Source organism: Camellia sinensis, chromosome 11, assembly GCF_055761805.1.
Source record: "Camellia sinensis isolate YWXY chromosome 11, ASM5576180v1, whole genome shotgun sequence".
Taxonomy (NCBI): domain Eukaryota; kingdom Viridiplantae; phylum Streptophyta; class Magnoliopsida; order Ericales; family Theaceae; genus Camellia; species Camellia sinensis.
In genome coordinates, this window is record NC_138971.1 from 177,308,004 (window position 1) to 177,380,092 (window position 72,089).

A 72,089-nucleotide genomic window follows, 5' to 3' on the forward strand; every position below is an offset into this window, starting at 1 on the left:
CGGATACTAACTCAAATTACTAAAATGTCACTTTTGTTCAACTTTTTTAAAATTTTATTTAAAATTGACCCGCAAATAATCTCTCTTTTTACATGCCACTAAATCTTAATGTTGTGTTTGGTTAAAAGATTTAGAGATAGATTTAAAAAAAAAAAGAAAAAAATATGTGAAATTAAGTGAAATGTAAATATATTTTATTCATATTTCACCTAATTTTTTTCTTTTCCTTTTTGAAATTTATTTTCAAATCTCCCAACCAAATACGGGTTAAAAGTATTTCAGATCTCTAGCAATTGTTGGAAAAAGAATTTCTCCGTAACGAAAGCCAAACGATAGATTTGATGCCAATAGAAGTGTACAGACCAGGGCTAACAACCTCAGCATTCCCTGTATTGCCTGCCTGCCTGCCCGCCCGCCCACATGAAGGAAATCACTAGGAAAGCAAAAACACCCACTTCACCATCACATCTCCAAATGAAGAGAATAAGCTACTGCCAAAAGTTTTGGAAAAAAAAAAAGCACACTTTTTTCATGCAAAGCAGAACTCTCAACTCAAGCATTTATCTTCATTCGCTCCAGTACTTGTCATCAGCATCACCGTGTTTACCACCACCCTCCGCCGTCTCATCATCATCATCATCAGAGCCCTTCATCAAACTCATCTTAAACTTGTTCACGTCCTCCACCGCAGCACTCCTGAACATCCCCACATCCACCGCACCAGACACCATATGATACCCTCTCTGCCGTAGATCTTGAGGACCATCGTGCGGCATAGCAAACCCGGCCAAGTAGGCCCCACCACCTCCTTTTACTGCTTTCTCCGCCGTTCGCATCATCGCCCTCACTTTCTTGTTCCCAGGGTCCCACAAGAACCCCATGCTCGCACTCAGATCCAACGGCCCCATCTGAATGCAGTCCACCCCATCAACCGCCGCGATCTCCTGGATCTTCTCCACCCCCTCTTCCGACTCCACCTGGCACATGATCATCAACTCTTCCTCGTAATTACTCAAATACCCCTCGTCTATGCCGTAACTCGAAGCCCTAACCACGGTGTGGGCCGATCCACGGACTCCATTGGGCGGAAACCTGCAATACGACACTGCTTTTCGGGCCAATTTTGGGTTGTCGATCATGGGAAACATGATGCCCTGTGGGCCCAGATCGAGGGCTTTCTTGGCCCACATAGGGGAAGACTCCGGGAGGCGGAGGATGGCGGGAGTACGAGTAGCGGCGAGGGCGTGGAGGCAAGGGAGGGCGTCGGAGATGCCGCCGTGGCCGTGTTCCATGTCGACCACGACGAAGTCGTAGCCGGCGAGGCCGGAGATCTCGGCGAGGGTGGGGGAGAAGCTGAGGAGGAAGAGGCCGTAGAGGGTTTCGCCATTTTTGAGACGGGATTTGAGGGACTGTGGGGCGGAGGTTGTGGAGAGATCGGAAGTGATGGGGATGGAGGAGGATCGAAGAGGGGTTTGGGAGGTGATGGGTTTTAGGGTTTTGAGGGTCAAAGGTGGGGTTGAGAAATGGGAAATTGGAGGTGAGAGGTGGTGGAGGTGGGGTGGGGTTTTAAAGGGATCGGAATGGAGTGGTTGTTTTCTGAGGGTAGAGAGAGACGAAGAAGTGGTGCAATTGAAGGACGCCATGGTGAGAGAGTGACGGGTGAGGAGCTTGAGTATTTGGGGGTTTAGTATTTTAGGTTGAGGATTTTGTAGTGTAGTGTAGTGTAGTGTAGAGGAGAGAAGGGAACAACTATGACCAGGGGACTAGTTTTGCCGGAGTTATTTTAGCTAAGAAAAAACTTGGTCCAAATTTATATGACTCAAATGTATTAAAATTTTGTTTTGAAAGTTTTCAGCGGAGTTATAAATTTTTGAACACCTCACATTACTGTTTATCCAAATTATCTAATAAAAATAAAATAATTTAATTTAATTAATAAAATAAAATATTATATTTAAATAATAATTATTTTTTTCTTACAATTATCAAATCAATTATAAAAAAAAATATTAAAATTTATTTTTAATACAACTTTTTAAGAAAATGAGAGAGAGCACTAATTAGTGCTATCACTAATGATGTGGCAGTAAGTCCCACCACGAATGATTTGATGTTTTGACCTTAGTGTTGTATTTTTTTTTTTTTTTATTGAGTGTCATGTCATTAGTGCTCTTTTTAAAGCTCCAAAATTAATGACCTCTATCATTGTTGAACTTTTTAATTAGGCTAAAATAATAAAAAAAATTCTTAACAGGTCTTATTTTTCTAGTAAAATTTTTGAACTTATTTGATATTTTTCCTACATTTTAATAAAAAATACAAGTAGATAGAAACAATCATAAATTTCTTTTTAGTCTACTTTGGGCAACGATGTTAATATGAAATAATTATGAAGCCATAACGTCGGTCAAAATTTTGGCAACTATGGTTGAGAACGTGTTTCCGAGGCAAATTCAATTACCAGTGGAGCTTCACCATTTTCCATCATGGCAGTGGCTTTGATCCAATACAAGACTGGACCGTGCTGTTAGGCCTGTGGGGGCTCACTACGGGTTTCGTTTTGATAATTCGAACCGTTCAATGTATAGAACTCGTCGAGTACTATATACTTGTAAAAAATCACGTCGATTGGATATCGATAGCTATATGAACAAAATAATTTTTTATCAACCGTTAATTTTTTTACCGTCCATTTTTTTTTATACAAAACTGATTTGATCACATAACTATTGATATCCGCTCAACGTGATTTTTTACAGGCATGTAATACTCAACGAGTTCTACACATTCAACGGTCCGGATTAACAAAACGGGCCCAAAAAAATGAACCCCATGGGCCGAACTGAACGGGTCCAGTCTTGATCTCAACTTGAGACAAGCTGGACCCATACATAGAGAGAGAGAGAGAGAGAGAGAGAGAGAAATAAGTTGTATGAATCACTAATATGAAACAACACATCATCATATCCAATCATCATGCCGATTCTAAGAAACAAAACTTCAAAAAAATGCAGTGTTCAATGCCATTGCATCCGGCAAGCAAAATTGGAAGAGAAGGATGGTGCAATGGCAGTCCTGCGCATCATGCACAAATGCCGTAAAGATCTCAGCAAGAAGATGGCAATACCACGGGATTATCTGCTTAAAGCTTCAAAGCACCTCTTGCCATGGCCAGTGCACCCTCAAAACTTTGATTACCACCAATAAACCCACTCATGTGGACAAAAACACAACCTGGGATTCCAGCCTCCTTTGATAGTTCCTCATCTCTCAAGCCTCGCCATTGAGATGGGAGTGCTTTGCGGCACTCAAATTTATCCGGAGATATTCCCATTGCCTGCACCCGCCACTGTTTGGCCCTTTCATCCTGAAATTTATTATGTGGGTATAATTAAATCACGAATTTCTTCTCAAAAGGCAATTAGAATTGGTACATAAAATAAATTTGGCGAAGAATGAAAGAAAAAAAAAAAAAAAAACAACAACAACAACAACAACAACAACAACAACATGATATCATGAGAGATATAAAGAAAAAGGGAAACTAGGAGACACTATCACTATAAAGAAACAAAAACCAAATGCTCAAAGTTAGAGTTCTAAAAATATTGCCAGACCTCATCACAAAGAGCTGACATTTTGCTCCCTTCCAGATTGAACAAAATGCCAGGGTATATAAATATGCAAAGGTGTCTGTAAAGCCTACACTCCTCACATAAAGTATATTCATGTTTGACATTTACTTCCAAATATGCAAGGGCAGCTTAACCAAATGGTAAAGCTCGACATAAGCATCTTGTTGGCATGGGTTCAAGTCACGGAATCAACCTAACTATAAATGGAAGTAAGATTGCCTGTATCTTGTCCTCCCCAGAACCTGTCTCATGCACCAAGTCACCCTTTTATGTCACAATTACATGCACATACAGTCAGATCTTATCTAAGAAGAAGAATTGATGTTGGAGAATGTGCTAAAGACCATCTCATGCCAAGGAAGGAAATCAAGAATGGCACAAGATAGACAAGAATACCTCGTAAAGAACATATTTAATGGGTGGGTCAATCTTCATCTCCTCCTCAAGCTCAAACAGGTGAAGCTTCCACTGTCAAGCAGATAAAATCAAATAAGAATCCTAGAAACTTCTATGGACATAGTTAACAGAAATAATTTTTTTGTTAGCATTATTAAGGCACATCATACATATGACAAGAGGTTCGTGCATAAGATTATGTACTATCATTGTCAGCGGTAATATGCTTTTATTCAGGTTTAGCTAGTAGTAGTTTAAAGGCCACCTTAAACACAGTAGCTGTAATGTAAAATGTTCTAAGAAGTAAATCTCAACGAAAATAGACTAATTTGCAGCCATAAACTTGGGACCCAAAACTGTAGAAGAACAGTATACTAGCTTTACTAACTACCGAAGCAATTGTTGAGAACTTTTCCTCCCTTCAAACTGATAAGCACTGAAAAGCAATTACTTTCCCTTGTAGCTTAGTTTGCGAGCCAATTAAGCCAAATAATTCTCCCAAGCCCCAGCAACAATATCTCAAGTTGAATCAAGAAGTTATACCACATGATTTGATTACTCCTTGTTTGAGACATCCAAATAGTTTTCCACTGACCAACCATTTAGCTGGCAGGTCTTTGCTATCAACTTCTTGTACAAACACAGCAGCTTAACATTGCTACTAGCTAGTCACCAGAGAAATATGCAATAATACAGTACAAACGTTGGGAAACTCGTTGAGTAGAAAACAACTATCAATTCAATATAAAGAAAAATAAAATATCAAACTGATAAATTAGCTAGAAATATTAACTATGACAAAACCTGGTGAGGAAAGACGAATACATTAGGCTGATGGAGGAGGTATCATCATCGACTACTTACAGGGCAAAATCTATTCAAAACCATAATTTCTCCACTGGGATCAATATCATGCCTTGCTGCAAGACACTCCATAACAATCGACCGTGCTGGCAACCATGATTTTGCATGAAACCGCACACTCTTCAGAAAGAAAAGCATTATCAGAAAAAATGAAAATAAAAGCGAAATATATATAAAATGATGATCCATAAAACCCTTCATTTGTTTCAACCCTTTAAAATTCAGTTGAAGTTACACAGAACCTTCACATGGAGATGAAAAAAAATGAACTAAAAGGGAAAGTGGTATATTTCAAAAAAATCTCACATCCAAAAACTCACTGCCAGCCAAAGCCATTGCCTGTTGAAAGGCTTCATTCTCCTTCTCAGGTGACTGATCAGGGTCCATCCAATCCAAATTCAGTCTTCCAACTCTTGAGGACAAATGTGTATTATTCACATATTTTGGAGGCTGGTCTGTGTCATATCGATTAATTCCGTTATCAATGGCATCAATTGCCTGTAACAAGCAAACGAAACATTAAAAATTATTGATTTACACCACCAGCACATAGCTCAAGTAAAAAGAATGACCAACTTTATTATTATTTAAATATAAAAATTAAAATAAAATAATACTCTTTACATTGAGTACAGAATTCTTGTCCCTAAGGAAAAAATAATTTCAACTGAAATCTCAGTGCACAAAACTTATAATTTAGCAATGTTCTTGCAATCTATGCCCCCCCACCCACCCACACCCCGTCTTTCTTCTACTCCAACAACAAAAGAAAACCACTTAAGCCACTAATCATATCTGAAGTCTTCTGAGATCAAGCTGCCCTTGCTATGACACCAACCCAACATACTATTGGATTTTGTTCTCCAACTAGCCTCGTCAGCATAGATCAGTAACATACAGTTGGAACAGTTTTGGAAAAACTGATGAACAAAATTAGATCCCCCTTTCCCCAATGATAGTAGAGACTCACACATCAATTCACTCTCCCCTATGGCATAATTTTCTTCTTTATAAAATAGTAACCAAGGAACAATTTATTTATTTTTTTTCTTTTTTCTTTTTCCCTTTTCTTCTCCACAATTGGCCCACACACTTTCAAACCCAGCTAATTGTGGGATTATGTCCTAGATTTCTGGTACCACCACCAAGACACCTTATGAACTAAGGTAATTGGCACATTCCTCAAATATCACTTATGAATAGAGTTACTTTGGATTTCAATTTAAAAACTATGCCAAAACATCTACAAAGTGTCCATACTAGAAAGTTGCTGGTGAGATGTTGGTTAACATTTTCCTTTGGTTTTTTCTTTCAAACATTTGGTATCATCAATACAATTAATTAGTAGGAATAAAATTTCCACACAATTGAAAAGCACAAGAAAGATGAAATATTTGTACCTCCATGAAACTTTTGTAAATAGCTAAAAATAACTGATGCACATCTGGATGTCCTTGGTCAAGCTGAAGCTCATTTGCAATTATCTCTATCCCATAATGCTAAAGACATAATAGACAAATTAGATTACATGAAAAGCAAGCACCATAAAATAAAATAAGTTTCAAAGTGTATAAACACAAAATTTCATATACTATAGCAGCAAAGCAACAAAGCTAGGAGGCTCAAAATGAACACAATCTGAACCAATTATAAGCAAGTTTGATTTTTTACTTTGTAAACAAGACCCGCACTACTGAGCTTAGTAGTGAAACCATGTCCGAAAACCTGGTCGAACCCTTTCTGGTGATGATCGTAGCGGTCTCTACTCGGATCATAAACTCCCCCAACATCAAGCACAGCATCAAGGGTTTCCAGCATCTGCAATTAATTAATTGTGCCGCCGATGGATGAACTTGTACATGTATAGTAGTAGTATATGCATATATGAATGTTGGATTGGAACACATTTTCAATACTTAACCTGAGGGTCTCTGGTTCGAACGATTTCGGCGGCGGAGAACTTGTTGGTGAGGCGAATCATGAAGCAGCCCAAGGCTTCGTCGCAGTGGAAGCTTCCGTTGTGAGTGCCGACTACTCGCTTCGAAGGGGAGTAAGTGGGAGAGCCTGCTGAGAAAGCAGAAACCCTAGTGTTGTTTGACGACATGATGATAGAGAAAATGAAGGGTCTGTTGAGGAAGGTCAGTAGCTTCTGGTTCTGCCCTCTTGTTGCGACTCTCAACATAGCATGCCGAGTAATATATGCTTCTAACATCGAACCCGATTATATCTTAGCCGCATGCCAAAATTTTTAGTTTTTTTTTTAGCAATTTTGTCGCAAAAATGTAAAATAAATTAAAAAATTAATAACATAAAGGATCACATTCAAATTATAATCATTTTATTTTTTTTTCTTACAAAAATCAAAATCTCTATTGTAAACCAAACTCTTTAACTTTGATTTTTTAATTATTTTAGTAATCAAAAAATCAACCCATATTTCAAACAAACCCCTAGAATAATGATTAATCGTACTAAAACTAAAATTCTAATTTGAACTCTAATGATATGATATTACAATATATATATATATATATATATATAAATATCACATCATATAGTGACTCTCATCATTAAAGCTTTCATATTGGTCTGCATCTTCTACAACATGTTACAAACAAAACGAATTGTACAACATGCTCTAAAACCCCAATTTTTTTGGGTAGCCCTAATGTCTAGGTGACAAAGATGGTATGTATTGACTTCTTGTTCACTAATATTAAGGAGTATAAATAAATAAATACAAGCGGAAAATAAATAAATAATTTCTTTTTTTTTAAAAAAAAATGAGACTTATTTATAAGTCATTTTTCAGGTACTTATGCTAGGTTAAGTCCTGTGTAATTTCTTATAGAATCTCAAATCCTATTTAGATAGGAATGTATTCCACAAGATCCTACATAAACGTAACGTGACGTGACACTTACATAAACGTAATGTGACACCTACATAAACGTAACATAACGTGTCACATTACGTTTCGCAAACTTAATGAGTTTTTATTTTTTTAAATTAAATGTGAAAATGTTGCTAGTTTATGTTGGTGTTTTATGTTGGTGTCACGTTACGTTTCATATAAATATAATCTATGGTAACATTCAATATTTCCATAAATCATAGGTGTCACATTACGTTTATGTAGGTGTCACGTTACGTTACGTTTATGTAGATATGATCTATGACAACATTTAATTTTTTATATAGGAAATTGAATGTTGCCATAGATATAGGAAATTGAATGTTGTCATAGATCATAGGTGTCACGTTACGTTTATGTAGGTGTCACGTTACGTTTATGTAAGTGTCACGTTACGTTCAGGTGTCACGCTACGTTTATGTAGGTATCACGTTACGTTACGTTTATATAGATATGATCTATAATAATATTCAATTTCCTATATATAGTTTTATTTATGATATTAACAACTAATATTAAGGGTAAATGTGCCAACAAACTTCCCACAGGACTTATGGAAACATAAATTTTTTAGTAAGACTATGTAGCATAATCTCCTTAATAGGACTTATAAATAATTTTTCTAAAAACAGAAGAAGATAAAATATCAATTAATTCTTCTAATTTTATTTGGGTTTTTAAAGTGATTCTTAATTTATTTGTTTAAATAATTATGTCAATGCAGATTAATCCATCTCTAGATGTGAGAAAAACTATCCTACAATTAGGATAATACTTGACAATAATTCAACTGTCAAATCTTAAAATATGGAGTTCACAATACTGCAATAAAATATGGCCAGCCAATTTCTAGACTAGGGTGGACTACTAAATGCTTCACATTAATACATCAATTCTATTTGCATGTAAATTGGAAAGTGAGAGTTTCATGTCTAGCTGTGTTTGAATCTTGAGTTTGTAAAATGAAACTTGCAATTCCTCAATTACTGATCTCATTTTGTGTTTCTCTTTTGCTATATAAATTGCACCACAAGCTGGAAATCAGTGGCCACTCTGATTCATGTAATCCTCCTCTCTCTAACCAGCTTCAGGCTTCTGAGTAATCTCCATGGCTCTTCCTTTAAGCTTGTAGCTATTCCCAGAAGAACAAAATCATGACAACTTTCAAACTAGCCAAAGTTCTTTAGCACCAACAGATTAGGAAGAACCTTAACACTCCCTCAAGATTGGATAATTACCGAGACTACTTCCAGAACCACAGGATGATATTTTACATATTGAGATTCAGAGGCATGTCTTGCAAAAACAGGATTGCCAAATGATCATAGCAAAGATGAAAGTTCTGAAGAGAGAGAGGGTACATTATGCCAACACAAGCTCAAGCCCTTGTACTAATTACATATTAACAAAATAACATTAATGTCATGGCTAAACTTAAAAATGATACATATGGGTTTTGATGATACAAATTGAACACCTCCATAACCTTCTATTTCACTGTGACTGCTTGAAGCGAACAACCAATCAACCAGGGAGTATCTACATGACTCTGCACAGGAAGGAGCTCTTTCTAATTTATCATAATAAATGAAAAGAAATGGTATCTTGCTCAGCTGATTATTTTGTTTATTTATCATTGCGGAGGCTGGAATCTTTCACAGAAATCTTAATCAACACAGGTTGAAGAAAGACACAATTCCAGAAACATGAATGCTGGTCCACTTCTTTCTATGTTATCAACAGCACACACAAACGAAAATTAGCAGTGAAGAAGATAAAGGTTGCACAAAATTGACTTCTGCAGGTGTAAATCCATACCTGAATATACATGGTGCTCTTACTTTACACTCGCATCAAAATTTTTGGCATTCAAGCATCCCCTTCTATTCTATCCCGATCTTCCCGCTCAGGCACAGCATTTAGCTGTTGTTGCAACTGAAAGTGGGCAAATCATAGAACAAAAATAAGACATAGTGAGCCATTATTCATGATATCAGCAATCCACATCATCCGTTCCAGAAAAGACTATCACTCCTTTCCCTCCCAGGAAGCGAAGTCATACTATTTTATCAATTAGATGTCCCAAATCGACAATCAACCCAAATAAACAATCATTACGACTCAAAACTGTTTTTTTTACTCTAAAAGAAACTCGCTATCATTACGACTCAAACCTTTTTTTTTACTCTTAAAGCAACTCACTTGTATGAACTTCAATTTTTCCGCATTCAATTCATGGGTCAAGTTAATCATCCTGCAATGAGGGAGAGAGAGCATTAATAAAGCTTCCTATGAAAAATTATAATAAGATTCAACAGCACTGTTTGACTATATCTTTTAATTTTCGTAGATTAACCTAGCATTGAGCTCAGAAATCTTGATTTGTAGTAATCGCTCCCTTTCAGAAATTGGTGATTCAACCTGCGAAAAAATAACCAAAACTTTAGTGTCTTTGATTGATCATAATATTTTTAGTCAAACTAGCCATAATAAAAAAATGATTACAAGGGTTTATAGAGATACCAAACCTCAGAAATGAACTAACCATCAGGTAGAAATTATAGGAGGTAAAACATACAATCATATTGGTGATGGGAATATCAAAAAATGCAACAAAGTGAACATTCGTATTTTTTCATTATACCGTAAGATGGGAAATGACTACGATGGTACAACTCATGAGGATACCATATCAGACTCATTGAAGAGCAATTTAAATGACTATACACACAGATGTGAGACAAAATAGAACAGGCAACACAAATAGCAAGTGCTGTTAAACACAATACCAATAATAAGAGACAACAAATGCATAGTACAGAATATCAGATTGTTCCTTCCTATTACCTCAAGAAAAAACTGGTATGGGAACCTTACATTTTACAAGAGACTGAACTGAGGTTAACAATTGCATACGTAGAGAAACACAGATGTGAAAAATTTATGTATTATTGATTGATGCTTTGATGTATTACAAGATTGATCAATTACAATTCCTATACAATCTATATATAGAAGAAAATGTGGTAGTAGGTGTAGTGGAGGTGATAGTGGGTTAGGTGAAGTGGAGTGTGTGGTGAAGTGGAGGTAGGTGAAGTGGAGTGTGTAGTGGAGTAGGTGAAGGTAAAGATGGGAAATTCTAACAGCCCCCCGCAAACTCAAGGAGGAGAGAAACTAACCAACTTAAGTTTGGAGAGAGTAACAAAACAAGAAAATACATAAAAATAAAAAAGGATAGGAGACACTGTATGGTCGTGTCAGACCGTTGGTGAAGACACTGTATGGGGTGTCATAACGTTGTAGAGGACACTGTATGGTGGTGTCAGACCGATGTAGAAGACAGTTTATGGGGTCATGTCGGACCGTTGTAGAAGACAGTTTATGGGGTCATGGCGGACCGTTGTAGAAGACAGTTTATGGGGTCATGTCGGACCGTTGTAGAAGACAATGTTGTGACAGTTTACGGAGTCTTGCTGGACCCTTGTAGAAACTAACCGGAATCTATGTCGGGACAGTTTACAGAGTCTTGTCGGACCCATAAAGGAGCTAACCGGAATCAATGTCGGGACAGTTTACAGAGTCTTGTCGGACCCATAAAAAGTTGCACCCTCAAAAGGTGTGCCCAATTTTTGTCAAAAGGCGTGCCATCAAAAGGCGTGCCCAATTCATCAAAAGGCGTGCCATCAAAAGGCGTGTCCACTTTGTCAAAAGATGTGCCATGAAAAGGCGTGCCAGTTTGTCGGGCGGCAAGAGGCGCGCGATACGCGTGGCTGCCTCGGCTATTTAACCAAGACGAAGGCTGAGGCTAAGGCATACCATTCTGAAACCTCTGAAACCAACCCTTCGCTGAAAAAACTCTGCCTCTGCGGAGAGAGAAACTGTGGAACACTTTGTTGCCATTCTGTCACCAACCCTTCCGAACATTACCAGTCTGAAATTGCTATTTCGCTGAAACACTTAGCAATCCAAAAACATGGCCTCTTCTTCCCGTCCAGCTACCCAGAACCTGCTCACGCTCTTTCCAGAACTGAACGAGCCCACAAGAGAAATAACTGGTGCGGTGGCCAGTGAACCTCAACCAAACACCTCTGGTTTTGCTCCATTGAACTTTCCGATGCGGTCGGTGGAGCAAAAAATGGCGGTGCAAACTGATATTGAGGCTAATCAGTATACTCTGAAGTCATGCGTGGAAACCATGACGGCGGTCACAAATTTGTCGAACCGGCTGCAGAGTAGGACAAATGAGGTGCAGCATTTAAATTCCCAGCTGGCTCTGCTCCAACGCATGTATAAGGATGCGCGAGCAGAGATCAGTGTGCTGAAAGCAGAAAATAAGGAGCTGAAGCGGAAGGCCACCGTGATGTTCCGATTTGGAGGTCTGCCGTATGCTGCAGTAGAGGAGCAGGGAGTAGTGATCGTGCCCAGTGGAGTGGGAAACACGGAGGCAACACCGTCAAGGGCCGCTCAGGACGGGGGCAAAAAGAAGAGACCGGCGGCATAGGCGAAGAAGTGAGGTCGGTTGGTGGCCGGCTGCAGAAAAGAAAACAAATTGTTTGGTTTGTTGTGGTTTTTTTTTTTTTTTTTTTTTTTTTTTTTTTTTTTTTGATGTAAAATGGTGATCGGGGTGAGCCCCTGATATGAATAAAATATGAGTGTTGGGCAAATTAGGAAATTGTTTTTTTTTTTTTTTTTTTTTGTGTATTGGACGTGTGCCCCTCTTTACAAAACAAAAACAATAAAATAAAAGACAATAATAAAAAAAAAATATATATATATATATATATGGGGAAGAATATAATGATGGGATTAAAAGGATGATGATAAAATATGATGAAGGGGTGAAAATAAAATAAAATAAGAAAAAATATGTCGGTGATGGGCGGTGGGATCAGACAGCGGCTTTATGGGAATGATAAAATAGGGATGGCAATATTAAAAAAAAGAAAAGAAAGAGAGGGTGAAAAGTGAGAGAGAGAAAGTTGGTGGGTGTGTGAACTGGGAGATGTTTAGGGCGGTGGAGGAGGAGTCAGAGAAGGAGGGATCGACTGCCATGGCCATGGATCGCTGGAGTCAGCGGCAAAGGGGACGTCAGCGAGGTTGTGAAACAGATCGAAGGGGCCACGATGCCAAAGACGATCAGAGGCCTCAGTACTTCCCATGACGCCGCCGAACACGACGAAGAGGCCGAGGACTCTCTCCCTCTACGGTGATGCAAACTGGACGCCGCGGGAACCATGAGAGCGGCACCACTCTAAAGATCAGAGAGAGGACTCAGTCAGATTCATTAGACGAGGCAGAGAACTTCATTTGGTCGAGGGCTTTGTAGTGAGCCCACGACTCGATGGTGAGATCGGTCTTGGAGTTGAAGCCGAATCCGCAGATGACGATAGAAAGCTGGTAATGTAGCAAGGAAGCTCCTAGTCCTCCCACTTCCTTCACTTCCCGGCGGCGGAGGAGTCCGGTTGAAGAGAACACCCAATTCACACCCAGATGGGTCATCGGATTCTCCGGCTCCGCCGTCAATCGAATCACTGTTCAGCAGAAATGTCGATTTCCACCCAGCGAAGAAGCCATTCTTGGTAGATTGATTGTGTATGGGTATGTTTTTGTGAGGCTCGATCGGGCTAATTGAAGTTGATGATGGGAAGGGTATGAAGTGAAATGGGGTGAAAGGAGAGAGGAGGGATGTCTTGGGTGGAGTCGGCTTCTGAAGGAGGGAGGCCATTGGGGATGGTTTCGAACTGGAAGTCCGGCAACCCGTGGACCGCGTTGGTACCTCTGGACCTGAGTAGTTTGCATCTTTTCCAAGCTGAGTCTAGAAGCATCAGACTGGAAAGACGCTTGCACAGCAGGAGGGTATTCTGAAGCAAGGTGACTAATCAGCTGGGTCTGTGGAAGAGTAAGTAAAGGTACACTATATTCTTCTTTTGGAGGTCTCAAATTGGTTGAGGTCCGGCGGGCGGTCAAGGCAAAGTTGCCGCCCGCCGGAAGGCGAAGAATATCAAGAGCTTAACCTATAGCTCTGATACCATGAAAAATTTATGTATTATTGATTGATGCTTTGATGTATTACAAGATTGATCAATTACAATTCCTATACAATCTATATATAGAAGAAAATGTGGTAGTAGGTGTAGTGGAGGTGATAGTGGGTTAGGTGAAGTGGAGTGTGTGGTGAAGTGGAGGTAGGTGAAGTGGAGTGTGTAGTGGAGTAGGTGAAGGTAAAGATGGGAAATTCTAACAAGATGTGCATGACCAAAAAGATCCTTTTGAAGAACACACATTTAAGCACAGAATTGAACTTAAACCAAAATATAAGGTGCAAAATGTACTTACAATCCCATTGTTCTCTGAACTGCAAGCTAATGGGGGCAACTTTCCATTTTGTGAAGCTGAAACAAAAACCGGGTAATCCAACTAACTTATTGAGAAACTCTTTCACTGATGTACACATTAGATAATGTAATGTTGAATCTTACACTCACCATCCGCTACCTCAACAGGTTGTAAGCTATTCAACAAATTCAAAATTAGATCCTGGTATTACAATAGCAATTGCAACAAAAAAGTCATCAGTTCAAAGATTTAAGTATTTCAAGGAAAACTTCATTTCACAGAATTAAATGTAGAACTACAACTTGAAAGTAATCCTGCCTTACCTGTTGAATTGAAGTCTGCTGGAAAAGGTTTTGAAGGTGGGGCATGAGAAGTGATGCAGGTACATTACTGTTACACATTTCCTTGGGCAACTGACCTACAGGCTGAAAGAACAATAAAAATATCAAATCTTTCAGTAATTACTCACATACCATCAAACAGTAACATTCATTTTTCTAGCAGCCAGTGTTAGGTTTTTTTTATTGGCAATCCCGTTTGACAAAACTCCTTTCAGTTGTATTTATTTTCGCACTTTTATTTCAGTGAGGATTTGAGTGTTTAGATGCGAATCCAACCCAAATTGTGCCTTTCAGAGAAGTTTATGATGCTAAAGCTTCCAAGATTGCCACTTCGCTGATTATGACGGGGATCGAGCTGCCCGGTCAGCTCGCGGGGGTCCAGGGGGCAGCGCCCCTTGGCGGGTCCGGGGCAGCGCCACGGCGGGGTCGAGGGGCAGCGCCCCCGAAGCAAAATGCAAAAATGCATTCAAAGTTGCCTATCCGATCATGTTGTTTTCTTCCAGTTTTTCCATTTTTGGCCTTCCCGCTCGAGCGGGGAAAGTGACGCTCGAGCGTGGATTGGAAGCTCTCAGCATCTCTGCAGTCGCCTGTAAAAATACTGGAAGGTGTGATTTTACGCTCGAGCGGATGCTCCTACGCTCGAGCGCATCTCAGTTTGTTCGCACGCAGTTTTTGGTCAGTCCGCTCGAGCGGGCTGTGTTGAGCTCGAGCGGAGATCGCGGGACAGATTCTATAAATTCGCGTGTTGGGTCAGATTTTGAGAGGAACTTCTCCAGATCTTCTTTTTGGTTTCTAGGGTTTATATCTGGGGATACTTTGGGAGTTTTCTTTGATGTTTTATTGAGTATTCAACTCATGTGCTAAAGAGAGTACATCAAAGGTTGTGTTTTGTTCTACAAAAGAGAGTGTTGTTCTTCAGTTGTGTATTCTGAAGAATTCGAGCCTGAAGCTTTGGTGGAATCCGGAGTGGCTCATCAGAAAGACAATTCCGTGGTGAAGATGGGGTTGGAAGAGGCACATAAAGGTTGGTTCAATTAGGCGTTGTGGATTCGCTAGGTAATTGAGAGTATACCTGTGTAATTCCTTTAATTCTTCTTAGTGGATTGTTCTTGTGGCTGTTGCCCGTGGTTTTTTGATCACAGTTGGAGGTGTCCAATTGTGGTTTTTTCCACGTTAAATCGCTGTGTCTCTTTGTCTTGATTGTTTGATTGTTTGATTGGGATTGTTATATTCTGCTTAAAATTGATACATAATCACAAATCAACATCTAGGGGATTTCTAGATTTTTCAATTGGTATCAGAGCGGGTCGTTCTATTTTTTTTAAAAAATATTTTCTTTTAGAACGAGATCTTGTTTGATTTGTGATAATGGATACAATTCGTGAAGGAAATTCTATGGTTCGACCACCCTTACTTGACGGATCCAATTATTCTTTTTGGAAAGCTCGGATGAGATCTTTTTTAAAATCTATTGATGAAAAAGTTTGGCAATCCGTCATGAATGGGTGGACTGAACCAACAATTACTGTTGATGGAGTTACAATCCCCAAACCAATTGATCAGTGGGACACAACTGATTACCAAAATAGTAGCTGGAATAGTAAAGCTATCAATTCTCTCTTTTGCGCTGTCACACCTGAAGAATTTAGTCGTATTTGTAATTGTGAAGTCGCAAAAGAGGCTTGGGATATCTTACAAACTATTCATGAGGGCACTCCTTCTGTTAAACGCTCAAAACTTCAAAGGCTCACATCTAGTTTCGAAAACCTTTCAATGAAAGATAGTGAGACCTTTGATGAATTTTATGCGAAGTTGAGTGACATTGTAAATTCCAGCTTCAATTTAGGTGAAAAAATTCCAGAATCCAAAGTTGTGGGAAAAATTTTGAGATCCTTACCCGATCGGTTCCAACCAAAAGTTACGGCTATTGAGGAGGTTCAAGATGTTGACAACCTCAAGCTGGATCAGTTGGTTGGAAACCTTCAAACTTATGAAGCACATAGGAATTTCAAAAAGAAACAAAAAGATATTGCTTTTAGTAGTGCTCATAAAGTTAGAGAGGATTCTGATGAGGATTGTGATATAGATTCCAAGATTATGGCTGCTTTTGTTAAACAATTTAAAAAATCTTTTTTGAAAAAGAATCCTAATCTTTTGGAATCTACTCATTCTCATAAAACTAAAGGCAAAGATAAACTCAAAATTAATTCTATAGCCAAGAAGGAGAAAGGAATGATACAAGGAAACTCTGAAAGACTCCAATGCTATGAATGCCAAGGATTTGGCCATTTTGCTCAAGAATGCCCCACTCGTTTGAAGAAGAAGAAAGCCCTTGCCATCACTTGGGATAATGAATCTGAATCTGATGAAGATGAAAGTGACAATGAAGGTCAAGACGAAGAGGGTCATAAACAATTTCTTGCTTTCATGGCGGCTTCTGAAGCTGAAGGACAAACAGATTCTCCAAAGAGGTCAGTTGAGAATATCACTGATGATGAATCCTTAGAGAGTGATCATGAAGAGCTTGAGCAAGCTTATGAAAAGTTGTATCAGGAGTCTCTTAAGTTATTCAAATTGAATGACAAACTCACAAAGAAACTCAAAGCATGTGAATGTGAGAATGTCAAACTTAAGGAGGAGATTTCCGAGGCCAGGATTAATGCCATCAAGGTAGCTGATGATCGACAAGTTCTTTGTGCAAAATTGTTGACTTGTGAGACAGAGAGGAATGAGCTGTTGCAAACCCACGCCATGTATGAAGAAAAGATTGAATCTCTCGAGATGTCACAAGTTGCTTTGGAAGAACTAATGATCAAGAAAGAGAAAGAGCTCAAGTGTGCTATGGCTACCATTGGTCTTTGGAACAGAGGATCAAAGACTTTGGAGGATATCATTGGGTCTCAACAAATGAGTTGTGACAAGAGTGGCATTGGCTTTGGTGGTAAGAAAGAGCAAAAACAGAGTGCTTCCACATCTCATGATACAAGAACTCAAGGAAAGGGAGGACAAAAGATTCAACAAAATGATGGACTTCTCAAACTTCCTAGAGTTGGTAAGGTAAAAGAAAAGAAGGTACACCCTGTGTTTATTTGTCATCATTGTGGTATGCATGGTCATATTCGCCCTTATTGTTATAAGTTGCATGGGAGAGTGCCTCAAAAGGGTAGAAATTCGATTTACATGTCTAGGCGGAATACCAAGATTCATGCGGGTGTTCACTACACCACGACACTTACCAAGACCGCTAGACCTGATTTTGTTAAGACCAAAAAGATTTGGGTGAGAAAAGTTGACTTGAGTTAATTTGTTTGGTCGTTTTAGTTTATAGGTTTTTGTGTGTTTTTTTCGGGTCTTTTAATGTGTGCTTGTTTGTTTTTTGTCTTGCTTTGGTTAAGAAAAAATTGAAAAAAAAAAAAAAAAAAAAAAAAAATTCCAAAAAGATTTTCTTAGTATGGTTTTGCAAGCTTGAAATTTTTGAGTAGTCCTTGGTACATATTGGAATTGATGAGAAAATCCATTACATGTTAATATGTGTGTGCTTTCTGTGGTCTTTACTCATTTTGGAGTGTGTGTTTTTTGATTAGTATGTCTCATTCTGTACACACTCTTGGATTAGCAAATTTTGGAGTCTTCCGCCATAGTGATTATTTTTTTTATGGACTTCTGGCATTGTATCTTTTGCTTTTCTAGAGGAATTGACCTATACTAGCATATCTTGGGTGATGTTGAGTCTCTTAACCACCTACCATCCTTTTGCATCTCCATGGCTTTCCCCTTAATTCTTTGTAGTCCAGCCATGAGGAAAAGGCTACCTCAGAGTCACCAACCAGGCCATCCTTATTATATCCATGCTTCTCTGGTTCGGTTTCCATACTCTTGAGCGTGTCAGCCACCAATGATTGTGCAAAAGAAAACGAAAAAAAAAAAAAAAAAAAAAAAGAAAAAGGAAAAGAAAAAGGAAAAATATGCACAAGAAAGAAAAGAAAAAATGTGAAAAAGAAAGAAAAGAAAAAGTGTGTGAAAAAAAAAAAAAAGAAAAAAGATTCATTGATTGAGGGGGAGCCTCCGCCTTTACTCACCAAATACCCCTTGATTCCTAGTGGTTTGACTTTCCTTTGTCGTGCTTAAGATTCTCTTGTCGGAGGTCCAGCTTTCATATCACTACTAGGATTGAATCTAGTGTTTGTCGAACTCCAAGAGTCACACACACACTTTTTATCATGGGATCTATGCTTTTCACATAATGCATCACTTTCTTTCATGAGGAATTTTCTACAGACTGTGCCCATTGTGTTTACTAGTAATGGTGCTTCTTGGATAATCTTATGTGTTTTAAGGTACTAATCTGAAATTCCTTACTTGCTCCACCATATTATTTTTATCATTCTCTTCTTGTTCACTGTTTTTCAGTGTTTGTGGTTGCTTTTAGTGAGGGGGAGTTTGATTCATCTTGATTTGGGTTGGTAAGGGATTTTGGTTTTGCATTGCAAGAGTTGTTTAGCATGAACACTTTGTTATGTTTGATAAGGGAGATTGGCTATATTGTTTTTCATGTTGCTATGCACTATTTGCCCTTCTTGTATGTTCCTGGTTTTTACATCGTCATATCATTGCTTGTGTGGTTTATGATCTTGCTTGTGTTGTTTGAGAGTTGTTTTTCATGAGTCTTAGTTTTCATCTATTCATGTTTTCCATCTCATGTTTCAAGATAATCGTGTCATATATCTCTTGCTCTTTCATATACTCTTGTGGGACTAATAGTTGTTTTGGAGATTGTGGCACTAATAACTGTTTTGCAGATCATGACCTTAAGAAAGAAGTTGGCTTTTGTTGGCTGTAATGGGTTGGGGTGTTTAGGATTTTATTTGTTAGGTGTGTTTTGTCACGGCATTGCCAAAGGGGGAGATTGTTAGGTTTTTTTTATTGGCAATCCCGTTTGACAAAACTCCTTTCAGTTGTATTTATTTTCGCACTTTTATTTCAGTGAGGATTTGAGTGTTTAGATGCGAATCCAACCCAAATTGTGCCTTTCAGAGAAGTTTATGATGCTAAAGCTTCCAAGATTGCCACTTCGCTGATTATGACGGGGATCGAGCTGCCCGGTCAGCTCGCGGGGGTCCAGGGGGCAGCGCCCCTTGGCGGGTCCGGGGCAGCGCCACGGCGGGGTCGAGGGGCAGCGCCCCCGAAGCAAAATGCAAAAATGCATTCAAAGTTGCCTATCCGATCATGTTGTTTTCTTCCAGTTTTTCCATTTTTGGCCTTCCCGCTCGAGCGGGGAAAGTGACGCTCGAGCGTGGATTGGAAGCTCTCAGCATCTCTGCAGTCGCCTGTAAAAATACTGGAAGGTGTGATTTTACGCTCGAGCGGATGCTCCTACGCTCGAGCGCATCTCAGTTTGTTCGCACGCAGTTTTTGGTCAGTCCGCTCGAGCGGGCTGTGTTGAGCTCGAGCGGAGATCGCGGGACAGATTCTATAAATTCGCGTGTTGGGTCAGATTTTGAGAGGAACTTCTCCAGATCTTCTTTTTGGTTTCTAGGGTTTATATCTGGGGATACTTTGGGAGTTTTCTTTGATGTTTTATTGAGTATTCAACTCATGTGCTAAAGAGAGTACATCAAAGGTTGTGTTTTGTTCTACAAAAGAGAGTGTTGTTCTTCAGTTGTGTATTCTGAAGAATTCGAGCCTGAAGCTTTGGTGGAATCCGGAGTGGCTCATCAGAAAGACAATTCCGTGGTGAAGATGGGGTTGGAAGAGGCACATAAAGGTTGGTTCAATTAGGCGTTGTGGATTCGCTAGGTAATTGAGAGTATACCTGTGTAATTCCTTTAATTCTTCTTAGTGGATTGTTCTTGTGGCTGTTGCCCGTGGTTTTTTGATCACAGTTGGAGGTGTCCAATTGTGGTTTTTTCCACGTTAAATCGCTGTGTCTCTTTGTCTTGATTGTTTGATTGTTTGATTGGGATTGTTATATTCTGCTTAAAATTGATACATAATCACAAATCAACATCTAGGGGATTTCTAGATTTTTCAGCCAGCTACATAATTATTGATGGAAGACCTGGAATGACAAATATGTCACTTGATTCTAGTATTACATATCAAAAAGGTCATTTTAACTCTTTAGAATAGACAATAGGCTGCCAAGTCCCACACTAGTGACATACATGTCCTCTGTGCCTATATGCGTGTCCACATGTGAAAAAAGTTAACCATAGTTTTTTTTTTCTTTCTTTTCTTTTCAATTTTCAATTTTTTTCACTGTAATTCCATTAATGATATTTTCAAGAGCTTATACAAATTAAAAAGACATGTAGTTTTATACTAAAGGAAGTTGCACATTTTAGCTGGAATGAATCATTCAGAAATCTAAGAGGTCAGTACACAAACCATTTGTTTGGAATCAAATATCCAGTCCCCGACACTAGCAGACTTCCTTAGTGGTGAACCCTAAAAATCACATGAATATAAAATCAAAAACTACACATCCAAAATAAGTAACTTCAAAAATTGCCTTCATCAGCCACTCACCTGTGAAGATCGTCGAGGAACTGTACACAATGGAATATCCTATAAAGTAAATTTAAGTTCGCAGAAGCCAGTTAATAAACCAAAAGTATCAACAACAACAACCACATAAAAAATAAAAAATAAAAAAAGAGCTGTACCTTTACAAGATCTACATTCTCTGAAGTTACTGAGAACCGCCCTCTTATTTGCACCAAATTGGTTTTTGACTTATCCTCCAAAGAATCTCTGAACCCTATTGGTGAAAAAATGAAAACAAATTATATCAATATATATATATATATATATATCAATGCCACAAACTTCTTACCAGAAAACGAGTTTCTAAACAAATTTCATAAAAGGGCAAAAAAAAGTCTCTATAAAACAATAGCCACTTGAATTGTGTAATAATATTAGCAATAAAAGAGCTGGCGATACATCTTTATTTATTTACTTGTTTGGATTAGTACTGGTAATGCATCTTCATTTCAAATTAAATTCGTTACCTCCTGAAGATTTTATGGGAGCTGACAAACTGTTTGATGAAGCTCGGTTCGGAAGCATCAATGGACCACTGAAGCTGGGTGCTCTTCGTACCTCACGTAGTGGTCCTTCAGCTAATGGTTGATTTTCATTCTCACACCTGATAATGCATAGCCCTGACTTATCAATTTTACTCTGGCTGGAGCATATAGAAATATCAATTGATAAAAGCTAATGTGGCTTCAAACATGAAATTATGTGTGCCTGACGTAATGCTCTGTTCATTACAGACAAAGTATGTATTCCATGGAGGAATGTGTAAGGGAGGGAAAACAAAATACAAGTCTTCCAACAAAGTAAGAAGAGATTGGTCTTTTATCTTTCCCATACTCGGACGAATTGTGGTGTTTAACATCCAAAGGTACCACCTTCATCTTTAAACAGGTTACCTAGCACATATGAATTGAGACAAAATTTATTTATTAAGTTCTACATCCCATTACCAAGAGTAGTTGTAACAAGTCATATTTTTTATAAATTCATCTCCACTAGAGGTTGACTTGACTTGCACGCCAAATTAACAAAAAATCATCAAGCAAATTGTGTATTAGAAGCTATTTCTATAAGAATGTCCTATGTTACATGGACCCTCTAAATTTGTGATGTACATGTGTTAGACATTCAATACTTCAGTAAGGGTCTGACTGAGTTCGTCATGTCTAGTTCGTTGACATGCACCCCATAAAAATGTGTACGTCGTCGAGTTTACTATATAAAAACAATACATAAGACTCCTACTTGATGCATAACATGCTCTATGCTACCTTGTAAACACCATTTTAACGTAAAAATAAAAAGTAGTATTTGAAAATATAAAATCTAGACATGTCCTCGTGTCCGAGGACAAGAATATTAGATGAATCCAACTAGTGTTACTAGAAAACGCAAACACCCTAGTGATTTACATTTTGAAATCCACGTTCTGAAACATGGTACACTTTGGTTCCAAAACATAGTACACTTTCGTTCCAAAACGGTGAATTTAGTGATCTAAAACAATCCTATTTTTTTTTTTTTTTCCCTATGTTTTGTTTGGCATTAAAAGTTATCCTTAATAGGGGAAAAGTCAAATATAATGACCTAAAATCTAGGAGTGGAGTTTTGGATTGATAAAATGTAAAATAATGAGTCAGAATGCTCATAGAATTGTGTGGTTGAATGAATGAATTTGAAGAAAATACATTACAATATACTGGATGTTAAATTAAGAAGTCTACCCCTAACGTACCACAGAGCATGTGGCGTACCACATTCCTATTCCTGTTCCTCGAACTAGAACGATCCGCATTCTACGTAACATTGAATTTGACACTACACAAGTCAACTCCCAGTACTACTATTCGAGTGTATGTAACATAAGGAATAACAATGAACTCATACATGGTAATAAGTGAGAAGAAAGTAAAAATAGTTTGGGGGATAGCATAAGTTGGAGAGATATGAAAAAATCCCCAATCCCTCTTTTATGTTTTCATCATATTCCCCAATCGCTCATTTATGTGTTCATCGCATTTTCCCTCTCCCCAGTCAGACTATATTAATTAAAAAGCGCTCCAAATAAATTATCTACATCGGGTTGTCGCATAATTGATCTTTTGCAACTAAATTATCAGAACAACCAAAGGATAGTGATGCAGTAACACCACATTTAGATTAAAGTGAATAAAACAGGTTAGTAGAAAACTGCATCCCACTTCACATATGATAGAAGACCATTTTGTGTTTGCTTTCTTCTGTTTTGACATAATTTCAAACAGTTGCAAAAATATATAGACAGATAAAAGAAGTATTGAAAGAGTATAAACCTTTCAAAAATACGCCCCCTTTCTGATGCTGAATGACTTAGCACAATACCAGGCATGAGTGGCCCACTCTGAGTCTGGCGACTTTTCCCAGATGGAGCTTTAGCTTTGCCTTGTGCAGCATCCTTCTCTGAGGTCGATGGTGGCAACTCTGTTCTTGATCCATTTTTCTCCAGATCAATTTTCCCTTGATAGTCAGACTGGAGTAAATCACTTTCTGGAATTTTCCCCTCATTGCTCGAGCACTGAGTTGGAGGAAATTCACCACCACTTGTTTGTTCACTGAAACAATTATATGTTACAATGAAAATAAAATAATATATACAAATGAGCAAAACCAAAGACAACAAATAAACAACAGAAACCAAGCAAATGCACAAATTGCAAGCAAACCAAAACCGAAGTCAAACTAAAAAAATTGGCACAATCATAAGCCCAGGCCTCAAAGAAATCAAAAGCAAAAAACTGTGGAGAATTTTGAGAAACAGATTAAAAAATAATTGGTCAAAGAAACTTGAATCATGCAGAAAAATGTAGAGAACGTGATAAACATTGAGGTCAAGTCAAATTGCCTGGGCATTATACAACAGGAAGTTGATGATATTATTCATCAATTAATATATCCAAAAAGAAAATGATGTACCCACATAATAGCTGTACGAACATTAGTCATACATCTGCAGATATAATTCCAATAGCTGAACATTGATATCAATCATGAAGAGAACTACACACTAAACACCCCTATTACATAATATTCAAGAAGATAAGGAAACTAATAACCTGAACAAGAGAAACCGTACTATGGGCAAAGGAGTCCTCCCATGGAGGCTGAATGAAGCTACAAGGCTGAGTAATCCACGCCCAATCACCCCTCCAAAATAAATAAATCAAAATAAGAGAAATATCTTTGAGTCCCTAGAACACTGAACTCAACCAAATTGTTGGATTTTTGCTAAAGAAGTTCATGGGATGCTTCTGACATTCAAGTCTCTCACTGTACATGATCATCTTTGTTAGACCTTAGTAATGCTCATATTTCCTAATTGCTGCAACTTTTGTCTGTCTATATGTTTCTTCTATTTTGTATTTTCTGATCCCAGTTTGCTTTTGGGTTGGGTTTGGTACAGATGAGGTAGGATCGTCTTTTGGGACTGGAGGGCTTTATAGGACGTGAATAGGTCTGTTACAGTATGCAATCTTGTATTGCCTGGGGTAATGACCTTCGTAACTTTTAAATATTTTCAGTGCTTTCATTAAACAAAATATCTTACCCCAAAAAAAGAATCTTTACCAGACTTTCTCTGGGACTTTTGGCCCCATGGAAATCTCCTCTTTCCCACTTTTGAGTCCGCTCATCTATTACTTATTAAAAAGGGAAGTTCGGAATGGACATCTGAAGAGCTAATAAAATTAGCTATTTATGTCCTCAGAGGTAATTGGCACAACAGGCATGCGATATCATCCATCATCAGAATCATTCCTTCCAATAATAGTCAACTGTAAGGCATGTTTAACAGTGGCTTACTTATCAAAAAAAAAGTCAACAGTTAGGCAGTTGAAATTTCGTATGGTGTTGCATTGTTAAAAAATAGTTGTATTAAAAAGTGTTAGAAGGGCAGAGTACCCATGGACTCTACAAAATCAAATTGTTGCACACTTCGTTTGGGGAACATTTACTTTAGGCTTCCACTCTCTTTTCATTTGAACTATTACAGAATTAGTCCAAAATGAATTATATGGACTGCCACCATGAATAACTGCTAGATAATAATTATCAAAACTTCATCTGATTAACTAGGTTTAATGTAAAAATGCGCCATCAATTTGGCAATAACTACCATTTTGAGTGCAATAGTTGAAACCAAAATGCAGCAGCTACAATAGTAGTGTAAAAATGGCCCGTGTCCTGTGGGCGGCCCAAAGCCCGCCTGCGGCCAAGGGTGGGCCCGGACCGTTTGAGCCTAGGCCCAACCCAGTCCGAGACCCTGGATCTGGGCCATCATTTTGAAGCCTAGCCCGACCTGTGGGCCCTGCCCATCAGTCCACTTAAGACTCACTCAAGGCCTGGCCCAAGGCCCAGTGTTTTTTTTAGTGAAAAATAATAAAATTTTAGTAGAAAAAATAAAAAAAAAAATTTGTTTGGGCCCACCTGAGCCCGAGACCCCGGCCAGCCCAAGGCCCAAATACCCCCTGGGCCTGGGCCTAATTTTCTAGCCCGTGAACCAGCCCGGCCCGAATTTTGGCGGGAGCCCGCAAGGTCCAACATGGGCCGGGCTAGGCCAAATTTACAGCCCTAAGTAGCTAGAATATGAATACTGATAACAAGCCACATAACATTTACCTGCAAATAGTGTAATTTGTGGAAATTGATTTTCCCAAACCAACTCTCGAATAAGATGCATCCTGCCAATAAGAGCAAGTATTTATAAACTATATTTCCTTTAACAACACAAAAATTTCAAGGGGCAATTACCTAAATGAAATATTGGGAAACATGTAATCTGGCATACTTGGAGAGCTTTAAATAAAATAAATGTTCATAAATATTAAAAAATCCAGTGACCTTATTATTTACAACTGGTTTCATTCTTTCATCTTCTTCCCTGATTTCTTGTATTTCATCATCATCTTGCACCTGCCAGAGCAATAGCAGGACTAGTTCAGATTCACCACTCAAAACAGTTTCAGAAGCAAACTACACAGTATGATGATCAACTTCATACGAAGTGTTTGGAATTTACCAAGGATGCTTGGGCTTTTAAATCCTCAATATCGAAGTTCCAAGCACTAACACCTCGCTGGTACTCACTCTGATAAGGACAAGCGAGAAATTACAACCAGAAAAGAAGAAAAGGAAAAAGATAAAAAAAAAGAACAACATTTAAGTCTAGAGACTGAATCCCCAATTGTTTGAATTATGAAGTTTTTGTCTGATGCAAAAAGCTGATTGATACCAAGAAAAACTCCATAATATTATAACTGACAGCTTTTTTTAGTAAGAGTACTTCTGCTTTATCTATCACTCTAAACACGTATACAAATACAAAGTGATCAGATGACTGCACAAGCTGTTCTAATGAAGCACTGTTGCTTCTTGGCATGGTAGTGAAGTTGGCAAGAACAAGTTTAAGCACAGATTGCAAAATGACAAAAGAAAGTGTTAAAATCCTACTCTCCACCTACTTCACCCACTTAAACCTACTCCACTAAACCTAACCCACTACACCACTACCACCTCACCTACTCCACTAAACCTAACCCACTACACCACTACCACCTCCACTTCACCTACTCCTTACCTACTACACACTCACCCTCTTCTATATATAGGAATCATGAATCATTGTAATAGAAATTAACAATATCAATCAATAATACAACAATTTTAACATGGTATCAGAGCTATAAGATTTAGGCCTATACTCCTTTCTTTCCGGCGGGCAGCCGGCCGGCAACCTTGCCTTCGCTGCCCGCTAGAATTTTTCAACACATACCACAAACACATACTAGAAACTCTTCTTTCTTTGTTTCCTCCTCTTCAACCGTTCCCACTTTCTCTTTCGTCTTCTGGCCAACTTCTCCAGCTGCCTTGGCAACTTTATTGAATGCACCTGTCACCCACGAAGCACCAGTAAATACATACCTGTTCTTCATTATGGCTGATCCTGCAGTACTGATTTTTTGCTCAGCAGCTGAATATGCTGATTTGGCTTTCTCAGAAACTTGAAATTTCTGATCTACTTCCCGAACTTTGTCATTAACAGCAGAAGTTCGAATGTTGATCTTCTGGCTAAGCCCAATTTTTTTTTATCAAAAGAAGCAACCTTAGCAGTGGTGGTGGAAGCCAACTGGTGCTTCTCGTCAAAGGACTTGGCTTTGTTGACCGCATCTTTGCCCAAGACAAAGCCCTTTGCAAGCATGCTGCTGACTACATCCTCTGCTTTCCGAAATGCAGATTCAGAACTACCTGCAGTTTTATTTCCTGTTTTAAGGGGTGGTGCTGAAGCACCGAGTGGAAGCTGGTAATCTGGATCCAGAGTTACAGTGACAGATAGATCAACTATTGTTGCTCCCGAAAGGAGGACTGCAGTCTCTGCTCCTTGTGAATCCTTAAAGGTAACAAATGTAATAGGAAGATTGTTGGAGCAGAGAACCACTAACCTTCCAGCTCTCTTTCCCTGAAAAACGCCTTCATCACCGCCGTCGCCTACAAACCCCTCGGCCTCTTCTCTCTCCTCTTCATCGTCGCCTATGCCCACAAACCCTATTCCTATATCCGAGTCAACGTGGGTCTCTCTCTCTCTCTCTCTCCTTCCACACAGATCACATCCACTTCCTTTTCCCCTCCTGTTTCCCACTCCACTTTCTTTTCCTTTTTTTATATTTATTTTAATCCATCTTTTGAACCATTCCACTTTCTTTTCTTTTTTTTTTATATTTATTTTAATCCATCTTTTGAAAAGAAACGAATCACATTTTCTTTTTATTTTTTTTTTATTTTTTTTCCCTTTCACATTCACACCTTTCTCTTCAATTTTCTTTTCTTTTATACTTTATTTTCTACCTCTCTATTTTTAGCCTTCCATCCGGCAAACATGGGTCTGAGTCAAAAAAAAAAAAAAAAAAAAAAAACAACAACAACAAACAAACAAACAAACAAACAAACAAAAGATACAGAAAAAGAACTGCACACCAAACTCATTTTATTTATGTCGGGGCTCACCCCGATCACCATGTTCCCCCATACCAAAAAAAAAAAAAAAAAAAAAAAAAATACAAACAAACAACTACATCCACAGGTGGAATTTTTCTTCTCTACTCTGCCGCCGGTCTCTTCTTCTTGCCTCCGTCCTGAGCGGCCCTTGACGGTGTTGCCTCCGTGCTTCCTTGTCCACCGAGCACGTTCACTCCCCCATACTCCTCCACTGCAGCATATGGTGGACCTCCAAATCGGAACATCACGGTGGCCTTCCGCTTCAGCTCCTTATTTTCCGCCTTTAGCACACTTATCTCTGCTCGCGCATCCTTATACATGCGTTGGAGCAGAGCCAGTTGGGCGTTTTAACTGCTGCACCTCATTTGTCCTACTCTGCAGCCGGTGCGACAAGTTTGTGACCGCAGTCATAGTTTCAACACAGGACTTCAATGTATACTGATTAGCTTCAATATCCGTTTGCACTGCCATTTTTTGCTCCACCGACCGCATCGGAAAGTTCAACGGAGCAAAACCAGAGGTGTTTGGTTGAGGTTCACAGGCCACCGCACCAGTTATCTCTCTTGTTGACTCGTTGAGGCCGGGAAAGAGAGTGAGCAGACCACGGGAAGAAGAGGCTATGTTCTGGGTAGCTGAACGAGAAGAAGAAGCCATGTTTTTGGGTTGCTGAGTGTTTCAGAGAAGGGTTGGTTACAGAATGTTACAGAGAACGAAGAGGTTTCAACTAGTTTGTTATGCTTCCAAGCCTCAGACTTCGCTTTGGTTTATAAAGACAGAGACGACGAGGCCGACACGCGCTCTGTCAATCACGTGCATCGTCGCGTGTCAGGCCCCCCTTTTGATGGCTCGACGCTTTCTGTCGGGCACGTCTTTTGATGAAGTGGGCGCGCCTTTTGATGGCACGCCTTTTGAAAGATTGGGCACACCTTTTGAGGGTGCGACTTTTCATGGGTCCGACAAGACTCTGTAAACTGTCCCGACATTGATTCCGGTTAGCTCCTTCATGGGTCCGACAAGACTCTGTAAACTGTCCCGACATTGATTCCGGTTAGTTTCTACAAGGGTCCAGCAAGACTCCGTAAACTGTCACCACAACGGTCACAACATTGTCTGCTACAACGGTCCGACATGACCCCATAAACTGTCTTCTACATCGGTCTGACACCGCCATCCAGTGTCCTCTACACCGTTATGACACCACCATACAGTGTCCTCTACATGGTTATGACACCCCCATACAGTGTCCTCTACAACGTTATGACACCACCATCCAGTGTCTTCACCAATGGTCTGACACGACCATACAGTGTCTCTTATCCTCTTTTATTTTTATGTATTTTCTTGTTTTGTTACTCTCTCCAAACTCAAGTTGGTTAGTTCCTATCCCCCTTGAGTTTGCGGGGGGCTGTTAAAATCCACCTACTCTCCACCTACTTCACCCACTTAAACCTACTCCACTAAACCTAAACCACTACACCACTACCACCTCACCTACTCCACTAAACCTAACCCACTACACCACTACCACCTCCACTTCACCTACTCCTTACCTACTACACACTCACCCTCTTCTATGTATAGGAATCATGAATCATTGTAATAGAAATTAACAATATCAATCAATAATACAACAATTTTAACAGAAAGTGATAACATCACTATATATACCACTGGGGCAACTGAATGTGGTTTTCTAGTAAATATAATTGATTAATTGGCGGGACAAATTGTCCTGCTGAAAAAGTTCATTCAATTGGGATGGCCATGCTACAAATGTTGACATATGAAAATAGAATTAGAACCTGTCACGTAAGAAATTGTGAATCTAATATTGTTGTTCTTTTCTTTTTCTTTTTTGGGAGCCTCATAAGTACGGGATTATAACCCTCTGGTTAAAGTAATGGAAAAATGTATTTTCCCCTCCCTAACCTGTGATATTGCTTCTTGTTCTGCTGAAGGCATTCTCTTCAGTGCTAACTGTGCAGCATCTTTAATCTGCAAAACTTTCAGAAGTCCATTAAATAGATATAACAAGGGAAATAAAAGTAAGTACTGTGTCATGGCACTATGATAGGCTACCTGGAGGGTTTTCACACGATTCCACAGAGGTGGCAAGTCAGCAAAGAGTTTCTTCACAGAAAGCTCAGGAGGCTTAGCATGTTTGAAAAAGGAGTGTTTTAATAACTTTTCTGCAGCTGGCCTCTTGGTCTGATCTTTCACCAAACACATTGCAACCATCTCTTTAAAAGACTGTTCACGACAGCACATAATTAATATCACATTATACAAACAAAAATTGAAGCAGCAAATACACATGGAACCTTTTGACCCTAATAGACACTGCAGACTTAATTTATACATTTCCAATTATTTCATTCACATGAGAGAGAACAATATATGGCTGTCCCAAAAACGTTCATCAGCCAAAATGAACACTGATACCTTAGAGAACTTTTTGTCACGATCATAATCAAGTCCAGGAGGAGCATTCTGTATGGTCATTAATAGAACCTATGGCAGGAGAGACAAAGAAAAAGATATGTCAGAGGTTGCATCTGTATGAATATATTTACTGAATCCTCATTGGATGATAAGCATATATACCTTCATTGGTGGATACTTCGAAAAGGGTGCATGACCATGAGCCAACTCCAATGCAGTAATTCCAAATGACCAAATGTCAGCCCTGTAAAACAATAATAGCATAGCAACCAAGTTAGCAACCTATGTATCCTAAACCAGCTGAACATACCCTGTACCATTATGAGAGAGAGAGAGAGAGAGAGGTCACAGTTTATACAAAATCTTCACTCCCAAATACCCATTACAAGGAAGGAAAGACATTTCTGTAAAGCTTCAAATAAGACATCTGTAGCTATGGGAAAGTACTCACTTGAAATCATATCCACTTCCTGGCTGCAACACCTCTGGTGCCATCCTATAAATCAGAGAGAAATTAAAATCTCACACTTTTATTTTTATTTTTTATAAGTAATAAAAATATCATACACTTAAATAATTAGAAGTAACAAAAATCTGATACATAATCACAAAAGATTCCTAAAATAGCAAACGTTTTGCAGACAAAAAGAAAAACAAAAAGTGGTCACCAACAAAATAAACAGGCAAGAGAGAGAGATGTTAAAAGAAGATTGCTTTCTTGATCTATCTCACCAGCATGGAGTTCCTACAAAAGTATTTCTTGAGCGTTGCCTATCACCTTTATCGAACATGCAAGCTGAAACACCAAAGTCAGCAAGCTTTACCACCCCATTAGTATCAAGTAGTATATTTCCAGCCTGCAACAACAAATGTTCAACAAACCAAATTGCAACCTAGCCAACCTAGGTGATTCAAAAAGGACAAGAAAAAAAAAATTAAAGAATGGAAAATACATGAGCTAATTACTACAATAATGAATTGACCAACCTTAACATCACGATGGATATGTCCATGTTCATGCAGGTACTCCAGAGCCTTCAGAGTTTCTTTGAGGATAGAACCAATAGCAAACTCTTCAAATCCATCTGGATATGCTATCTTCATGAGGTGTAGGCAAGAACCCTCAGCCATGAATGGCATGACCACCCAAAGGTTTCGGTCAACAACAAATGAGCAATATGCCCTAATTACATTGGGATGATCTATCAAACTCATTGTTTGAGCCTCCCTGCGAATGTCATCCTGCAAAATGGAACACAGGCCTTCGCATAAAAAAAATTAAGAGAACCATAATTCATTATAGTCATCATGAACAATCCATGACCAGTGTGTACTGTATAGGTTATTTCAGCTAAATTTCCAGCTTAAATTTAGACCTGCACTATTGATCATTTACAGCTTAAATTTCCAATGTCTGGCTTTCACAAAGTTGAGAGCATTTGAACAAGCCTAATAATGAAGAAAGGAGGCAACTAGTAAAAAGCAATGAAATAATCATGTTTTAAAGAAGAGATAGGATTCCATGATTAACAGAAGCAAAGTAGTTAAAATGTATGGAAAACAAGACTAATGTGGATGCAGATCAATTAGCGCAGCATGGAGTATAAACAAACTACAGAATACGTGCAGAAGAATCAAGAATTCAGGCAGGTAGATTATAAGTTGTGTAATGTAATACGTGAGGAAAAAATTGAATCATTTATCAGTGTAAAGAACAACTCTTTTTTTTTTTTTTTTTTTGATAATTTAAACATGAAGAAACTCAATAGTGCATTCAAATGATTGACTACCCACTCCTTTAATGTTCATAATGTACCATCTTCAATAGGATCTATAGTTCAATGAAGATGGAGTCCATGGTCAACAAATTGCTGAATGCTGATTATGGCAATCCCAGTTATGAGGTAAAGTAACCATGGAGCTAGAAAGCTCCAGAAATTAGAATTATTCTAAAGGTTTGAGGCAGGGTGGAATTGAATCTTGAGCTTTACATAGTAGAGTTGTACCCTTCTCAACAGAGATCTTAATTTTTTATAATTTTTCAAGATTTTAGACAAATTATAATTTTTGCTACCTGGACTGCATCAGCTGAGGCAGCCTGCAAATTGACTGGTTTGCCCTATCGCAGAGCCATGAAAATGTGCAATGCAAGGTAGCATGTAGAACAAGGCTGATGGACTAATTAGCAACAATCCTCCTTGAGCCTGTTGAATCTCTCATAGAATTCCAAGAACAAGGGCATCAACGACTTTGTTGAGTCCAAAATTGATTTGCCATAGGCTTGCAACCATAGTCACCAATAGGGTTGTTCATACAAACCGCGTACCCGATGAAACCGACGGGCCCGACTCGGCCTGCATCACCACAGACGGTTTTGAAATGCTTCTGGGTCGGCAGCGGTTCTGACTTAGGAAAATTATTGAGTTCGCGGTCGGCAACGAATTTAATGTATTATTATCCGTCAGAACCGACCCGGCCGAACATGGCTTACATATTAGCCTTCTTCAGCCATCCACCTGTCAACCATGCATTTAATTTCAAACCTTTGAGATTGCAAGCTTTGAATGATGACTCAGTGCCTATATCACGTGATGATATGACTTCTCAGAGTAGACACCATCTCTCTCTCTCTCTCTCATATCTCCAAACATTTGGTACTTACAATACTAAAAATAAAAAAATAAAAACTACTCTCTCATATTTGCAAACACTTGGTACTTACACTCTCTTTCATATTTTCAAAAAACCAAACAGCAAAGCAATAGAGGATACGAAGACTCTTTGCCTGCCTCCCCCCCCCCCCTCTCTCTCTCTCTCTCTCTCTCTCTCTCTCTCTCTCACAATCATCTCTCTATCGCCATTTGGTTCGATCTCGTTAGTTCTCCCTTGATTTCTTTCTTCAATTTGTTAGCTAGTTTGAAGCATAAATGCAACAAGGTCAATCTTCAACCCTAGAAGAGGGTTTTAATCTTCCAGATATTTGACGTATCTTTCCTAAGATTTTTACTTTTGATCCTATTTTTTTACCTTTTTGTTTGTTAATAGTTTCATTTTTTGATTCATTGGTTTAAAATCTTTTGAATTGATAATGGTTGATTTAGGGTTTGTACTAATTTCATGTTTTCATATTTCATTTAGAGTTTTAAATTATTTTATTTTATTTGTCTATGTTTTGATTTAGGGTTTTCAACTTTTTTTAACAGTTGATTTATATTAAAATAGGCCCAAATTCTATCTGTCAAACCCACTTAACTTGACCCCAACCGATCTAACAAACCGAATAGAAGCTCGATCGATTTCGAAAGTCAAAAGGTTCGAAAGCAATTTCACTAATTGCAAACCTGACTATGTTCGGTCGACTGACGGATTGAGACTAAACCCGATCCAGACCGACCCGTGAACACCCCTAGTCACCAGGAAACTTTCTTTAAGAGGGAAAACTCGCTTCCCTATAAAGTTGTTTCCATGACGGACATGAAATTCTAAAGGAAACTCTCAAGAAATGTTTCCGAGACATTTCTGAAACTCTAGCGTTACACAATATAAAGAAACTTGTCAAAAACTTTACAAAAATGTTAGTGGAAACTCCCTAGAAACTCGCTACTCATAATTTCAACTATTTTTCTTGCTCACAAATTTTATTTTTTAACAGCTATATATAATTGTTCTAATAAGTTTCTAAAATATTTTGTAGTAGTAACATTTTAATTGATCACAAAAGTATTATAATACTTAATATTGCCATTTTTGAGGTTCTTAATAATTTTTTTATAAATATTCTTTTCAGTCTTATATCACCTAGTGTTTCCTGCTTCCCACAATATTTTGGATCATGTTTCACATATTGATTCCCGCTTGCGTTCCCAATATTGGCAACTATGCTTACAACTCGTATTTTTATAATGAGCTAAAGACCTAATCCTATTAGGAAACAACTAACTATGCCAATTCCTTGCTAAACGCAAATTTAATAATGAAACTTGGAAAATTACTAAAAGTTAAAATTTTGTGTATAAATTTGGAAATGAAAATTTGTGTTAGACCAAAACAAATGGTATTAGAAATGAAAATTCCTAAGTAAAATTATTGCTAAAACAAAATTTTCTAAACGGCAAAAATAATAATTCGAAAGTATAAACAATGAAATTCAGTTAAAAATGGCTTAGTTCACAGTCTCGCTGTGAGTTTTTCTCATTAAGCCATTTCCAATCCAAAAAGGGTTCATAGGCACAAATATAACAATGTTAGTCCAAGCCCCTAACAATCGAACAAGGGTTTTTATACAATTCTATAGTGCATATAAACTTATTGAGTCTAGTTCGAATTGAGCTTCAAAATGTGTTCATGCTTGGCTTGTTTACATAACAAGCAAATCTCATACGAGTCAAACACGAGTCGAGCTCAATTAGATTTGTTCATTTTAAAGCCCTATGAAAGGTAACATGTAAAACAAGACCGGCAAATTAATTAGCAACAACCTTTCCCAAGCGTATCATGTCCTACATTTTTTAAAAATTGTTGCGTCTATGTGTTTGTGTCATGTCCATGCCATGTCGCATGTCCATGTCTTTGTGGGAATATTAACCCCTATGCTAAGATCAATCTTTTGGCTTACCACTAGCTTCCATTCTTGAAATATTATTTTCCATTCAATTACAAAAACCAGATGTGTCATAATAGCGATATGTTGGTATAGCAATTGCAGAAAAGTATCAGATACACCAAAATGGTTGGAAGGGAGAGTGAGCGACTTTGTTATAAAAATACTACTTAAACCGGGTTTGTCATTGGTCTTTTTGAATTATAGAGCTTTCTTCCATTCTAAGAATCAAAATAATACCACATCTAATAAACTCGAATCTCTTAAGACCGAACAGGGTGAATATAAGTTCAATGGTAAAGTTTTGTCGGCATTTGATATGTAGATTTTAGTAGTTGAGCAACAGAACATATCATCTTAGCGACATCAATGAACCTATTTAAGAATTGCTAGTCATAATTCTATAGCTTCCAAATCAAATTACATGCCTTTTGTTGTTGCATGCATTTATATTGCACTTGGAACAAAAATTTATGCTCTCCTACTATCCAATCCAGAAGACAAAAGGTAACTTGTTCGATCTGAAAATCTAATCCGCCACCAAATGTTTGTTGTTAATGCACCCCCCTAGAGTGTGCACAAAGAGCCAATTGAGAGTTCCAAACTGGTCTAAACCAAAACCAGATCCAAATTCAGCTATTCAACAATCCAATGCAGAAATTCAAAGCTAAACAAACTCGATATACCCCTAGAATAAGAAATGAGAAATTTTATCATATCTCGTGATCTCAATTCTCACTATGTTTTGTCTTCCCCAATCAAAACAATCAAATCGAAACCAGAAACAGCACATGCAAGGGTAAACAGATGAAAACCACACTACAAGATCGCAAACACAACAACTGAGACTCTCAAGCAAAACCTCATCTCAGAATCTCGATAATTCAGCTTGCAATAAGTCAATTTTATAGATATAAACAACCACAAAATGATATACATAGATAAAGATAAAACAGAGGAAATGAGTGAAGATAAGGAAACCAACCAGATTGCTGTTGCAGCGATCGAGATCCAAACACTTGACGGCCACAACTTCATTGAAAGGAAGATAGATCGCCCGAAACACAGTCGCACTCGCACCATAACCGACCTCTTCGAGAAGCTTGTAATCGGTGGGACTCACCGAGTAACTCTTCACACCACCTCCCATCCTGCCCCTAGCACCCAAAACCGCTCAGAAAACCACCGAACAGTGATCGGGAAACAGCTCCATAACCCTGTCACAAAACCGCCATATACTATGGACTATCTCTTGAAGTGTTCAATTGAAATTTTTTTCAAAAAAAATTAATGCTCCGATTAAATAGCAGCGTTTTTTTTTTTTTTTTTTTTTTTTGATGTTTTATGGATCCGTTGACTGCCATGGGAAGGGGTACTGAAGAGGACGGAGGTGGGCGTGCTGACGTGGCGGGTTTTGCTCGGTTACGACAATTCAGACACGTGGACTCTGCATGATAAGAAGGAACGGTTGGGACACCCCCTCTTGCCAAAAAAAATTATTACATAAATCCGCTATCCTGGATATTTTTATAATTCTATTGATTGTACATTTATTATCTTTTATATTATTCTGTTTTATATATATATATATATATATTACATAAAACAATCAATAAAATTAAAAAAACACACAACCTAATTAAAATTCTTAAAAAAATAAGATAATTCCTCACTTTTCCACGCTTGATCGGTTATTGAAGAATCTTTCGTAATTTTGGTATTCTTTGCAATTTTGGTAAAGTTATAACTATTTTGTTAGGTTTGAATTTTAAATTTAAAAAGGTAAGACAAAATTTAAAGTAAAAAATAGAAATAAAATGAAGTAAAGTGAAGAAATATTTTTTAAAAAAAAAATTGGAAACTGTTTTAATAGGTAAAACAAAATTTAAAGTAAAAAATAGAAATAAAATGAAGTGAAGAAATATTTTAAAAAATAATTTGGAAACTGTTTTAATTTTGTTTTTGTTTTTTTTTTTTTCCTGCAATAAGCTTCTCTAAAACATTAGAATGACACTTTCTTTTAGAAAAGCGTGTCAAATTTGTTTGTTACTTTATAATATTTTTGTATTTAAAGACGTGAGTACAAACAATTAGCGAGATTTGAATATTAATTTTAATTATGAATTTAATAAGTTTCAACCAACTTAATTGCACATCTAATTTTTTAATTTGTTTATTATTATAATACTATATTTCCTAGTTCTAGAATTATAAAACTAAACTAAATCAAATAAATTTTTATAATTTGAAATAATTACAATTTTAATTTTTTTAATTTATTCTAAAACTAGACTAATCCCATTTATAAAGGCCACCAACATCTCGTGAAAAGTGGTAACATGCTCGATGGAGTTGTTACGTGTCAAATTCGTGGATTATTGAGTTGTCAATTTAGTGGGCTGGATTACTAGTTCACATTTTTAAGGCAAAGGCTGTTAGATATGTTGAGAGTGGGGCTCAAAATTGTTCTTTAGTTGCTACTACCCCACTGTTCCATTTCATTCCATACTGCAACTTCACAACACTGCATTCCTTAGACCCCTCTCCTCTCATTAGTCATATCATTGCATGCTTACATTGTTATGGTAAGACATGGTAGCCCACTCGAGCTGTACAACCCTAATATATATATATATACACACTAATGGAATAGGAGGAGGATTCTTCCAGTTCAACATTGTTTTGATAATATTAGTCATGTTTTGATAATATAAATTGTTTATTTTATTGGACAATTCCTATATTTCATTCATAAAAATAAAATAAAAAAATTAAGTCAATCTAATAACTTTCTTGCCTAATTTATCGTATTTCTCACTTAAAGATGGAGGACAATTGTGTTTTTAAAAAATAAACCATAAATTTTTTTATAACAAAAATAATAAATTGTGTTATCCCAGATATGCAACCCAAGAAGGGATGAATTGGGTTTTTAAATAAATTGTCAAATTAAAAATTAACCCAAATAATAAATAAATAAAATATGCTTAATAATATAAAATAAAGTAACAAAAATGCTAGAGATCCTAAAAGTTTTACTAAAATTTCTATCAAATGTCTCACATGTGTGTGGGACTCACATGGTGTAGATCCCACACCCATGTGAAACATTTGATATAAATTTTGATAAATTTTTTGGAGTCTAGCATTACTCATAAAGTAATGAAATAGAATGAACAAAGAGAAGAGAAATCCAACACCGCGATTTATACTAGTTCAGCACGTCGGGCCTACGTCCACTCCCCAAGTATCCTTCTTGAGAATTTTTCCACTATTCTTCAAGTAGTAATTACACCGTTAGCTTCACAGGTGCTAGTGAACCTTTATAACAAGTGACCAATCCTGATCACTTCGACTAGTTTAGAATTCAGTGCATAGTCACACCTAACCCAAGTGATTTTATCTCAAAAAATCACTCACAAAAACTTTTTTTTTACAAGTATAAAATGAATAAGGGATATAAAAACACTTTTACAATCTTGCTCAAACTCTCAATAAATTTTCTCACAGAAAATGTAATTCAATAAAGCACAATACAATATTTGAGAACATTTCAATATCACAGATTTTTCTCTTCTTCACTTCTTACTTTTCTCCAACTAAAATACTTCTTATATATCATAAAATTAAATCCGTTGGCTCATATCCGTTGGAGAGAAGAGAACACTTCTCTTTGGATCATTGATTTCACGCCCGACGTTCGTCATCACAGGCGCTCGAGGCCTTTTCCATTTTCAAAAATTGCAGCTTAGAGGTTTGAAACAATTGATTAAACATCACTTTCGATAAAATAGTGATACAAATACTTCAAAACTTTTGCCGTTAAAACAAATGATGTACAGTGACTGCATAGTAACTTTTAAATTAAAATATTTGAATGCATAGTAATTTTGCTATTATGCACATGCACAGTGACTTCTTTATTAAAATATTTGTATGCATAGTAAAATTTATTTAAATAACATTTATATCATATCTGAAAAATATATTTTAAAATTTTTGTCGAGATTTTAAATACACTTTAGTAAAAAAATGACACACCACTTATGTGGGTATATCAAGTTTTGTCAAAAGATAACAACTCACCAAAATCAAATTTGTTAAAAGATAACAACTCATTAATATCAAATTTGTCAAAAGATGAATAGTCATCAGTCGAATTTTTCAAAATCGTGAATAGTAAAATTTTCAAAATATTTCCATTTAAATAATATTTATAACAAATATATCATACAAAATAGATAATATTTTGCGTCAAATAATATAAAATATGTGTATTAAAAAATTATAATTTATCACATAATATTTTAGACATAATCAAAATTAGACCACATGATTAACAATCTCCCATTTTTTGATCATGGCAATACATGCATGAATTTGACAGAAAATTTCACATGAATAAATGCACCATAAAATATTCAACAATCATAATATAGGCATTTATTTTCATTATATTTTCTCTCCCATTATTAACAAATTCTTTGTCAAATAATTTATATATAAATCAAATTTCTTCTCCCCATTTGACATCATCAAAATAAAAGTTAATACAGGTAAAAAAAAATTATTTATCTTTTGAAATAAATACAACAAATTTTTTTTAACAATAATGATGCAAGCATTTAACACAATATCTGTTGAATATAGAAACTCCCACTGAGTTAATGCATATGATCATAAAATAATTTTAAGAAAACTCCCCCTGAGGTTATGACGCTTCATAAAAAAATTACAGAATAGTTTCCCAATCAATAATACCAAGGGCCATTAAGATCTGGCCAAATACAACTGCACCAAGTGTACCAGCAAAAAAAGAAAAAGACACATGAAACCAAATGCTTCATACCAGGTAGAAACAGTAGTAATACAATAACAAAAAGTTTGCATCACATGCAACTACAAAAGAAGTATTACAAATTGTAAAAATAATTTTAGCATTTCGATAAAGAAAAACATGTTGGTGGATGTAAAGATCGTCGATAATTGTGAAGATCGGTGATGACGATGTAGATCTGCGATGATGGAGAGGATCCAAATGGATAGTGAAGATTAGTAATAGATATGATATAGATTGGAGATAGACCCTGGTAGATCGATGATGGATTTATAGATTTGTGATGGATTTTGGTAGATCGGTGACGGATTTGAAAGGATGATGGTGGTGATGAAGATAGTGTCGGAGGATAAGAAGGAGCGAAAGCGGGTGAGAGAGAGGAAAAAAAAAAGAGAGCAAAAGAGAGAAAGAGAAACAGAGAGCAAGAGAGCGAAAGAGAGAGTGGGACGACGAGTGGGTGAGATAGAGAGAAAATTTATAAAAAAAATCACATAAAATTGTTTAGCAAAATTATTTATCCCCCTAAGTTGGTACTTCCTTTTTCTATAGTGATTTTATGCAGATATAGCAATCATGAAACAATCACATGAAATATACAGTGTATAAAATATAATCATATCAAGTTAAGTAAAAACATAATAAATAGTGTTATTTTTCATTCTACTTTCTATCATTAATAAAAATGGATAAACTCAAAAGATAAGAAGATTTCAATAGGTGCCATGATCAATTAAGAGTTTAGAATGTTATTTTTGAAATTTTCAAAATGTAACACATAAAACAAATATTAACTCACAAGAAAAATATTAATATACTATATCATCAAAATCATCTTAATAAAAATGTGACTTAATCAAAATAATTAAGTTGAAATTAGATCACAAATTTTCAAACATTTTGTGCACACATAAAAATAATATAATAATGTTTTTAGTCAAAACATCAAAATAGTAATAACTTTGTTTTCTTCTCTTTTTCCTTTGTCTTTTGTGTCATTATATATATATATATATATATGTGGCATAGTATGACAATCATGCATGTATTGGAATAAAATATTTATATATGTAAGAGAGTAGAAATTTTATGAGTTAATTACCTAAAAGTCTTATTTACAAATGTTATGATAGTTCAGATCTTATCTAAGATTTTTTGAACAAATAAGTCTTATTTAGTAAAATTGAGAATATTATCAGTTTTTATTAATTTTTAAAACTAAGAAAATTATCAATTTTGCATAGTAATATTTCAAATAATTATTTCGCTAACTAATGAAAAAAAATAGTGCACGAGATTAAACGTTTTTGCCCTTCTGTTTATTGGTTTGATTCAACTATCCAATAAAACCGAGAATATTAATAGTTGTTTTCAATTTTGAAACTGAGAACATTATCAGTTTTTTCATTTTTTAAGTTTTTTTTTTCCAATTTTGCACATCAATGTTCTATCATCATGTATAGATACCAAATTTTTAATTTTGCAAAAACAATAATTCAAATTTTAATTTTTTTTTTAAAAAAAGAATTAGTTTTTTTTTTCCACATAAATTTTTTCAATTTGAAAGTTGATATTTTAAAGTTTTGAAAATCAAAATAAATGTCAAATCATCATATTCTTTTATAGGTAATCATAAATGATAAATAATTATTGTTTGAAGGGCAATTTTGACTATTAAAATTTTAATTGGACTTAAAGGTCTAAAACATTTTAGTTAGGACTTAATGGAATATAAGTTCATAAATTATGACTTGTATGTAAATGGCCCAAATTTTATCATCAAATTGAGATTTGAAAACTAACTTTTACTGAAATTACCTATACCAATTATCTCCGTTCATGTCTTGAACATTTTTTATCCAAAATACTATTTTCGTCTACCGGATTTCACCTGGAAGCGCACCTACAAAAAAAAATGAAGTTTTCGATTGTGGTACCTGTGACAACCCTCACCACTGATTAGTGCTAATCTATGATTAAGCATGTTAACTGACTGATTGACTGAAATTCTGAACTGATTGATTGAGTGTATTAGTTTAAATGCATGTCTATCTGTTTGACTGCTAAATTATCTGTTCGTGTATTATGTTTAAACTGCAAATTGAAGGCCTTATCGGCGGCCGAATCAGAAATTGATTAATGTTTTATGCTAATTGAAATTTATGTGATTTTATGGTATATTTAATTGAAATGTGATTTGATGTAACTAAATTAGACTTAATAATGTTAAATTACATAAGTTGGCTTTATTTATCTAATTGCCATTGAGTGGGTTATGCTAGGCCACTACTTCTCTCACCTTTAGCATTGTTTAGCACCATTTCTTCAGCCATTTTGAGAGCAATAAACCGACTAGAGAGAGAGAGAGATAGGAGATAGTTTGATTTCATCAAGAATTTGGCTTGGAGGCTTAAAAGATTGAAGAGTAGATTGCATTTTGAGCTTCCATTCTTGAATTCAAGGCATAAGGTAGGAGAATCACATTCTTGATTGTTAAATTAAGTCATATATTGCATGGTTTATGGAAGTTTAGAGTTTAAAGTCTAGAATTGGTTAATATTGTTGAATTGAAGCTTAAATCATGCATGCATGTGCATATCATGAAGTTTAAAGTTGTTTTTCATGGAAATTCTTGCATGCATTTTTACATCGTGGTTGAAATCCATGAATTCACCATGTTTTGAAGTTAAATCTTGCATTTGATCTTGTTTTGGAACATTGGAGTTCTTAGGAACCCATGCATGTGTTGAATTTGCATTATTCATCATGTTCTTGAAGTTTTGTTGAAATTGTGTTCAAATGGACTTACTTTTGGGCTATGATTTTACAAATTGGTCTTTGAAACATGTCATATTATGAGTTTACAAGTGTTTTCCAGAAAAATTAGCCCAAAATGATCAAATTTGATGCTTTAAAGTTGAGTTTTGAGCTTGGAGGTTAAATTTGGAAATTTCAGATTTTGGACTCATGCTTTAAAATTAGGAATTAAGTTATTATTTCCCAACTCCATAGCTTAGTGTGTGTTCGCTCTGTAACTGTGTAGGGTTGGCATCCGAGGATGCTCTAGGTGCTTATAGCCTAGTGCTCTGTGAGTAACAATGTTGTAAAGATATGTTCAATCATGAATATTTTCTGTATGAACAACTATACTGCTTTCTGAAATGATATTTCTTACTAAATGAATGTTTGTCCTATTTGTGAACTGTATTCGTGGCATCCATAGCAATTTACTGTTACTATACTGTAGTGCTACTGTCACAGAGATCTCTGTCGGTTCCCATGTTTGGAACCACTACTGTTTACTGATATGATGGCCATCAACTGACTGTTCGGTCTGTTAAGACCTACTGTACTGTTTTACTATTGGATGTACCACATATGACTATTATAGTTTCTGAACGACTGTTATGGCATGAAATATGAGCCACAAACTGAATGGCTGATATACTAATAAATGACTTCTTTCAATACTGAAAGGACATTCATTCTTAACCTCTTTACGCATATGTTATTCACTGGGCTTTAGCTCACTGCTCATATATATATGTAGGTGTTCAGGCACCAGACCGTTGCTAGAAGCGTCAGGCTAAGCCCTTGTTTTGTCAAGCCAACATTTGTGCCTCACTTCGAGGTTCCAGATCTGTTCAAGCTAAGGCTGCTTTTGGGGTGTCTCAGATTCACCCTATCTGTCTCTGTTATGTATAGACTGTATAGACTGTTACTGTATTGTTATGGTAGGGATTTGGTCCCTAACCTGAATACCTGTATTTGATGTATGTATATACTGTTTTTGTTCTGATTGTGAACATGTTATGAAAAATCTTTTTTGCATACAGACTGTCACTGCTCATTGGACATCTTTTAATTACTGTTTTGGCTTCCGCTAGCCTTTGTACTCTGTATTTCTGTTTTACTGTTAAGTAGGCCTTCGGTAATCTCAAATTACTGGTCGGTTACGGTGCTAAACCCATAGAGGCGGGTTTGGGTCGTGACAGTACCCAAATCTTTTTGGGTCTGTGACTGTTGGTTTCAAGATTACTTGATGTTGGAATTCATTTTAGTTTCGTACCATGTAATTCCTTTTTAAATTGGCATGATGACATTGTGTGACCATTTCTATTACAATAATAACATACAATATTAGGATTACTAAATGATGATTCTTTAACAAAGAAATTTTTATAAAACATTTGTTTCTTGTGGGGTTTGTACCTAATATCGACCTTGTCAAAAATACATCTTTGATTTCCAAGTAATTTATTTAAATTTTATTTTCCTTGAGTAAACTTGAAAATTGTTTTATTTAAATCTTCAATTTTTTCTTTTCAAAAATGATTTTCAATTTTCAAATCACTTGAAGAATTATTAAGAGAATCATTTTCATTTTTTAAGCTTTCGTTTTTATTTTTTAAAGTCTTATTTTCATTTTTAAAGACTTCATTTTTATTTTTCAATATTTCAATTTCATTTTTCAAAACATCATTTTCAAATTTCAAATCATTAATTTCATTTTTTCAAAAATAGGAGATTCTTTTGATTTCAAAATGTCATTTTCTTCTTTTATCTTTAAAAAATCTTTTTGTAACACTTCAATTTTATTAGATAAAGATTCATTTTCTTTCGTTGAATTTGAAAGCAATTTTTTAAGTGCAATATTTTTAATGCCAAGTTTTCAAAATTCGTTATGCATGTAACGCCCTCAAAATAATAACATTAAACCCATCAAATAAGACATGCATTGATATGTAAAAGTTCTACATTCTTCCATTTATCAGAATTCCATTACATAAGTATTACATGTTAACAACAACAGCAAATGCCCTATGGGCTTACAGCTTTCCAAGTTAACACTTGGTTACAACAAAAGAGTACTAACTCATTACACATTAAGCCCATGGCTTGAATTTACATGTAATACATCAAAAAGTAACACGACAAAAGTATGTCCGCCTCTAGCCTCCCAAGCTATGACCTTGGAGGTGGCATGCTACCTGTACCTGAAAATGATATTCCCATATAGGGTGAGCCACAGCCCAGTAGAAATACACTAAACCAACCATGAACAATGACTAAAAGATTAGCAATTGATAGATGGCCAACACTGATACATTCACATAAATCACATATTTATGTCATACGACTTATGAGTCCAAGTTACTTTTCATTTTCCCTTTTCAACAGATAGACATATAAGCTCTATCCACATTCTCAACAGATATGTATAAAAACAATATCCACATTCACAGATAAGCATATAAGCTGTATCCACACTCTCAACAGATATGTATAACAACAATATCCACATTCACAGATAAGCATATAAGCTGTATCCACACTCTCAACAGATATGTATAACAACAATATCCACATTCACAGATAAGCATATAAGCTGTATCCACACTCTCAACAGATATGTATAACAATAATATCCACATTCACAGATAAGCATATAAGCTGTATCCACACTTCACAAAGATAAGCATATGAGCTCTATCTTCACTTCTCTAGACAAGCATATGAGCTGTATCTACGGAGTTCATCCCCTATCTTCTCCCAATACTATCCGATTTAGAGGTACATCCCCCATCTTCCCCTAAACCGCGGAGTACATCCCCAATCTCCTCCTCTACACATAACGTATACAAACACATTGGTTCTATATACAATCACTCAATACATACAGTTAATGTATTTTATCAACCGTCAAATTCTATGACACATTCCATTGATTAGTTTCCGTTTGCTTAATCATCATGCATTGTCTACAACAATCACGACTATCCTCCACCGATAGCCCAAGCAGTTATTTCTAAACAGAAAATAAATGTACAATGGATATTCAATCAACATTTCATTTCCTCATTTCTCACAATTAATTATCCCAATTAATCAAACAATGTAATTAGGTCATTTTCCATAATTAACATTTCAACCCTTAGGTCCCTTTTCATCAATGATTCAACATTTATTCCATTTCTCTATACCAAACATGCATCTAGGTTTATTATGAATAAAACCCCAACTTTTGTAAAATTGCACAAAAGCCCCAAACTTTCACCAAATTACCAAACCAACCCCAACATCTCAAAATACTAAAATTTAAAGACAAAATCCATAGAGAGGAGTAGGATATCCCTACCTCAAATTCGGAGCCCCAAAGGAGAAGATGACAAAACCCAACGTGCTCCAAATCCTGAAATTTTCAGATTAAAAAGTAGCCCCCGACGATCAACAACTCTTTTGTAAAGGCCAAAGACAAGGAACTCACCCTAGCTAGATCAAAATCTAGAGAGAAGGTAAGATTTTAGAGAGAGAGGCTCTCAAAATGGTGTTTAGAAAAAGTCGGAGACAGAAAGAAAAGTAAAAAGTGATTTAAAATCACCCAGCAGATAACTCATATACGTATGACCCGCTCGAGCGGAGAACACGACGCTCGAGCGCCAAGAACAAAAATCTGGACACGCTCGAGCGCATTAAGGCCCGCTCGAGCGCCAAGGCACAAGAATAAAGCACTTCCGCTCGAGCGCGAAAACCAGTCTGCTCGAGCGTGGATTTCCCTCTCCCAGAACTTATACTCTGGAAGTACTACCCGCTCGAGCGCCCACAAACCCGCTTGAGCGCCACCGCTCAAGCGTAAACAAACCCGCTCGAGCGCAAAAATCACATCTGCAGAAGTTTTGCAGAGACACGAAATACTGGACGTGTGTAATCCCCGCTCGAGCGCAAGAAGACCCGCTCGAGCGGACAGGCCAAAATCTGGGCAAACTAGTTTTGGTTTCTAAACTCAACCAACCCACAACAAACCTGCCCAACACATCCTATAACTCAAATACGAAGTAGAAAGGATGCAAACTAGATAATAAACAACTACCAACATCTACGGACACATGTCCGGATCACTGTTCAACAAGGGTAAACCCGGGATCGCTATAATGCAATTCTTCAAATGCGGATTGTAATTCTTCAAAAAAATAAGATTCATTATTAGAATCGCATATCTCATCATCTTCATTTGCCATTAAGTATAGATGAGATACTTCATTGTTGTTACTTTTCTCATTGGAGCAACATTCATCATCATCTCCACATGTAGATTTTACTTATTCTGTAATTCCATTTACTAGAGTCATGCCTTCGTGTCATGACTCGAACCCGCCCCCATGGGTTAAGGACATAACGGGCCAATAATCCTGAGATTACCTACGGTCTCAAACCAAACCAGACATAACTCATCAGAGTAAAGGGGCCAAACAGAAATAAAATTTAAAACTTTGTCTATAGAGTTGTGCTTACATGGTACGTCATAACAAACCATACATATACATATTAATAACTCACATCAGAAAATACAGTGACATAAAGTTCTGTACAAACAGGATCATTCAAGTCTAAGTCAGTCAATCAAAACTATATACAAACGTGTCCAAAGTCCTCGCCAACATGACAAAATAACACAGGATAGCAAAAGGGCGAAAACGAGTCTCGTGCGTGAGACATAAGGGCTGACTCTTCAAAACCTTGGTTGTTCTACACAAACTTCACTGAGGCTGGGTTTGGACCTCCCTTAGCTCACCTACAGACACATGAATGAGTGTGAGCAAAAGCCCAGTGAATAATATCAAATAAAGAAGTTACACAAACGGTATTTAGAACAATGCACCCTTGGGCCCAATTCGTATTTCTATCTAGCTTATATATAAATATAGGTCAAGTGACTGCGGTTCCAAGCACATCATACGGCCTCGGGCCCAATTCATTCGTATCATGTATGTCGGGCGGCCTCTGGCCCATTCATTTGTATCATACGGCCTCTGGCCCATTCATTCAAGTTATACGGCCTCCGGCCCATTCATTCATGTCATACGGCCTTTGGCCCATTCACTCATGTCATACGGCCTTTGGCCCATTCATTTATGTCATACGGTCTCTGGCCCATTCATTTATGTCAGACTTATCATTCGAGTCAAACTATCATCCATTTTATACAGCCTCTGGCCCATTCATTTATGTCATACAGCCTCTGGCCCTTCCATTCTTTCATTCATGTCAAACTGGCCTTTGGCCCATTCATTCTATCATTCGTGTCAAACTGGCCTTTGGCCCATTCATTCTATCATTCGTGTCAAACTGGCCTTTGGCCCATTCTTTTAGCATAGCAAACATTTGTCCAACATTCAAATTAACGAACTTATAAGACTTCACAGAAGTAAACAATTGGACAAACAACATATTTCAAATGTCTTTATTAAGATATTACTCACAGTGATTGGCTGGATGATTTGCCCTGGAGCTCGACCCTACACATTCCATGAACACAATGGGTCACAAACAAATCAATCCGTTCTTAATTCACATATTCCTCTTTAGGCTTCATTCTTATCTTTTAAACTCATTTACAATGCTTAATGCGTGCCTAAGAGTACTTAGAAGTGAAAGAGAACGGAAAACGACGCACATAATGCATTTTCAAAATTTCAGAAATAGGGGTCCCCCGCTCGAGCGTGGACTTCCCCGCTCGAGCGAACCCATAAGGTCTGCAAAAGTACTGGTTGCCTCACTTTTATGCTCGAGCGTGAAGTCGGACGCTCGAGCTGAATGTCATCCCATATAACTCCCCGCTCGAGCGTGAACTTCCTCCGCTCGAGCGGACATCATGTCTCCAAAAATACTGGGAGCCCGAATTTCCCGCTCGAGCAGCACCTTCCCCGCTCGAGCGAACATCCCAAATTCTGGAAAATCTAGAATTGTTCTTGAGCTCAAATTCAACATTCAAATCAACATATCTTGTATATTATGACTCAAACTTCACATATATATGTACTAACATGGTACAAACACCAAATTACAATATTATGAAGCTTAATTCCATGAATTAATCACATGCATGCTCCAATTTACACCAAACTCATTTTTCAACATAACAATTTCATGCATTTACACTCATATTCTTATGGGTTGTACATGCATGTGGAACACAACTTCTATTCTCAACTTAGATGATGAAAAAATGGTCAAAAATATGAGCTTCAACTAAAATCTCACATGGATTATACATTTTGTGCTCAAATATGCAAATTCAAAACAATTTCTCACATGCATGTGCATATTGACTTCCAATTCAACAAAACCAACTCAATTCCATCATAATCAATTCAACTCATGTTCTTGATCACCATTCATCTTAGGATTGCAAACTAGAATCCATGAATTTACTCACCTAGAAGCTTAATCTTTCCAATTTATGATAAATTCTTGAGTGTGTCTTCAAGATCACCAAGTTCTCTAGCCAAATCTCTACCTTGAGCTTTCTCCCCCACTAAATTCGGCTCCTTCCCCTCTCTAGGGCATAATTTCAGATGTTGAGCTCAAAGAAACAAAATGAGAGTGTATAATGGCCCTTTAAAAGCTCCCTCTCAAATACATATCTTTAATATTAAATAATTGGGCATCATTTCATTAATTTAATCCATTTAATTTGATCCGAATCAATTTTCAATTAAATTTCACTGTAGGCTCTAAAAATTATGCCAATCACAATGGCGTAATCAATTTCGATTTCTGTGGCCGATAGAGCCTTCAATTTAAATTCCAAAGTAGATAATCAAACAGATATTCCTACGGTGAACATATAGAAATTCAAAACCACATATATTCACATAAGTGGCACTCAAAATCATATCAAACACATAATCACATTCATAATAAGGACCAATTAGCATAATACGGAACAGGGTTATCACACTTCGTGTGTGACTTTTAATTTTTCTCAAATCTCTTTTGATGTGTCACAATTACAAATTTTATTATATTCATTAGGATCAAGTACACAGTACAACATGTGTTTTGCTTTAGCATTTGTTTAAGTTTTTCTAAGGTCATTCTCATCTTATTCATTTTCTATTTTAGGAACTTTCTTTGTGTCTATGATTTTGGAGAGAATAATTAGACCATTTTACTAATATTTCATACCTTGAGGGATCATGTGGACGGGTCACCGGTTTAATCGCCGAATCAAAGTGGTCGAACCGTGACATCATAATTATATCATAAATATATTAAAAAAATATAAGTGTAAAAATGAAAAAAAAATTAAATTCAACAAAATAATAGAATTTTCAAATATCACTCACAATGAAATTATAATTTGCAATAATAATGTGACATACCTTATTTTTATTTGTTGAAGACTTTTCTCTAATTGAGTTGCGCAACACTTTTGACAAGCAAAAATCACCGCACAGTCTACACATATATCAAAGTTAGAAAATAGAACATACTATAAATACAATCATAATAATGAAAGTAATAAAAGTATTATACTAAAAGCAATTAATATTACCTATTTGTCAAATAAAAATACAAACGTAGTCAAATAAAAATACTATAGTTTACTGCATCAATTAAGAGTCAAATCTCAAATACAAACATAAATCAAGCAAGTATAGAGATAAGATGTATAATTCCAAATCTTAAATCACACTAAGGAGCATCCAGCCGAAGAAAACCCTTCTGTTGTAGCCCTAAGATTTGGGATTTTTTCAGTGCTATATATATGTTCAACAAACCCGGTCGGTTCATAATAACCCAATCCAGGTTGTCGGTTTTGCCAGTTCAATTGACGATCTATTCGGTTCTTGCATTTTATACCGGTTTTTATCCTAGTCTGGGTTTAGAGGTTTTTTTAGACCGGAACAAGGTCCGTTACCGGTTCAACTGGTTCGATCAACTAGGTTGAACTGGGTTTGTAAACATTGCCTAGAATATATATCATCATTTTATTTTTCTAATAATTATAATTTCTACCAGTAAAATATGGGGGGCTGGATGGTGAGTGGTTATCAATAATTTGTGTTTCTATAATGGTTGCCATTGATCAACTCTAAGATTGTTAAGTCAAAAAAATACTAGAGTTTTTGTTCTGATACCAATTATTATCCTAGGTAGGCAACCCAAGAAGGGGTGAATTGAGCTTTTAAATAAATTACCAAATTAAAAATTAACCCAAATAATAAATAAATAAATATGCTCAATAATATAAAATAAAGTAATGAAATAGAATGAGCAAAGAGAAGAGAAATCAAATATTGCGATTTATAGTGGTTCGACACGCCAAGTCTATGTCTACTCCCCAAGTATCATCCTTTGGAATTTTTCCACTATTCTTCAAATAGTAATTACACCACTAGCTTCACGGGTGCTAGTGAACCTTTACAATAAGTGACCAATCCCGATCACTCTCACTAGTTTAGAATTTGGTGCCTAATCACACCTAACCCAAGTGGTTTTGTCCAAAACAATTACTCACAAAAACTCTTTCTTTTTACAAGTATAAAATGAATAAGAGATATAAAACCCTTTTACAATCTTCCTCAAACTCTCAATAAATTTTTTTACAGAAAATATAACTCAGTGAAGCACAATACAATATTTGAGAATATTTCAATATCACAAATTTTTCTTTTCTTCACTTCTTATTTTTCTCCAACTAAAATGCTTCTCCTATATCATGAAATTTTATCCGTTAACTCAAATCCATTGGAGAGAGGAGGATGCTCCTCTTCAGATCACTGATTTCATGCCTGACACTCTTCATTACGGGCGCACGAGACCTTTTCCATTTTCAAAAATTGCAGCTCAGAGGTTTGAAACAATTGGTCAAACATCGCTTTCGATAAATAGTGATACAAATGTTTCAAAATTTTTACCGTAAAAAACAAATGATGTACAGTGACTGCATAGTAACTTTTCTATTAAAATATTTAAATGCACAGTGACTTCTCTTTTAAAATATTTGAATGCACAGTAACTTCACTATTAAAATATTTGAATGCACAATGACTTCTCTATTAAAATATTTGTATGCATAGTAAAATCTCTTAAAAAATTTTGTAGAGATTTTAAATACACTGTAATAAAAAAAATGACCCATCACCTATGTGGGTGTATCAAGTTTTGTCAAAAAATAACAACTCACCAAAATCAAATTCGTTAAAAGAAGACAACTTATCAATATCAAATTTGTCAAAAGATGAATAGTGTTCAACTGGAGTTTTCAAAATAGTAAATAGTAAAATTTTCAAAATATTTCAATTTAAATAATATTTATAACAAATATATCATACAACATTTATTTTAAGTAAATAATATTTTGTGTCAAACAATATAAAATATGTATATTAAAAAATCATAATTTATTACGTAATATTTTAGTCATTATCAAAATTAGACCACATGATTGACAAATTGAACTAGTTATAGTTATCGAATCGACTTAATTTTTTTTATGAATGAAATACACGAAATGCTTGATAAAATGAACGATTTAGATTGTCAAAACAGAACCCGTGGTGGGTCTCATGAGCCCAAACAATCCACTGCAGTGTAAAATTTTAAACTGGAGAGAATCCTCCTCTAACAAAATAATATTACCAATTTTTTATTTTTTAACAAAATAACATGCTAATTTTATTACTGTTTTAACACTAAACATTGAAGATGCTTAATTATGAATAAATCTAATTAGTCACTTCTATACACTTTTAATTGAAAAATTAGAAGATTAGTTCGTATAAAATGTAAAGGTTCATAATTTTTCTGTATTGTAAAACTCTGTGTTGAAGTTTGGGCTTTCTAATAAGGCTTGAGCAAGCATAGGTCTACGTTTTGCATGTCCGATCTAGAACGTGAACCTAGTAGAAAATAAAGATTAGGGAAAAAAAGCGAACTCAAATCTCTGTTAGAGCATCTCCAGAAGCCTCTTCATTCCTCTATTTTTGTTACTATAGCTAGCTAAAACCAGAAAATTCATCTCCAGCAGCCTCGTCGGTGGCTAGCTACTTTGATTTTCTGCTACAGTACCTCACCAGGGAAGACGAGACACTGTTCAGTAGCCTCTCAATTTTTTAGGAAACTTTTTAGTAGGTATGCTGATCCATGAAAGAATGAGGATGGATTGAGAGGATGGATTGAGAAGTGCTACTTTCATGGGAATTCTAAACAATTTGTAGAAATCGTGGATGCGAATCGGAAACAAACACTCTTGTTTTGGTGCTCGATGGAGGGGGTTGGTTGTGCCTATGAGTGTGGTGATGGTCTTCATCAGTTTCGTAAAGACGGGTAGCGATGCTTTTCAAGACCGGCAAGGTGTTTGACAAAATACCCCAATGATGAAATGGCCACCACGGTTACACCTTGACAACTCTTCTTTGTTATTCTTTATCAGCACCATCACTGTCCCATGTAGTTGTGTGGTTTTAAGAGATGCCCACAAGGTGTTCGATGAAATGCTCTAAATTGTGGGAAGTGCCACATTTTTGTATTAATTCTGTGCTTGTATTTATTAATATTTTAAAGGAAATAGTTAAAGTTGAGAGTGTTGTTGGAATGTGTATTGAAAAAATGGTTAGCTAAACTAAGGCCTCGTTTGGGAACAGGCTAATTTAGTAATTTTTTGGCTATTTGGCTAAAAAGGTAGGTAAAAAAAACTTGTATGTTTGAGATGATTTTTTGGTTAATTACGAAAAGATGTGCAAAAAGTAGAGAGAAAAGAGAATCTTTGACTTTTTGATATGAGTTGTTGGTTTTTTTGGCTAATTTAGTAACTTTTTGGCTAATTGACTAAAATAGCCTCTTGCCAAACGAGGCCTAATAAAATGAAACTTTGGGTAGCTAATCTGAGGATGGTTGCTGGAGATGCTCTTATTGGGCTTAGGTGACAATTGGCACACTAGTCCATAGTCCATAGTCCATATGAGCCAGGCCTACTAGGTTACAAACCAAGACCTGAACCTAAGATTTTTAGCCCTTAGCAACTCAGCCCAATTTCAAAACTTAATCGTCGATTTCCCATACTACCACACAAAACTTTAGAAAACATACGTATTTTTTTTTTAAGAAAGGAGAAAACTTAAGGTGGAATTTTTATGTAATACTTTCTTTTATTATGATTAAGGTCAAGCTTGGCAAGTTGAAAAAAAGTTAAAAAGTCAAAAAATTACTCAAAAAGTTAAAAAGTTATCACTATTTACCAAAAGTAAAAAATTACGGCTGCATAACTCTCAATTCTAATTTTTCCCTATACACTAATTTATACAATTTTTTAATATATATTTTTTTTCATAAAAAGTCAAAAAGTTAATTCAAATATCCATATTTTTTTTTTTCAATTTTTTAGTCTAAAAAGATAAAAAAAATGTACTTATTTAAGACACCCCAAACAACTCCTTAAATTTGAGAGTATAACTTATTATATTTATCATAGGTGTTTGGAAAATAATAAAGAATATATACATTTATGGATAGTGAAAAGTATCACTCGACAGTCCCAAGTAATATCTACCTATTATACAAAAGTTTCTTATATTTAAGAGTGTGATAGTGGAAAATAAAGAAAGATGGAAGGGAGGGGAAAAAAGGGAATCCGGGGATATTCCTCTTTTTGTTAGAGATAATATTATGCTTAGTTTGACATTTTTAAAAAAAATTAAAAAGTTAAAAAGTTGCTATTATATTTAAGTTACATTATCTTATTTGACTCACATCACCTTGCTATCACATCACTTCAAATTCAATATATATTTTATAAAAAGTCAAGAAATACACTTATTTAGGATATTTCAAACAACTCTAATTTGATTGGTATGCCATCTGAGAGCGTTTTCATTATTTAGATGTGAAATTAAATTTAAATTTGATAAAATATGCTTATTTTTTCTCCTCCAATCCTAGTATCAAAATTATATCAAATGAGGGAAAAAAAACAAAAGTTTCATCAAATTGAGGGAGGCTTTAACATTCATCAAATTTTTGGAGAAAGTCGTTGCGCTTCATTGTACATTGGACAACCGACCGATTGCCCTCCCGGACAACCAATTACTTGCCAAAAATGCTTCGGACCCCTACTGGGGGTCGACCCCAGTGAGGTGGCGGGCGGTGATTGGACCAAAAAAAAAAACTGTTTTATTTTTATTTTATTTTTTTTAGGTTTCGACCAGTGGGGGCACGCCACCTCACTGGGAGTGCGACCCCCATTGGGGGTCTGTAGCACCATTGATTACTTGCAAAGTTGCCCATTGCTCTGCCCATTGACAATTGACTACCTGAACATCTCCCGACGGATCGATTGTATGATAAAAATAAAAATTTTAACGTTGAAATGTTTAGTATCAGATGAAGTTTTTAACCTAAATCTTGTTTAAATTTGATAAAAAAAAAAAAGTGTTAAGCGTTGGAGATGTTCTTAGACTATCTTCAACGATGCATCAAAATTTTCATCAAATTTGAGTAAAAAATTGAGTAAAAATTCTATTTGTTATCAAGTGTTCCAACGGAAATTTTTGAAACTTCATCAAAACACCAGTTGAATGACTGGGCAGATGTTCAATCAGTCAACCGGTCAGTATAAATTTTTCACAAATTTTTATCTTAAGGCGGTCATCTGAGAGATTGATTGGATGGATGATTGGGAAAACGACAGGCCAGTATAATTTTTTCACAAATTTTTGTCTTAAAGTGGTCATCCGGTGATGAAAATAAAAAAAATGAAATCTAAATTTAATACTTATTTGATGAAACCATTAGAGTAAAAAAAGACACAATTTTTCATCAAATTCAAATTCAAATTTAATGAAATGTTTGAATAACCATTGAAAATGGTCTTACAAGTTACAAATTAATAACAAAAAAATTAAAATTAAAATTATATATCTTTTTAATAAAAAATTTAAATTTAAATTATTAAATTTATTTAAAATACTTTTGTTAAATAAATTGCAAGCAAAAATTACAGACACATAATTTGATACAAATTTTTTAAATTAAAAAAATACATACACAATCATGATCTGTGGAGAGAAATAAAAGAGAAAAAATTAAAGGGGTACTGAGTCAACTACAGAAGAAATTTGTTAATTTTTGTAGTATTACTTCAATTTTGAACTTTCTTATCATCAACTGCTTAATTGTATCTGAATTGTCTCTCATCAATCTTGAGATATAAAAGTTGGGGCAAAAGAAATAAAGATGTGTCACTGAATTGAAAATGAAACGGGCATTCAAATGTAAAATCATACTAATAATTTACATTATTTTTTAGCAATTCAAGTGTAATTGTACCCAAAAAAAAAAAAAAAAATCAAAATCAAAATCAAAATTTCCGTCATAACAGTCTTCTGGGCCTTAAGGTTTTGGAAGAAGCTTTAGAAACCAAATACCCGACTCCGACTCCTAAACACATGACCCAAAACCCAACGTCTACGGCCCATCTGACTCCCTCCATCTCTGTCTCTATCATTTCCCCGCAATCTCCACCGTCCGATCCCTTCTCCATCTCATCGTCGTCTGCAGAGGAACAACAGCAGCAGCAGCAGCAACATGCGTCTGATTGATCAGTAGTATCGTCGACTTCTCTCTCCTCTGGTATCTCCTCCAGCCCCTGAAAACAGTACTTGGCCCTTGTCTTCCTCCTCACCACCACCTCCACCTTCTCACTCATCATCGCCGGCTCCTGCCCGTCCACCGCCACTGAAATCTCGGCCTCCTTCACCTCCACCCCAACCATCTCTCTCTCCAAAACACACTTACACTCCACTTTCCACTCGTCATTCTCATCTTTCCTGAAACTACCCTTGAACACCTTCTCGTCCCTCATGTACACCTCGAACCTCACTCCTTCGCTTGCCCTCACCCGCTCTCTGCTCCCGAATATCACCGTTTTGTTTGTCGTCCCTACCCCGGACACGACCCTATAGAGCGTCACAAACCCGGGAGAGTCGGCTTGGATCTTGGAGTCGCAGATCTCCAAGGGAGATCCATTGATTCGAGGGAGGTAATAGAGAGTGATAGAATCCGGTAAACATGTACGCGTATTTGAAACCCATAAACGGAGATAAAAGGATTTGATCTTCAATCTCTCCCTCTCCTTCTGCTCATAACCTTTACACATCTTTCTCTCTTTCTTTGCTCTATCCCTGAGATTAGAATTGCTTTTGCAGTGAGTGGTGGTGGGCAGGTCGGTATGGGGTTAGTATTTAATAGGGTTTACGGGAAGATTGGCGGCGGCTATTGGCGGTCTTTTGGTTTTGCAAGAATTCAGTGGGTGTGGTGGGCGTGGAGTTCGAGTTGAGAGCACACGGGTTTTTTTTTTTGGATGACGTGACCAAAACGACAAGATTGTGCCAGACGGCACGGAACACTCATTTGCCGCGTATTTGGATGCTGGTTTCGTTTTGCTAACTTATGCTGTTTTCTATCGACTGCTTCGCGGGGATACTACAAATTTACTAAGGATTCGTTTGGGATGTGTGTAATTTTTTTTGACTATTTTAATTTTGGGCAAAAAAGTTTTATTTGAGATAAGTTTTTTGATTTTTTTAACTAAAAGAAAAAATAAAATAATTATGGTTTGAATATGATATTTTGTCTTATTGAGTTAAAAAATCTATTTTGTCTTTTTATGACTATTTTAACAAAAAATCTCATTTTAACTTATTCCAAACGAATGATAAATTGACTTTTAACCTATTTTGGATAACAACACCAAATAGGTATGGTCCAAACTCAATATTGAAAACTAAGTCTATACAATAAAGAAAAATGTCTAAGAATATCAAAAGTAGAACTCTAATAAGAGCTCTATTTATGTGGCAGTAGGCCCTACTTATGAATAATTTGATCAAAAATGTTTGAGATCCTTTTTTCCTTCAACCCTCTTTGACTCCCTTTCCCTCCTATTGGCTAGTTTTTCTTTTCTATTTTTTTTCTTTTCTTTCTCCTCCAATCACCACCCACCATGTGTGTGTGGAGGTGGTGGAATTGGTGATTGGAGTGGGTCTCTATCAATGCCCATGAATGATATATGTGTCTTATTTTTTTATGGGTAAATTACATTGACACCCTCTGAGATTTATGTCTATTACAGTTCCCGCCCTCGCCTTTTGGAAATTACATCTCCTTCTCTGAGGTTTAAAGTTTCATTACAGATTGCTCCATGAGATTTAAAATTTCATAACAGTTCCTCCCTCACCGTAATGATCGTCATACATAAAATTAAATTAACAAGGGAGTCAGTGTGATTTTTCAAATATGAGGGAGAAACTGTAATAAATATAAATCTCAAGGAGTGTCAGTGTAACTTATCCTTTTTTTATTTTTACTTCATGTCACATCATTAGTGTCATTATTAGAGTTTCAAATTTAAAGTTACGAGTCATTGTTCTATAATAAAATCTCAACATCAATTGAAATTTTTAGACAATTTTTTGGTGCAAAATTCTAGGTTTATAGAATTCTCCTTCGTAATTATTATTATTATTATTATTATTTTAGTTAAATTAGTTTTTTGGTAAGAAATAAATATATTTTTTATAACTTAAAACCTTTTTGTTTTGGCAAAATTAGTGCTCTTTGTCAATGAATTTGCCAAATGGATAGTGTTTGTGTATTTTAGATATCAATAGGGCTTTCCTCTAATCAACTATTTTGATTGCAGGTTACAATTTAAGTTATTATAGGACATCTAAGTCTATTTCAATTGTTTGGAGCATGCTATATAAGTATATTTTTTTATTTTGTAAGTCACACAATCTTGTTATTTTTCTGCATATTTTTATTAAAAAATTAAAAAGTAAATTTATTTAGATTATCCCAACCAACTCAAAAAGTTGATTGGATAACACTATTACATGTTTAAATTATATTTATTTTAAAGAAAATAGATAGCAAGTATAATTTCATATATGGACCCATTCATTTTTTTAAAGCAAATGTGATTCAATTATGTGGTTATTAATATTCAATCAATTTAATTTTTTTTCATAAATGATTTATTAAAAGTTGAACGATTTAAATTAAATAGTGAATTGGAGGGAAACCTCATCCTTTACATAAAAATGGGGTCTATCAATTTAAAAAAGTTTATAAAATATTTTTTAAAAGTAGTTTAAAATTAAAATGTACTATATCAATTTAAATTTAATGTAATGTAAATCACCGTCGGCATAAATTTGATCAAACGTATTTTAATTTGAAGTGTATATATATATTGGGGAGGATGCATTGAATTGAGGAAACTGATATGAGATATTTTAGTGTTTTGTAATGCAACCACACTTTCGGCGTTGTATTGGCAAGTTGGGGAGGTTGTTATGCAATCCAAGGGGCCTGGCCCTTTGTTTGTTTGGGTAGTGGATTCGGCAGCTGTAGTGTTGTCAGGCGTGTTTGGATATATTGTTGCACTGGGGCTTGGCCTCCTTATTGATGTGTATCAATTCTGTCAACGTGTGAGTAAGGTCTTGTTTGGGAATACTAGTTTTAGCAAAAGAGTCAATATAAATTATCAATTTATTTTTTATATATATATTTTTTTGTAAAAAATTTAAAAATTATTAAAAAAATCAATTCCGTAGGTGGTACAACATTTATTTTCCCGGCGATCTGATTTGTTTTTTCACTACTAGATATAATAGCATTTCCAACACTACAGTATATCTTAACTAGTTACAAAATACACTACTCAAAAAACAAATTTTAAAAATTACATAAATTCATGTGGTGTCTTTGCATAAATTCGAAGTCCAGAGCGAAGTGATGAGAATAAAATTTAGGGCTCTTTTGAGAAGATGGCTAAAAATCAAAAAATTTTAGCCTATTTTGAGTCACATCACTTCTCTACTTTTTTTATATATTTTTTCAAAATAAGTAAAAAAAAAAAAATAAATTAAAAATTTAATTTTTAACCAACTTTTCAAAACAAACCTTATGAATCCTTCACAATTATTTTGAAAAAGTTGCAACCATCCATTAAGCATTGTGACCTTTCAAAAGAACATGGGACACAATCACTAAAATTAATTTTCATTAAATTTTCTAAAAATGTATTGGGTTGGTTTCAATTTCTTCAATCTTATGGTTGATCACATGCTTGATGTGGGTGTTGATTTCTGACCACACAGCCATAGGGGAACCCAGTTGGAGAGCACCGACAGAATAGATTAAGCCCGAACAACCTATCACAGAAAGGTAAGAATCCGGTGGTGGTTCGTCCACCCGGGAGCACTCCGACGGTTAAGTTAGTATTCAATATCTCTCACAGATAACAAATAGTGCTTAACTCACTAAAAAGAACATAAAAAGCATATCTTAAACCCACCGGGGGTGCCTCACTTTTATAATGATCAATGTCCAACTTCCCTTAGAAGACTTACTTCATGGGACTCTAGCACATAATGCTTATCTTGGACTCTTAGCTAGATAGAGATAAACTCCCTCAGAGCCTTATCCCTATCCAGTCCAGAGCCCTCTTTCATCTAGGACTCCTGCTCTTCCCTATCCGCTTATCTCGGATTCCAGTATTTACGTAGATAACCTCGACCTAGCCGAGATCATCTCGGCAATATGTCCAGGCCACGTGGCACCTCGGCTGACACTTCGGTGTCACATTTTGCCGCGTGACTTTATTCACAAAATACTTCCCCACAACTGTCCTCTAGGTTCGATTACCTCAGCAACCTAAGGTGATGGAACCTACATTGTTTCTTTGAGTAGCAGGTCAGCTATAGTTTTGCTCTACTTCATGACCGAGATCATTACTCGTCGGCTTCAAGTACTTAGTGCGCAACTGTTTACCTTTATCAAGGATCAAGAACCCAGAGTCAAGTTCTTTAAACATCTCAACCGAGATTGTTCATCTAGCCAAGGTTTTTTGCTTCATTAATCAAGAACTCCAAAGGTTTTGACTGCGCATGAGTTGTCACGCACAGTTTACTCAACCGTTTCCTCTACGCGTCTCGTTCTCATTGGTTCGTACCTGATACGCGCTATCAGGTCGTGTTACTTCTGCGCACGCCACCTGATAGACACGTCGTCCAAGGCGTATTCATTTCCTTTTGCCACCTTTTTGAGTTTTAACAAAACTCTCTTTCTTTCTTCATCTTCTCACTTTGCATTCTCTTATTTTTTTCTCTCTGTACTTAGACTTTCTCTCTCTAAAATCCTTCATTTTCGAACCTTCGAAACTCTGCCACTGTTCATCACTAGTGAATTTTCTAAGTCCTTTTCGATCAAGGGCAGCATCTAACTTCAGTGAACACAACTTCGGCGTTCCCCTCTTCGACCTCAATCGGTGAGTTCTCAATATCTCTTTTTAATTTTAGTCTTTTACTATTCTCTTTATTTGTTTTGAACCTGCCATTTATCTACATTGTTTGTTGTTGCCTTATATCTACGTTTATGTCTTGTTTTCATCTTCATGCTTTGATCAACATTTATGTTTCTTGAATCTTGAATCTGTGTAGTCTTTCGAAAATGCCAATCATGTTTTTTGCTTGAGACATTTGCACACTGTTCTTCAGACACTCACTTAGTGTCTTGAAGTTTTGGGTGTACACACCTGTTTTTTTGCTTCACCTATGATTTCTGAATTACATTTCTTTTTTGGTCTTCTTTCTCTGTTTCCAGATTTTTGCCTTTGATTTCTTGTTTCTACATAGACTTGGGTTTGTGGGTTTGATTTAGAGCCTTGTTTCTTTAGGAAAACTGAAACGAAATCCCCTCTAATCCTCATTCCAGTGCTTTCTAGGGTTTAGCCGAGGTTCCCAAACATTTACCAGTGATCTTCTTCTGAAATCTTATGCCATCTTCCATTTAAGCCGACGTTATGGACATGTTTAAGTGGAGGGTAGACACCCTAGAAAAACTTGAGAACTTTAGGAGAGAGTTCTCTATCCCAGTCAACGTTCAGATGAGATTGGCTGGGAAGGAGGACTCCATTATGCTTGATGGAAACTTTATGCCCTTCCCAATAGTTGCCTTTGTAGAGTGTGGACTCAGGTTTCCCGTATACATCATTTTTAGGGAAATCCTCCATTATTATAAGCTCAACCCCATGCAACTAGCCATCAACTCATACAGGGTTATCAATGGCATCATAGAACTGGCACGCCAAGAAAATGCTAGGATCACGCTAGCCGACATCCAGTTCTGTTACACCATGTGTGACCTTAAGTTTGAAAAAGGCTACACATATTACCTCAAGCCCAAATCCACTGCCTACAAAATCGTAGCCAACCTTCCTAAATCCAACAAGGATACTGGAGATGACTATCTGATCGTCTCAGGCAACTGGGAGTTTACACCAAACGACGATCTTCATCTCTTCCCATTGCACCAATGAGTGTTTAGAGAGGATGAGAATAAGAACTGAGTTATCTTCCAACTTTATCTTTGCTTAAGACTTGTTAACCTTATCTGTTCATGCTAATGTTTATCTTGTTTGTAGATCTTCCTCAGCCGGCGAAAAGACTTTCACCAGACATTTTTCCCAGCAATGATCTAAAAAAGTTACTGGGGTTGCCAATTGAGAAGCGCAAGGCCCCATTGCTTCTTGACTACATCCCGATGTACAAATCCGCCTTGCCCGACGTTTCCTACCGAAGCAAAACTTCCTCATCTGCAACAACTCCACCAGCTGCATCATCCCCAAGGCTAGACCAGACCTCTCCATCAGATCCAGTAGAGTTGCCCTCTACTTCTGCTCCAGCTCAATTAATCCCATCATCCCAGTGCCGACGGCAACGCCAACGTAGAGCTCCATCAAACGTTCCAGCCGGCAGGATTCGTAACTGCACACGCCGAGAATCAATCTCCTTGGCATACGACCCAGCAAACCCTCCAACTGCGCTTCCAGCAATTCACTTCAGTACCAAGGTCACCGTCGTTGCAATAACTGACGACATGGGCCACAAACTAGCCGTCGTTGAAGATCTCCTTGCCACCCTTCCAGGGGTGGTGGCTGTTCAATCCTCCTCCTCTCCATCCCAAACCAAGTTAAAGCCAAAGAGAGTAAAAAAAACCAAGGCTAATGCCACAGTGACTCAGATTGACTTTGAAGACATTGTGCCTATCTCGAAATTAGCGGAGGTAGAGAAAAGCCAAATTGTCGTCTAGAAGAGACCAACTGAGGCTGATGCATCCGATTTCCAACCACTCGAAAGGCTAAGATCTGACCAACCTGAGGGTAGCCGCAGCTTCTCTCGCAATATGACCTGGGCTTCCGAGGTCATGGTGGGGGACAGACCTTTGACAGTTGGCGACAGCACAATGGCTATTGAAGTCGGCGTAGCCCTGTCAACGACTGTTCTTTTACTAGAAGATTTGAATTGTATGGCCGAGTTGCATGAGTATTAAAACTTTGGCCTGATGATGCAACACTCGATCTTGGTAAGTCTCTCATTTTCCCTGTTAAAGTTTTTCAACACTTAGCCAGAATCTTAACTAATTTGTTGTACTCCTTGTAGGCTATCCAGCACGCATATTCGTATGCGGTCAAGACCGAGATGACGAAGAAGGAGTTAGTAAAAAAGACCCAAGAAGCTGCCAAGCTCCTGTCATCATTGAACCACGCCGAGGCTAACAACCGAAAACTGCTGGATCAGGCCAAGGCTACCAGAGCTGCACAGGGCCAAGTCGAGGCCAAAACCGAAGCTACGGAGGCAGCTGCCGAGGCCGCTAAGGCCGAGGTTGAGGCTATCAAGGCCAAGGTAGCAGAGTTCGAGGCCATGCTCAATGAGGCCATCAAATCAAAGGAAGACGAGGTCAAAACAGCCGACGAGAAGGCCTTCGAAGAGGGTCAAGCCACCGTTCGTGACCAATACAAAGAACAAGTCAATAAGGCTTGCAACAGAGGGTATTAGCTCGGTTGGATGGCGACACTAAACAAATTATCCATTCCAATGGACTCCGATCTCCAAGACATCAATCAACTCCAAGTGCCTTTCCCACTAGAGCCCAAGGACTCTGGTGACGAAGCCGCCGAGGATGATGCCGAGGATGGTGAGGCCGATGAAGAGGAGGAGGAGGCTGCCACTGATGCCAAGTCCCCACCCTAAATGAGCAAGTCCTTGACTTGACTCAAGATGAGGAGGATGACTTGGCTTCCAAGGGCACCTCTCCCAAACCAACCATTTTTGAGGCCGAGGTCCAATGCGCTGAAAAGAGTTTGGATCAGACTCTACTCGAAATAGATGCCGAGATAGCGCCGAAGAAGAATACAATGCTGCCAACTGAGGCCGATAAAACTCTAACAACCGAGGTTGAGCAATCCCAGACCAATCCCAGTGCTTAGGATAGTTCTTCTTTATTTTGTACTCTTTCTTCCTTCAGTTGTATTTCGTTTGATCGACTTTTGACTTTTTAATTTGGCCGATGTGCCTTTTGTTGTATTCGAACAAGTTTCTCCTTTAAATGAATGTTTTTCTTTTTAAGTGTTTGGATGCTTTTCTTGTATGCTTATTGTTTTCCTTCCATGCCTTGTATGCCTTCATACTTAGAATATTTTTGTATGACTTCAAAGTATACCTTAAATGTATAATAACTTCAGCGTAGAGTACTTCGGATATAAACCTTGACTGCTTGCCTCGGCCAACAATTGGAATACCTTGGCTAACACTTAAAAATATTAAAATATTTTTACAAGTGTTGTTCAATCAAACATTGTTTTTTTACCTTCATATACTATCTTCTACTAAGATTTCACCATTTCTAAGCTTTAACAACCTGGTTGGTCACCTCGGGTAATATACACCTCGGATACTTTATTCACAATTATCTAACCCGATTTGTAAATTCTTCTAAAAAATTTCAACAAGTCCTAAGCACTTAAACTTTTAAGTTTATTCAAGATTCTCCAGTTCTCTACCCCCTAATGTGAAACTAAGTTCCACTTAAGTTCACATTAAGCATGTGTCTATGGTCTCTCGCCGAAGTCAAATTCAAGTAAAGACTAGCCAAGGTGTTCAACCTTGGCTTCTCTGTTAATCCAACTAAAGCACACTTAGTTCCATTCTGAGTTTAACTTTGTCGATATGGTAAGTCTATGTTAATTCAACTTAGTTCAGCTCTATTATATGCAAGTATAATTCAACTTTGCCACATAATAATTCTAAGTTATTCGTCACGTTTCATTCAGAAACATTGCTAACTTAGTTCAACTCTATTATATATAAGTATAATTCAACTCTGTCATATAATAAGTCTAAGTTATTCGTCATGTTTCATTCAGAACATCGCTAACTTAGTTCAACGCTATTATATGTAAGTATAATTTAACTCTGCCATATAATAAGTTTAAGTTATTCGTCATGTTTCATTCAGAAACATCGCCAAATTAGTTCAACTCTATTATATGAAAGTATAATTCAACTCTGCCATATAATAAGGCTAAGTTATTCATCATGTTTCATTTAGAAACATCGCCAACTTAGTTTAAGTCTATTATATGCAAGTATAATTCAACTTTACCATATAATAAGTCTAAGCTATTCGTCATGTTTCATTCAGAAACATCGCCATAGGATTGGTCAGTCCTATCATACAGATTTCAGATTCATAAACTTTGAAAAATAAAAATCTAATGATAGAAAAATTTCAAATTGCAAGTGTTCTAGGATTTTGGCAACTCTTTGCAATCATTGTCCTCAAGCCGATATGCCCCATTGCCGGCGACCGAGATGATTCTATAAGGCTCCTCCCAATTTGGGTCTAGTTTGCTCTCCTTAGGATCCTTCTTGTTGCCGACTACTTTCCTCAGTACAAGGTCCCTAATTTTAAACTCTCTTAGGTTGACCTTCTTGCCGTAAGCCCTAGCAAGTTGTTGCTGGTATGCCCCCAGCCGAATTGCTGCTGCTCTCTCTTTTCTCTTCCAGTAGGTCTAGATCTCAGGCTAGAAATGCCTCATTAGTACCATTTTCCACTCCCTGGATTCTGATCCCTGGAATGCCGACTTCTAGTGGGATAACTGTTTCAGTGCCATAAGCTATGGCAAATGAAGACTCCCAAGTTGATCTTCTCGGCGTAGTCCGATATGCCCAAAGTACATTGGACAACTACTCCATCCATTTTCCCTTTACTGCTTCCAACCTCTTTTTGATACATCCAAGATAGTCTTATTAGATGCTTCTATCTAACCATTACTCTGAGAGAAACTTGGAGTAGAGTAGTAGTTCTTGATTTTGTACTTTACATAGAAGCTTTTAATTAGCTTACTGTCAGACTGTGTACCGTTGTCAGTTATTATTCCCCCTGTGATCCCAAATCTGGTGATGATGTTCTTCCATATGAAATTCTTCACATCAATATCTCGAATCTTTGTAAGGGGTTTAGCTTCTACCCATTTTGTGAAGTAATCAGTTACTACCGACAGAAACTTCCTTTGCCCAGCTGCTTGGGGCAATTGTCCAACCAGGTCTATGCCCCACTAGGCAAATGGCCAAGGGCTGGATATTGGGTTCAAATCTGCTACTGGTTAATGTATCAAAGGTGCAAACCTCTGACATTTCTCGCACTTTCTAACATAGGCTTCAGCATCTTTTTACATGTAGGGCCACCAGTACCTCTAAGTAATGGCCCTATGAGCAAGTGATCTGCCTCCCAACATAGCTTCCACATACTTCTTCATGTATCTCATACAAGAAGTCTTCAACCTGGGAGGGATGCACACACCTCAAAACGAGACCAGTGAAGGATCATCTGTAGAGGTGGCCATCTGCTGTTAGGTTGAACCTGGCCGATTTCAACATGTTCTTATGGGCTTCTTTTCGATCGTCTGGTAACTTGCCATCTCCAAGGAACACCACTATTGCATCTACCCAACTTGGACCCATCTCTACACACATTACTTCGTATTCTGTGATTAGTGGTTCCACACTTGGGCCTGACAAATAATCAACCATTATTGTCCTTGCTTCCCCTGATTTCATTGCATTAGCCAGGTTAGCCAAGGCATCGGCATGACTGTTATCATCTTGGCTAACCTGCTGTAGCCAGCAATCCTAGAACAATGCTAGCAGTCTAACAACTTCTTTGATATAGGCTATCATTCTTTCATCTCGGGCTGTGTATTCGCATGTTGCCTGATTCACAATAAATTGGGAGTCACAGAAGACTACTACCTCATCGGCTTCCATTACTGCTGCTAACTTCAATCCCATGATCAGTGCCTCATTTTCTGCTTCATTGTTTGAGGCCTTAAACCCCAAGCAAATAGACTTCTCTAACATTCGCCCATCTGGCGATACTAACACTACTCTTATCTCCGCTCCTTGACGGTTTGAACTTCCAACAACAAACAGGCGGAAGGAGTCGCCGATGTAGATGTCGTAGGGCTTTGGTTTCTTTACCTTCTTTTGCTTTGTTGTTGTGGAGGTTTTTTCATTCCCAACTAGATTTCTTCTTGTTCCCCTGGACACCCTAAGCCGCGGCTCACCAGAGCCTAACGTGGAATGGCGCTAGGTGTGAACTCGGCCACAAAGTCAGCCAGCACTTGGCCTTTAATTGCTGTTCTGGGCCTAAATTCTAGATCATATTGGCCCAACACTACTGCCCATCTGGCTACCATTCCTGTCAGATCTCCTTGCTACAACAGGGACTTTAAAGGATGCTCCGTCAGTACCACAATCTTGTGGGCTTGGAAATAGTGATTCAGTTTTTTTGAAACCATTACCAGGGCTACTGTCAATTTTTCCAAGGGTAAGTACTTGGTCTCTACACATGCTAAGGTTTTACCCACATAATATATTGCCATTTGTTCTCCCTTCTCTTCTTTGATTATCACTGCACTCACTACGTGTTTTGAAACGGCTAAGTGTAAGAATAGTTCCTCTCCAGGTACTGGATTTGACAGAACTAGAGCTGTTGTCAGGTATTTTTTCAAGTCGGCCAAGACGACTTCGCATTCCTCTATCCACAATAAATCTGTGGCCTCTTTCAACAAATTGAAAAATGGTTTACACTTATTGGAACTTTTGCTTATAAATCTGTTCAGGGTTGCAGCCCTTCCAGTCAACATCTGTACTTGTTTTGCCGATATTGGGCTTTTTAAGTCCAGGATAGCCTTGATTTGATCTGGGCTTGCCTCAACGCCCCTTTTGGTAACCAAGTATCCCAGGAACTTACCAGACCCAACTCTAAATGCGCATTTCAAAGCGTTGAGTCTGAGCCGATATGTTCTAAGGATATAAAAAAACTACTTTTAAGTCGGCCAGGTGATTTTCAGGTTCTTTGGTCTTTACGATCATGTCATCAATGTACACTTCCACTGTTTTGCTAATCAAATTTCTGAACATCTTAGTCACTAACCTCTGGTAGGTTGCTTATGCATTTTTCAACCCGAAAGGCATCACTCTGTAGCAATACAACCCTTTCGGGGGTAACAAATGCAGTCTTCTCCTCATCAGGGGGATACATTGCCATCTGGTGTTATTCCCTGTAAGCATCTAGAAAGCTCATCATTCCATGCCCTGAAGTTGCATCTACTAATTGATCAATCTTGGGCAGTGGGAAACTATCTTTGGGACAAGCCTTATTCAGGTTGGTGAAGTCCACGCAGACCCTCCACTTTCCCATTTTATTTTTCACAACAATTGTGTTTGACAACCAAGTTGGGTAGTTTACCTCTCGAATGGCTCTGGCCTCCAACAATTTGTCCACTTCCTTCTCTACTGCCTCTACATAAACCAACGTTGGCCTCCTTACTTATTGAATGACAGGTTTAGCCGACCTGTCTACATTTACTCTATGGCAAGTGATCTCGGGATCAATACCAAACATCTCGTATGGCGTCTAGGCAAACGCCTCTATGTTTGCTCGCAAGAATGACTCTAACTCCTTTTCCTCCTCTTCGGCCAAGCCTGAGCCGAGAAGGAGGAAACACTCTTTATCCCCTTGTTGGACCAGAATTTTCTCCAAGACTTCTTTGTTTTTGTCGACCGGCTCTTTGCCAACGTCATCTAGGACCTCCATGTCCTCATCCTCAATTTCTACTGTTTCTGCCTCTTGCACATTGCAGATGGATTTCATTGCTACTATGAAGCAATTCTTTGCCTGCATCTGATCCCTTTTGACCTCTTCAATTTCATGCTCTGTTGGGAACTGTAATAGCTAGTGTAATGTTGAGGGAACAACCCTCATTGTGTGCAACCATGGCCTCCCCAAGATAATATTGTAAGGGGAGAGGGTGTCGATTACTGTGAACTCTGTGTTTACCTTCTTGGTGCCTACTTGCACCTCTAAATTTATTGCTCCCAGGGGCCATGTCGGCGTTCCATTGAAACCGGCCATTGGGCTGTTAGACTGTTTCAAATCATCTCGGTGAAGGCCGAGCTCCTTGTAACATCTGACATACATGATGTCACAAGAGCTGCCTTGGTCAATCAGAATGCGCCTTACTTGGCATTCTCCAATCTTGAGGGTTACTACCAGAGCATCGTTGTGTGGATGTTGCACCATGTCTAGGTCTGCTTTAGTAAAGGACACCATTGGTCCCAAGCACTCGTCTGTCCTAGGCCTCTTTTGTTAGACCTAATATACATATGGTAAGTGTTTCACCCTCTAAGTCTCCCCACGTACCTCGTTCTCATTGACCCTTGAATGAATCACATTGATCACTCAAGGTCTGTCTATTTGTTGTTGTGGTGCTGGTGGAGGTGGTGCTATTGGTGCCTAGGGCAACCTTGCCTGCTCTTTCCTCGTTCTTCCCTCATCTATCAGGTCCCTCAATTAACCCTATCTGACCAAGTCTTCCAAATGCATCTTCAGGGTTCTGCACCCCTGAGTTAGGTGCCCATCCTTATAGTGGCAGGCACAGTGTTTACCAAGGCTCATTTCCATAAACTCACCAGGAATATTCTCCGGCGCTCTATAATACGGTCTTGATCTTTTCTAGAACTTTATAAATCGGGATCTAGAACACAGTGGTGACTGCCTGTGTAGCCCTCAGCCCTGTTTCCTGCCTATTAAAACCAGTATTACCTCGGCCTCGCTTCGGCGAGCCGTTTTTATTCTCCTACTTCGGCGTCATCGTTCCTGGCGTATCCTCTTCTGCTCTGGCATATTTTTCGATCCTTGCCATGAGCTCCTCCATACTCTTTGGCAAAGTCTTTGCCAATGACTTCCGAAGTGTTCAATCATCCTCCAGGTCATTCTTAAAAGATACGATTGCCAACTCCTGGTTACATCTTGGTATTCGATTAATCACCTTATAATATCTTTTGGCATAAGCCCTGAGGCTTTCACTCTAGCCAAATCTCAGGGCCATCAGGGAGTCTACCCTCAATGGATGCAATTTGTTTGTAACAAATGTGGCCACAAACATCTCGGCTAGGCCTTCCCAACTTTTCATAGTTCCTTTTGGCAACTTGTCAAACCAATCTGATGCGATTTCCCCAAAGGATGAGGGGAACACTTTGCAGAGAAATGGTTCATTCTCAGTATATAGTGCCATTGAATTCAAGTATAAGCCGACGTGAAAGTTCAGATCAGACTTACCCTCATATATTTGGAACCTCGACATATGAAACCTTTTTAGGGCCTTAAACTTATCCAATTCCACTGAGAACGACGTTCTCGGCTTGATCGAAGATGTAACCTTGGCATTCTACCGCTTCCTCTGGAGATAGTCCCTCAAATCCTCCTTAGTTAGACCAGGAGCTCGGCTGTCAACGGATTTCAGCCTTTTTGGTGCGCTGCTTCCGATGTCGTTATAAGTCCTCTTGGACTTCTTTTCATTCATCGTGTCGAAACAAAGTTTCTTCCCTTGAACATGTCGATGTTTCCTAACGTAAGTTCCCATGGTCCGAGGTATCTTCTGAGACTCTCCTCTCATTAACTCTGCTCGCTCGGCGTCCCATGAAGGTGGGTGTGAGCGTTCCTTCACCTTGTCATGCTGAGGGACTGCTGGGATTGCGTTTTGTCCCCCGTTTTGGGCATCGTTCTTGGCCGCTGGAATCGGCGTGTTTTTTAATGGAAACGGTAGCTGCATGACGTTGTTCTGCATCATGAAGTTGACAACCGATTGTAGGTCAGCCAACTTGTTTACCATTCCCTTCATCTCGCCGTCCTTCCTTAGAGATCTATCTTTCCATACCTAGAGGTCGCTTTCGTTGTAATACTCGTCTCGACTTGCTTTCTTCGGTGCGTCTCCCTCTTGGCCGACGTCTTTCTCCCTAGGATTCTGATCCCGTCTTCCTTCATTATGGTTTTCTTCTTCCATGTTTGGATTGGCATGCTTACCACTCCCACTAAGGATGTCGTCCTTGATCTTTTCTTTCTGCCCACCGTTGGCCATCTATTCTCTTACAGTTTTCCACAAATGGCGCCAAATTGTGAGTGTTGATTTCCAACCACACAACCAAAGGAGGAAAACTAGCTAGAGAGTACCGACAGAATAGATTAAGCCCGAACAACTTGTCACAGAGAGGTAAGAATCTGGTGGTGGTTTGTCCACCCGGGGGCACTTCGACGACCAAGTTAGTATTCTGTATCTCTCACAGATAACACATAGTGCTTAACTCACTAGAAAGAACATAAAAAGCATATCTCAGACCCACCGGGGGTGCCTTACTTTTATAATGATCAATGTCCAACTTCCCCTAGAAGTCTTACTTCATGGGACTCTAGCACATAATGCTTATCTTGGGCTCTTAGTTAGATAGGGACAAACTCCCTCAGAGCCTTATCCCTATCCACTCTAGAGCCCTCTTTCATCTAGGACTCCTACCATTTCCTATCCGTTTATCTCGGATTCCAGTATCTGCGCAGATAACCTCGGCCTAGCCGAGATCATCTTGGCAATATGGCCAGGCCACGTGGCACCTCGGCTGACACTTCGGTGTCACCTTTTGCCGTGTGCCGTTATTCACAAAATACTTCCCCACACTTGACTAGGAGGAAGTAGCTTCAAATTTGCAATAAGAGCTATAAAAAACTAAATTTAGACCGTCCAAAGGGGGTTGAATCAATCAATTAGAGTGTTGTTATTAACACTCCATTAATTATTTTGCATCCCTATTTCTTTGGATTTCTATTTTTAAATTTTAAATTTTTTTAAATTTCTTTTTTCTTCCAAATAATATCAAAATTATCTCCGTGAAAACATTCATCTATTCAATTGAGTGCACACCTTCACATCCCCCTACACCGTAAAAAACCTCTCTCTCCACAACTCTAACAAAACCCACGAAAGTGATTGCTACTTCATCTCCACATACTTGTTCATGACTTGAGAAAATAAATGTAGGGTTTTTTGTTGTTCATTCAAAATTTCCCTTTTATGGATTCTGCAATCTTCACGAGTTTCGGTTATCTATTCTTAAACAAATAAGAAATGTTC

General features: G+C 37.2%; 4 protein-coding genes and 1 pseudogene across 5 annotated transcripts; all 5 read right to left on the bottom strand.

Annotated features, from left to right (window-relative positions):
* Positions 1-308: 308 nt before the first annotated feature.
* LOC114279746 (Phosphoenolpyruvate carboxylase family protein) lies at positions 309-2,544 on the bottom strand. Its single transcript, XM_028222028.2, has one exon. The coding sequence runs from the start codon at positions 1,641-1,643 to the stop codon at positions 567-569; it is 1,077 nt and encodes a 358-aa protein (XP_028077829.1). The 5' UTR covers positions 1,644-2,544; the 3' UTR covers positions 309-566.
* A 370-nt stretch (positions 2,545-2,914) lies between these two features.
* Positions 2,915-7,837, bottom strand: LOC114279747 (uncharacterized). The gene is made up of 7 exons (XM_028222029.2): positions 6,817-7,837; positions 6,567-6,713; positions 6,296-6,394; positions 5,202-5,393; positions 4,896-5,015; positions 4,032-4,103; positions 2,915-3,367 (listed from the first exon to the last, which is right to left on the bottom strand). The coding sequence occupies exons 1-7, from the start codon at positions 7,105-7,107 to the stop codon at positions 3,143-3,145; spliced, it is 1,146 nt and encodes a 381-aa protein (XP_028077830.1). The 5' UTR covers positions 7,108-7,837; the 3' UTR covers positions 2,915-3,142.
* Positions 7,838-9,106: 1,269 nt separating this feature from the next.
* LOC114279748 (uncharacterized) lies at positions 9,107-36,572 on the bottom strand. 2 transcript variants are annotated; one of them, XM_028222030.2, is made up of 23 exons: positions 36,083-36,572; positions 31,485-31,739; positions 31,230-31,354; positions 30,949-30,993; positions 30,660-30,741; positions 30,498-30,566; positions 30,135-30,305; positions 29,985-30,050; positions 26,083-26,151; positions 25,905-25,976; positions 25,683-25,744; positions 23,342-23,620; positions 21,500-21,636; positions 21,152-21,246; positions 21,015-21,053; positions 20,874-20,933; positions 14,469-14,570; positions 14,295-14,346; positions 14,146-14,201; positions 10,166-10,230; positions 10,012-10,063; positions 9,628-9,744; positions 9,107-9,537 (listed from the first exon to the last, which is right to left on the bottom strand). In XM_028222030.2, the coding sequence occupies exons 1-22, from the start codon at positions 36,245-36,247 to the stop codon at positions 9,679-9,681; spliced, it is 2,184 nt and encodes a 727-aa protein (XP_028077831.2). In that variant the 5' UTR covers positions 36,248-36,572; the 3' UTR covers positions 9,107-9,537; positions 9,628-9,678. The 2 variants fall into 2 exon arrangements, with proteins under 2 accessions (XP_028077831.2, XP_082752346.1); XM_082896220.1 differs by having other exon boundaries at positions 31,485-31,946; positions 36,083-36,419.
* On the bottom strand, positions 26,679-28,043 carry LOC145803273 (binding partner of ACD11 1 pseudogene; annotated as a pseudogene).
* Positions 36,573-55,960: 19,388 nt separating the features above from the next.
* LOC114279750 (NADP-specific glutamate dehydrogenase) lies at positions 55,961-57,170 on the bottom strand. Its single transcript, XM_028222031.2, has one exon. It carries the CDS (start codon positions 56,871-56,873, stop codon positions 56,088-56,090), a length of 786 nt encoding a protein of 261 aa, XP_028077832.2. The 5' UTR covers positions 56,874-57,170; the 3' UTR covers positions 55,961-56,087.
* Positions 57,171-72,089: the final 14,919 nt, after the last annotated feature.

Coding starts and splice junctions, on each gene's coding strand:
- LOC114279750 (XM_028222031.2), bottom strand. CDS start 56,873: ATGTGTAAAGGTTATGAGCAGAAGGAGAGGGAGAGATTGAAGATCAAA.
- LOC114279747 (XM_028222029.2), bottom strand. CDS start 7,107: ATGTTAGAAGCATATATTACTCGGCATGCTATGTTGAGAGTCGCAACA. Junction 6,714..6,816: donor TTCGAACCAGAGACCCTCAG/GTTAAGTATTGA, acceptor AATTAATTGCAG/ATGCTGGAAACCCTTGATGC. Junction 4,104..4,895: donor TTTTGAATAGATTTTGCCCT/GTAAGTAGTCGA, acceptor TCTGCTTGACAG/TGGAAGCTTCACCTGTTTGA.
- LOC114279746 (XM_028222028.2), bottom strand. CDS start 1,643: ATGGCGTCCTTCAATTGCACCACTTCTTCGTCTCTCTCTACCCTCAGA.
- LOC114279748 (XM_028222030.2), bottom strand. CDS start 36,247: ATGGGAGGTGGTGTGAAGAGTTACTCGGTGAGTCCCACCGATTACAAG. Junction 21,054..21,151: donor AGAATGTAGATCTTGTAAAG/GTACAGCTCTTT, acceptor TTTACTTTATAG/GATATTCCATTGTGTACAGT. Junction 9,745..10,011: donor AAAAATTGAAGTTCATACAA/GTGAGTTGCTTT, acceptor GCCCACTTTCAG/TTGCAACAACAGCTAAATGC.